General features: G+C 41.9%; 1 protein-coding gene across 1 annotated transcript; it reads right to left on the reverse strand.

Annotated features, from left to right (window-relative positions):
• Positions 1–30,212: 30,212 nt before the first annotated feature.
• LOC311001800 (uncharacterized protein) lies at positions 30,213–56,938 on the reverse strand (the record flags this gene model as incomplete). The annotated part of the gene is made up of 3 exons (XM_083992960.1): positions 56,568–56,938; positions 34,775–35,022; positions 30,213–30,326 (listed from the first exon to the last, which is right to left on the reverse strand). Exons 1-3 carry the CDS (start codon positions 56,809–56,811, stop codon positions 30,213–30,215), a joined length of 606 nt encoding a protein of 201 aa, XP_083849086.1. The 5' UTR covers positions 56,812–56,938.
• Between the last annotated feature and the right edge of the window lie 15,151 nt (positions 56,939–72,089).

Below are 72,089 nucleotides of genomic sequence, written 5' to 3' on the forward strand. Positions count from 1 at the left end.
TACTGGAAAGTCATCAGCTGAAACCATCAGATGATATGAGTGATGACATCTATACTGTCCTGTACCTGAGTGCAGGTGTGTCTGGTATGTGACTGTCTGTTCTAAGTAACACTTAGCCTACTCAAAGGTCACATACTGTATAGATACACAGGTACAGGAGAGTATCAATGTCCTCACTCACCTTTATCTATCTATCTATCTATCTATCTATCTATATAATGCCACCCAATGCTGCAGCAGTGCATCCTCAGGTCGCCTTTTTACTAGCTGGGATTTTGCAGGGCAACAAAATGATAACAAAGCAGGTCTGTTCAGCAGACACACGCCATTTTCTGTCTTGGCAGTGGTCTCACATTTGGGTTGTTGAGCATATCGTTAGAGAAAGGACAAGTTTATGAAAAAAAAAAAAAACTACTAATTAATGAATGTGTGCACCACTCATCATGTGTGGAAATTACTGATTGAACTGATTATATGTTATTGATCTGAATAGTGATTTGGCATCCTGTTCTCACACTGTGTGTTTTCTCTATAGCCTAGAGATGAGCTCATCAGATGGGGGCTGCCATCAAACTTCACTCTGATCGATCAGGGCAAAGTAAAACCACCAGCAACACCACCACCTGCTGGTTTGAAATGGTGAAAACATTGAGGCTTTACAATTGTCAAAAACACTTAAATGAGCTTTTACTTGAAAAGCTCATTAAAGGGATAGTAGTATAATGGCGCATTTCCACTAGCACGGCTCGGCTCGATACGGCTCGGCACGGCACGGCACGGCTCGGTTTGGTTGTGTTTCCATTACAACTGAGTATCACTAGTGCCGCCGTGACGTCATTTACACGGCGCCGAGCAACACTCTAAACTCTGTAAATATATAACTTTAGCAACATTTGAATCATTTTCAGGCGAGAAAGTAGTGGTTTAGATCCCCACCGTGTTGAAAAACTGACAAAATACCAGCTGTTTACAATTTTGTTTCAACGAAGTCGGCGTTACTAAAGCTAGCCGTAGTGAGCAACGCACTTCCGGTTATTTTCACAAAATAAAATACCCGTTGCCTTTTATCATAAGGAAAGCCATTACGATAGAATTGGTGCTTTTACTTTGTAAACAGGAAGTGAACCTACCCTCGCTGTAGCTAGCTTTAAACCGCCGTTTTGACTCCTATGCTCTCGTCCCGTTAACGGCATTTAACCGTTCAATATGCCTTACCGGAGAGTCTACCAGCTCTGAGATCGGCCTGGTTCATTGTAAAACATTTATTTATTGATGTAAATGTGGTGTTTTCTGTGCGTACAGACCCCAAGGCATTGCTGCTCTTCTGTCTAACCACAAACAAACTTCTGCTACAGCCACAATTGTTAGATTTCATCAATGAGACCAACATTTAAGAGTTTAACCAGCCGGTGGTAAACCTCTAAAAGCCACCGGGGAAGTTAATTAGCGTTCTGTTCTCCTCGGGGTGACGGTGGTAGGCTGGCCGGCGGAGCACGTCAGGAGCCGGGCTGCTGCCTCTGTGATGAACCGGTCGCTGCTCGGACCTGGAGCTTCACTTCTCCGAAAAACATCGGGGCAAACTTCTAAACAGCCGTCGTTTGGATAAACTAACCGCACATGGGGATCTAAACAGTTACTTTCTCGCATGAAAAAATATTAAAACTTAATAAAGTCACGTAATAACAGAGCCAGTCTCAATATTAGAAATGCTCTGGTAATAACAGGCTTCAGGCTTCAGCAGGAACATTTCTGTTGTCGGTCGTCGCTTCCAGTGACGACACTCATCGGCCAATCAGTGGAAGGCAGTCGGCTGACGTCACGTTTTAGTAACGCTTCGGCTCGCTTGGAACCAGGGCTGAGGTGATACCAAAAATGTACCCGGTTGCAGGTACTGCGTGCTAGTGGAAACACGCAATAGCGCGCCGAGCCGTGCCGTACCGAGCCGAGCCGTGCTAGTGGAAATGCGCCATTAGTAGTATTAATAGTAGTAAGTGGGGTTGTATGATCTACAAATAGCGCCTAAGTACTTTAATTGCAGTAGAAGACTCTCTGCACTCCTCCCGTTAGCAACGCCAGCCCATAGCCCTGCCCAGAGATTTACAACATACAGTGTTGTGAACGGACCCAAAGAAACGGCCTATTTTCGTGGCCTAAAAGAGGTTTTACATGAAAAAAAAATACACAGTTCCATTGTTCACTATAATATAATTTTTTCCAGCCCCTCAAAGTGCAGGAAAAACAAGTTTTTATTTGGACCTAACCAACTGCTGATCGGCGGGCGCTAACCCTGGGCTGAGGGATACGTGAGTTGGTTAGGTCCAGATAAAAACTGTGTTTTTCCTGCACTTTGAGGAGCTGGAAAAAATTACATTATAGCGAACAATGGAACTGTGTTTTTTTTTCCAGGTAAAACCTCTTTTAGGCTGCGAAAATAGGCCGTTTCTTTGGATCCATTCACAACACTGTATGTTGTAAATCTCTGGGCAGGGCTATGGGCTGGCGTTGCTAACGGGATGAGTGCAGAGAGTCTTCTATACTGCAATTAAAGTACTTGTAGATCATACAACCCCACTTTTAAAAAAATGCTACTATCCCTTTAAAGTAGCAGCTGATTACTTTTATCAGCTGTTATACTGATCTTTTTATCTTTGTTAATCATTAAGCTTCATTTAAAGATTTATTGAGGGGAAAGATCTTATGAATTACAGTAGAGAAACAGCGATTCTTCTGTACATTATGTTAAAAAAAATGATTTGGATGTCTTCATGGTCATGTTGTACAGTTTAATGGTTTGGTAACATTTAGAGCAGGGCTTCAAACTCTTTGTCTCTACTTCCTTCTAGCAGATAAAACTGAAAACAGAATCAACCACAACAAAGTAATTACACAAATCAGTCGAAACTTTATGCTCTAGATTTCTTTTAGTTTTAAAAACCAGCATTTTCCAAATGTGTTTTATGCTCTAATTTGACATAAAAAGATCAACATACGTATATACCCCAAACAATTAAGAAATACAGATGCATGTAAAAGTTTGTAGCTATGATTGTGTGTTTTTAAGTAATAAAAACCAAACATCACGTCAGGTGAAAGTCTTTCTTTTGGTCCTGATGAACCTGTGACATCTAAAATGCTGATATTACTTCTATGTGAAAAAATAGATGTAGAAATACCATATATAAAACAGTATAAGATTTCTGTTTTTATCTGATCCTCACCGGTTCTGCTGTTGTACCTATTCAGCATTTAACTCATCCCAACACTTAAATGTTGTTCATCTAATCTTAAATACAATTTAACAACTTAAAGTGTAAATCAGACTTCTCTCTTACATTAGCAATATTATACCTACAATCCAGGGGTGGGGTAGGGGTAATCTAACATATGAAATTCATCAGCCTGCAGGGAGAGGGAGCTGTTGCCAAACAAGTGGCACATCAAAATCCAACACTGAGTCAAAACCTCCCACAATATTTTCCGAATAGTCCAGTATTGTCCTACACTGGATGACCATTGTTGTAAAATCATCAAAACACTGAGACTGATATAATACATTTAAATGATGAAGTAACATTTATATCATTTAACAGGCAATAAAATGTGTGTGGTCCTAAAGGTAACATTTTTACAGTGCAAATGTGCTAAGTTTAGTTAAAATACTATTTCCAGTTATTGGAAAACATTTTTAAAAACTCATTTGTTCCCACAGCCATAAACATTCTTAACAAAAACTGAACAACTTGAATGCACCACACCACTGATCACCTTGTCAGCACTCTCAGCACTCTCAGCACTTTAAAGGGATAGTAGCACTTTAAAGTGGGGTTGTATGATCTACAAATAGCCCCTAAGTACTTTAATTGCAGTAGAAGACTCTCTGCACTCCTCCCGTTAGCAACGCCAGCCCATAGCCCTGCCCAGAGATTTACAACATAAGCCGTTTTCCCACTAAAATTAGCGGGTCGACGCGGGTTTTTTAAACGCGGGTCGACCCGCTAACAATTGGCATTTGGCCCCTTTCCCATTGACCAAAATGAGCCGAGTCTGACCCCCCGCTGAGGGATCAGACAGAGCATAAACCAGTCGCCCCGCTCTCATCCGCGGTGCAAGAGACACACACAGTCATGCCACAGCCGCCCGCCGCGGAGTGTGTCCGTCCGGCGTCCGCCGAGGCAGACTCTCTGGCTGGCTGACCTGGAGCACCAGGACCGCGGAGGACAGAGAGTCTGCAGCGGCCGGATGACGGACGTCCGCGGCACAACACGTCAGTTAAACAGACTGTCGCTTCTTTTCTTTTCTTTTTTTCTATCGTTTTTGGTCAGTGTTCTCTGATGTTTTGATCCCAGTCTCTGATGAGAGCAGAGCGGAGCAGAGCTTTGTTTTGGTACGTGATATGAGACGCGACCGGCGCGATGATGTAGCGTCACGTAACGTTCAGTGTCATCACGTAAATTAGCGGGTTGACGCGGGTCTGGCGTTCCCACTGCAAGCCGAGCAGAGCCGAGCCGATTAAAGGCGTTTTTAACCCGCGTCGCTTGCCGAGTCGTTTGACCCGCGTCGACGCGGGTTGACGCGGCTCGGTGCGCCTTTCCCACTGCCACCAAAAGCCGATTGTTAGCGGGTTTAAACGGGTTTTTTGGCCAGTGGGAAAGGGGTAATAGAGTGTTGTGAACAGACCCAAAGAAACAGCCTATTTTCGCGGCCTAAAAGAGGTTTTACCTGGAAAAAAAATACACAGTTCCATTGTTCGCTACAATATAATTTTTTCCAGCCCTTCAAAGTGCAGGAAAAACACAGTTTTTATTTGGACCTAACCAACTGCTGATTGGCAGGCGCTAACCCTGGGCGGAGGGATACGTGAGTTGGTTAGGTCCAAATAAAAACTGCGTTTTTCCTGCACTTTGAAGGGCTGGAAAAAATTCTATAGCGAACAATGGAACTGTGTATTTTTTTTTTCAGGTAAAACCTCTTTTAGGCCGTGAAAATAAGCCGTTTCTTTGGGTCTGTTGTAAATCTCTGGGCAGGGCTATGGGCTGGCGTTGCTAACGGGAGGAGTGCAGAGAGTCTTCTACTGCAATTAAAGTACTTAGGGGCTATTTGTAGATCATACAACCCCACTTTAAAAAAAAATGCTACTGTCCCTTTAATTAACATACAGTTTGCTGTGCTTTCCTCTTCAGTTTATGATGAACTTGTTTTATTTCCTTTATTATGTCTTTGTGTTTTTGAGCCACGCCAAAGATTATTTTCTGTGATAAACAGACAATAAAGTTTTTTCTATTCTATTCTATTGTGTTATAATTTCTATAACATCTTATTTATGATGATACTTTCAACTATCTATAATGAACTAGTCCTGTCAAATAAAGGTGCAGGTTGCTCTTCAAGCTGAATTTCAGCAAGATAGTAGCTGTACAGTGAATATATTCTTGGAAATAACTTACAGGTTATTAAGAAGATTTCCAAGTCCATACTGTAACTGCCACATGAATGGAATTTCTCATGAGTCTTTGCGTCCTAATCAGAAAGTACAAATTAATTGACTGTAAGAGTTAGAATAAGACAAAACATCCTCATTCCTCATTCCAGGTGTCAGGTTCATTTATAGAAGAAACTCTGGTGAGGGAAACAGACAGAAGAAGAGAGAGAGGAAAGGTGTGTGTGTGTTACAGTTTGTCTGTTGAGGGACCATGTTGCTCTTTCTATTGCTGTCGTTGGTCTTTAGCTCTCAGGCTATAGTCTACTATGGGACAGTGGTGACCTACCACACAAAGGAGATGAACAGCACTGGACTCACGGTAGGCTACGTTCTAATATGTGAAAACCAAAAATATTGAATCCTGACAGGAAACATTCACCTCGTCAGTGTTTAGATGCTGTTGTACTGCTGGTGATTTGTGTTGCACATGGTGATGTTGACATCGTACCATCAACATCACACAAAACTGACAACTTCACGGTAGTTTCACTGTCTGGGCTGAATCTGAATACGACACACATTAAAAACACACACTGAAATAACATTTGAACCTCTTTAATGACTGCATATGAAGACATGTACTACTTATATTCAAATACAATAATTTAACAGGTGGTTTTATTAGAGAAGCTGAGAGAGGAGATGGAAAACTAAACTGTCATTGTGAGTACTGATCATTTTATCTCTGTTGCAGGTGGTACTTCGCACCAAGCTGAATTATGATAATTGCAATGTAATAGACAGGTTGTTGTGCCCCGGTGGGAGGTGTGAGGATTTTGAGTTTGGGAAGGTCGACAATGAGAGCAGTGGAGAGTGGTGTCAAAGGGAGTCGGTCAGCACTACGTTTCACAACGATACTCCCTTTGATTTTACGTAAGAGGACCATGACAACCAGAAATAACACAAGATTTTTCATGCTTTATTTTTTGAAATACTGCAAATCGAACTTTAACTTCCTGTGAACCTCGACCTCAGGTTCAGTGATTCTAATCCATGGACGAACAACACTGCTGGCGTCCAGCGTTCGAATACTGTGGCTCTGGTGGAACTGAGGAACCGATCGGACACCGGCCGAGCCAACAGATCACCACAAACCACCGTAGTGCCAAGACTGAGGTACGCTTCCTCTGACTCCTGAACACCGCTGTGTCAAAGACACGTCCATCTGACTTGTTCATCTCCTTCTCAGAGTTCCTGTAAACTGTAAGAGAGATTTCAAGCTGCTGGCCTTTGACCCTGACGGAGATGAGGTCAGATGCAGATATGGAAACACATCCCTGTCAGAGTGTCTGCCCTGCTCACCACCGTCTGTTCTCAGTATCTCACCAGTGAGTAGCTAAGTGGTAGTTTTAAAGGTACATTGTGTAAGAATTACTCCCATATAGCAGTGCGGTTGTAGATTGCAAGCAACTCAGTCGTATTTTTCATGCTGCATTCATGGGAAATCGGTTAGATGGCAGACGGACAACAGCCGCTGCAGGTAACGGCTTAAACAAGCCTTTATATAAACAAGTGGTCCGTCAGCATGAGGCAAAACAATAGGGACAATATGTTGTCATGGCGATGTCGTATTGTTTACCTGACCCACGTTTTAACGGCTTTCTCTCGACTTCTGTGACTAAAATGACATCTGGTTTGTTACCGACGGCCGTTTTTCCGACTGCACCTGAATGCAGCATAGATAACAGGAGAACTTACACAATGTACCTTTAAAGGGACAACGAGGAGTTTCTATTTGGTTATAAAAAAGTCTCACGTTAATGTGGATGAATCTACGTTACCCACACTTGTTAATGGGCCCATTCTCGATAAATATATCGTTTTGTCTCTATCCTTATTTTGTTATTATTAGTGGCGGAGATGCTGGTCGAGCCGACCAGCGTTTCTTTACTTTCGGTTTCGTGGCGAGTCATGAGAATAACGCCGCCGGTATCTGATCGTCTTCGAACCTCTGACTTTAATTCTTGATGAATGAAAACATGAGTCTGTCTTGCGCCGGTCAAAGAATTTAACGGTGCGCGCGGAGGCTCATAAATGTAGTGTGAAAACGCTTCACTTTTCCAAAACTCCTCGTTGTCCCTTTAAGAGTGGCAACTGTGAAGTTGTTGGTTCTGTGGAGCTTCAGAAAACAGCCATATTTTTAATTAATTTGGTTTCATCCTTTTGCAGACATGTTCTCTGTCGTTCAGACCAACCAAGACCACCGTTAGTGGTCAGTATGTTGTCCAGCTGATGATGGAGGACTTTCCCAGACAGAACATCACCCTGACTCACTCCAATGGTTCGACAGAGATCAGAACTCCCAACGACGCAATCAGCAAAATCCCTGTCCACTTTGTTGTACAGGGTGAGATGTTTTACATGTTCTACCTTTAGCAGTAAAGTTAGAGAATCTTTACTGAGTTGATCTTTGACCATTGTTTTTCATGTAAAACAGGCAGCTCATGTTAGCTTTGTTTGCCTTTGTTGTTCCAGTGGATCCTGAAGTGGATTCCTGCACTGAAGGAGTCTACCTGCCCAGGTTCCTGCCTCCAACTCCAGAAAACGGAGCTCACCTGTTCATCCCTGTAAACCAGACTCTGGAAATCAGAATCAAAGCAGAAGCAAACATCTCTGCGTGAGTGAAAACTCAACCAAAAAACTAAATCAGTTTAGCTTTAAAGGTCCTGAAAATCTGACCAACTCATTGAATTTACAGTAATTCTCTCAAAAATGTCCCTAATATTGTCAAAAGTCATCTACAAGGATTATGCATATGTTTTTTTTTTTACCAGTTTCATTGTTGTTCTTCTGCTCATTGAAGGATCTCTGAGCTGCTGCTCAGCGCGCCGCACAATGTCAGCGAGACTAAATCAGGATCAGGACAGTTCGCCTTGACCTGGACACCATCTGAGAAGGAAGACGGACAGAGTCTACCCATCTGCTTCGTTGTCCAAGCAGTTCACAAGTTTGTCTAAAAGAGATTCTAGATGACCTCTAACAGTACTCAGTTATTTGATCTAATTGACTTGTGTTGTTTCCCTCAGTTCAACCAAGTACCACTCAGAGCTGCGATGTGTCATCGTCAGCGTTGGAAACGGTGAGAGCGAGTGTGGCTGCCATTTCCTGTCTGATCCTGTTTTGCAGATAAACTGTGAATTTCTTAGGTAGCACACTGAAGAGTGCGACAAGGACCCGATTGCATTTGCAATGTTTATTCATCCAAATCAAACACAGTTTTACTCCAAAACTCATGAAAATGTACACACATTCACCTCATCAGTGTTTAAATGCTGTTGTATTCAACACTGTTAACACAACACAGCTTAATATTGCTTTTATTCTGACTTCTGTTAACAGATCCACCAACCACTCCTCCACATGGACCCGAACAAAGTACAAACAATATTCTTCCTACAATGACACACCAACTTACTAACCATATTAACTAAAGAGTAAAGTAATGTACTTTAAACTCCATAATAAAGCTCCACACAGTATAAAGGTAGATGTTTGTGTTAAAGCTCCATACAGTATAAAGCAGAGGTCTTCAACAGGGGGTCCGCGACGCAGGTACTGCAGGGGGGTTGCTAAAGTTTTGATTGAGGGGAAAAAAAAATATGAAAAAAGATATGGAAGTTATGAAAAAAAGATCCATTGTGAATATAGGGGTGTTCCCTGCTGCTGAACATCGGATTTTTACATACAAGTCCTTTGTTTTCCTATAATATAGGTGTCAGGAGCCTTTGTATTGTATCTGATACTGCGCAACGTCTCTCTCTCACTCTCTCTCGCTCACTCCCCCCACCCCCCTCTAAAATCAGCCCGATCGCGGGCGCGCGCACACACACACACACACACTGCTGTCAGTGGTGCTGTGACACTCTGTCCCAGAACCGTCGGCTACACAACACAACGATGGGACTTTAGTTTTCATTCTCCATACACACTCGTTAATTAACAGCACACACTCATACGACGGTGACATTAACGCGCGCCACCACGCCTGCTCATAGCGCAGCAACAATGCAGCAGCGTCAGGCCGTCACTGAAACGTGTCTGACCATTGTGACTACTCAGACACACCTGGATTAATCAGTTTGTCCAATAATGTAAGACAGGAAATGAAGGACCTGCCTTAAATTCAGGAAGTGGTGGAGCTGTGCATAGAGCCCATTCTTCCATTGGTGCAGTAGCAGCGTTCAGTTACCACGAGTGTAGTTGTGACCTATTGTGATCATAGAGGGCATGGCATATATTTTTTATGTAAGTCACTTATAGGATATAGGAGTATAGGAGTCCCATGACCAGCCAAACCGAGGAGAAAACTTTCCTTGTATCCTACAACCTTTATCCAATGAGGAGAGAGAACGGCATAAAGGGGCGGTCCTCTCTGTGTGTGCAGCCAAGGGATGCGCGTGCATGTGGTGACGTAGGGACGAGGGCGGGGACTGCTAACTCCATCGGCTGACAGGAAGTTAGCCAAAACCACCGGATCGCTTACTTCTGCTTTAAAGCTCCATGCGGTATAAAGGTAGATGTCCATGTGTAGTGTGATTATAAAGCAGCTCCAGTCTCTACTGTGAGGACTTCCCGTGACTTTTTGATGTCACAATGAAGTGGTTACCAAGCCCCACCCACCTGAACCCACCATCCGACACTTTCAGAATTAGTTTTTTCTGACTGAGGAGATAACATGACATGAAACCAAAACATGAAAAATGATTAGATTTGTTTTTATCAAACCATAAGTGCACTGGGAGTATTTCAGGAGCATGGAGCGATGAGGTGAAGATCTAAACCATTTTACCATATGTCTGCCCAGGCGGATTTTCCATTTTGGCTACCATACAAACATGGCGGCGCAAGATGGAGACACTCTCTAAAGCAAGACCCTTGCTATATGTATATATTTATAGGGCTACGAAAACCAAACGAAATTTATTTTATAGCGATTATACACTTATACAAATACTATATGGTAGTATATTCAGATTTTGCCAATAAACCTTACCAATTATTACACACTAGACCTTTAAAAAAACAACTTTTTTCAGACCAGGGAAAATGTTCCAGCCTCAAACAAAATGTGTTGTGTGGTAACAGTAGTTATACCCTGTGGTTTTCCTCTGACCGCTCTGGTGATGTTTATTATGTTTACAGCTGTCCTACGTCTGACGGTGAGGACCTCATCTATGTTCCCTCTGTCTGAAGATGACATCAAGACCTCTGTCATCTCAGAGGTCAGTCGACTCTCATTTAATTACATGTCCAAACTATATATAACCACCCACTTAAAGGGAAACTTCTTTTTTTTTTCAACCGGGGCCCTGTTTTCATATGTTTTTCTGTATACGTGAGTGATGGATAATACTTTTATTGAGGTGGCTCCAGTATTGAGCCGGGCAGGCAGCCTGCAGCCCAGCTAACGCTCTTCAACCGGGCAAGTGGCTCTCGTCAAGGTTTGCCCTATAAACGTGCATTTTTTAGTTACAATGAGTGTCCGACAACATACTAGAAATGAGAAATGAACGTACGTCTCTACCTTTAGCTGGAGGTCGCTGTTTGTTGTGATCTGTGTCCAAATCTCACCATGCTAGAGATCTTGTTCTGAAACCTCACGATAACTCGCGGCAAACCACCGGTGGGGAATACTGTTACCTGACTGAGGTGAAGAGAGACAACCGGAGTGATTTTCTGTTGGATTACCAAACATTGTTACTTTAGTTTTAAATAAAAGGTTAAAAAAAAGTCATGGCTGAATTTTTGCCCGATGTGGACGTCATGGATGAAAGGGATTTCTAGCGTGGTGAGATTTGGACACAGCTCACAACAAACAGCGACCTCCAGCTAAAGGTAGAGACATACGTTCATTTCTCCTTTCTAGTGTGTTGTCAGACACTCATTGTAACTATCTGAGCCTGTCAGTGTGAAAAAAATGCACGTTTATAGGGCGAACTTTGACGGGAGCCACTTGCCCGGTTGAAGAGCGTTAGCTGGGCTGAAGGCTGCCTGCCCGGCTCAATACTGGAGCCACCTCAATAAAAGTATTATCCATCACTCACGTATACAGAAAAACATATGAAAACAGGGCCCAGGTTGAAAAACAAAAACAAAGTTTCCCTTTAAAGAAAGGGAGCAGCGTTGTCTGTGGACGACAATCAACATGTAAAAAAACATCTGTGTTTCCAGACACTCAGAGCAATGGCAAAGGTTTGAATTACCCTGTTGGAAACACTTTACTTGACGCCTATCTCTATAACACATTATAACCATACTTATAATGAGGTATAATGCAGTTATAACACTGTATAGCTATAGTTATAAACACTCATAAATGATCATAATGCAAATAACAATAATCATAACACACTAGAAAGCATTTTATCTTGACTTATGAGGTCAGGTATTATAATACGTTATAATTGTTAGTAACTGGCTGACAATGCCCACATTTATAATGCATTATAAATATAGTTAAAACGTGTGTTATAATTGGCTTATAAACGTGTATAACTATCATTATAAACACTCATAAATCACATAAGACTTTATAACAATAAGCATAACACATTATAGACCTTATAAGCCATTATAAAATGCTCTATGATGTCTTATGCTTATTGTTGTAAAGCCCTATGATAATAAATGAATGTTTATAATGATAGTTTGCATACACTTTTATAAGCCAATTATAACACATTATAATTATATTAATAATGCATTATCAATGTGGTCATTGTCAGTAAGTTACTAACAATTATAACGTATTATAATACCTGACCTTATAAGTCATGATACAATGCTTTATAGTGTGTTATGATTATTGTTATTTGCATTATGATCATTTATGAGTGTTTATAACTATAGTTATACAGTGATATAACTGCATTATACCTCATTATAAGTATGGTTATAATGTGTTATAGAGATAGGTGTCAAGTAAAGTGTTACCAAACTGTTTATCTGCGTTTGTCAGTTCAGCAGAGTTCAGTCAGAAATGGTTCAAGTCAGTTCAGAGAAGTTAGCTATACTGTCCTGTACCTGAGTGTTGGTGTGTAGGGTATGTGACCTGATAACTATGTGAAACTTGAGACTCTGCTGATTAGACCCGCTCCACCAGGCAGCAGGTATGTTCCCAGTTCCACTTAATCATAGGTCACTTACCCTAAACACCAGAGTAGTAGTATAGATGTCCTCATTTATCTGATTGCCAATGTGTTAGATGTATAATTATGTAAGGGATAATGTGTATAGTTCAGAGGTTGTTATGGAGAAATAAACCCCGACAGGATGTATGGAACCATACATAAATGTGTGTTATTGCCTCACAAATGTAGCTACCGAATGTGTCTTTGGTATTTTACTTTATTGTTGCTCTTTTTAAGGTTGTCCTGATCAGGCAGAGGGACTGGCAATGAAAACTAGCTTTTTTAGCTAACACGGGTGCATTTACATTTGTTTTTTTTTTGTTTTTTTACAATGTTTTATTAATGTACATTGTCCCTTGGCAAATAAATTAAACTGAAACTGAAACATACATTCCATACAAGGCAATACATTCTGAAGGGCCAACCGACCAACTATACATTATCCCGCTTAGAACACGGCCTACAACTAAATCATTCAATAATGTAACACAAAATAATGATTAAAATGATAATCTCTTTTCGGACTAACTGTGATGTTAGATAAATGACTTGTAACTTGTTACAAGGAGAGTGGAGGCTCCTTCCACATCGTGGCTGGAAACCAAACCTGCTGATCAGAGCCTCTGACCCGGTGTCACAGCTCTCCTCTCGTCTCGGTGGCACCGCGACTCCGCGACACAAACGCACCCCGTAAACAGTAAAGTTAATCTCTTGTTTATGACAGATACGACTACACACAATACACACACCGTAACACGTGTATGGTAATCCATCGATCTACTGATTGATTATCAAAGGCTTCAAATGCACGACCGGGAGGAGGCTCAGCAAAACAGCGGACGTGACCAGTCTTGCAGATTCGCTAAATGATGCAATTATAAATCGATGAAAGTCGTATTTTGATCAACATTGTTTCAAATTAATTATTTTACTCGTAAACCGTGTAATAAGCGGGATACATACTTTACATGTCATAATTTTACTGGTGGGATTTTGCAGTGCATGAAAATAACAATACATTTTAAAAAGTAACCTATTTATATGGCACTTTTCTAAAGACTAACTAACCTGATGATGGTAATGGTCTCACATTTGAGCTTATTGTGACAAAACGGTAGCCCCTATCAGAAAAAGTAGCAGATACTGAGCCTCCAGATACCTTCCATCACATTGATACAGTATGTTTTTGGTAAAAAAAAAAAAAAATCGGCTCCAAATTTTGTATTGACATTAAGGGATTCTGGCATAAATTTAACCCATGGTCTAACACACCGTGAGACTGAGCACACCCCCCCCAAGAGATTAAGTTTGCCGACCGCAAACTTCAGAACAGACAGCCAGATAGCAAAACACTGCTGATTATATGTTATTGATCTGAATAGTGATTTGACTTTATCTTCTCACACTGTGTGTTTTCTCTACAGCTTAGAGATGAGCTCATCAGACAGGGGCTGCCATCAAACTTCACTCTCATCTATAAGGGCAAAGTCAAACCACCAGAAACACCACCACCTGCTGGTTTGAAATGATCATGACGCTTTCAGTTGATCCTGAAAAATACTTTCATGAGCTTTCCTCAGCTGTTATATTGATCTTTTAATCATGAAGCCTCATTGAAAGATTTATTGAGGGGAACGAACTGAGATATTGTGAATTATAGTAGTGAAACCCTGTTCCTTCTGAATATACTGGGAAAAGATCATTTGGATGTCTTCATAGTGATGTGGTGCAGTTTAATGGTGTGGTAACATGAGAGAAGTATGTTTATTAAAGTTGGCTAGTTTTGTGTGAAGTTTTTCAATATTGTAGGTGCAAAGTAACAAAAAATTAAGACCACCAACTTTGGAAAATAAAGTAGGGAATAAAGTACCTGATTGATGTTGGATTTCTGATAAAATGTCTGATCCAGTTGATTTTGAATGTATTATTGAGAGTGGAAAAATCAAGAAAATGAAAACCTCAATTTTCACAAGAATTCATTAAAGTTGATTTTTTGATATAATGGATTTTATTTTTCCACACAAAGTTATAAAGGGTTTTGTCAATAGCTGAGGTGGTCTGTTTATGTATGTCCAGAGATATTGCTGTATATAAGCCGGGATAGGCCCTCTGCTTTAGATATAAGAATTCTGCCCTGAAGGGATTGATCTCTCTGGAGCCAAGAGTTAATTTTTTTCTGTGTTTTTTCTATGATGTGGGTAAAGTTCAGAGAGCATCTGTTGCTTGTGTTTTTGATGATTCCCAAATAGGTGATGGACTCTTTTACAGGTATGCTGGAAATAGATGTAGGCTAATATTACAGTTTTTGAGTGGTAGCAGTTCACACTTACTTAGATTCAGGTGAAGTCTGGATGCTCTGGAAAAAATTGAAATATGATTAAAGCAGATATCAGTGGAATGTTTTTGTTAATATAAGTCCTAAATAGTCCTATTTTCCGTCAGCAATCACTTACATGAAGTATTTCAGCCTAAACACGAGTCTCTCCGTCACTCTGCTCTGCTGTAACCCGAGGAGAAAATTTTCCTTGTGGGATACAAGTGTTATCCAATGAGGAGAGAGAACGGCATGAAGGGCTGTGTGTGCAGCCAAGGGTTGCGCGTGAATGTGGTGACGTAGCACGAGGACCAATTGATGCCTGACAAGGGCGGGGGCTGCTAACTCATGGTGCGTTCAAAGAAACTCGTACTTTGTGTTTTTCCTTCCTGTGAAGTCATACCAGTTCGATCTGGTACGAGTTCACGGGTCGGAAGTTACGAGTGGCCGTTATAGGGAACTTTCACAGACAACAGGATGGTAAAAACACGAGCTACGGGTTACCTGGAACGCTACCAAGTCGTAGTTGTGACTTGAAGCTGTAACTTACGGTTTCAAAAGCCTGCCTTGAACGCAGCATTAGCCGAAACGGCCGTGAAGCTGATATCTGCTTTAACAGCAACAGAGATTTGTGAGGCATTTTTTAAAAATAAAGAAGTGTCATCTGCTAGTTGACTGATGATGATTTCCTTGTCGGCTATACATATCCCTGTGATGGGGCTCTGCTTGATAAAGTCAGAGAGCAACTGAGCACATATCAAAAATAAATATGGTGACACAGGGCATCCCCGCCTGATTCCACAGCTTAAATCAAATCGTGGACAAGTACCTGTCTGCATTTTAATTGAGCAATTCGCTTTCTTGTAGCCTACATGGTTTTAATTGCTGAACAAAGTACTTACCAAAGCCAAATTTCTGTAGTGCCTGAAACATAAATTTGTGTTTGATAGTATCGAATGCTTTGCGAAAATCCAGAAATAAAATAAAACTGTCATCAGGGCAGTAGTCAGCATAATCAATAAGATCCAGGAAGTCTTATGTTGTTGGATATATATCTGCCCTTCATAAATCCTGTTTATGTTTCATCAATAATGTATTCCAGTACAAGTCTTTGGGCAAAAATTACAGCTAAAATCTTATAATCATTATTGAGGAGACAGATTTGTCTCCAGTTATCTATGCGGAGTGGATCCTTATTAGGCTTAGTGATAAGTGTTAAGAGCCCTTGGTATAAGGAAGGGTTTGGTTATGGATGCTTTCGGTGAATACACCATGGAGGAAGGGGGCAAGTTTATCAACAAATGTTATGTAAAATTCAGATGTTAAGCCATCAGTTCCAGGAGATTTGTTTAATTTAAGTTGCTGAATGGCAGACCTGACTTATTCCAAAGTTACTTGCTTGTCACAGATGTCCCTTTGGTCATTATTAATACAGATTAACTGAGAAAGATATCCAAAAAAGTAATCTGTAGCGTTTTTATCATAGTGTGATTTATACAGGTTCTTGTAGAACATTAAACAGTGATTGGATACCTTTTGTGGATCATCTGTGACAGTCCCATTGATATTGAGTTATTTGGATGCAATTCGCTCTACTGCGTGACTTTTCCAGTCTAAAGAAATGCTGTGTTTTGCTTCCCTTCCTCCAGCCATTGTTTCCTGGATCTCACATAAGCTCCTTCTGCTTTAACTCTGTACTTTTCATCTAGCTTGAGCTGCTGTTCAGTTAATTCTTGTTTGTCATCTTATGTTAGATCTTCAGGCATACACTGAGTGAGAGTAGCAATTTTGGTAATTACTTTCTTCCTCTTTTCTTAGTTTGGCCAACGAGGATCCATACTCTCTTAGGTATTTAGCTATTTCTAATTTCAATAGTTCCCAGTTATTAAGAAAGCATTTATCATTTAAAGCCCTATGCCAGTAAGATTTTATTTCCAATATTTTCCAGTATGAATTCCGGTGGGTAGTACTGGCATTAGGTCTAAAATTAATTTGAAGATTTATAGTTTTGTGATCTGTGAGTGGAGTGATCAAAATGTTAACATAAATATTATTTTCATTACCAGTAGTCAATTCGAGATCTACAAGTGCCAGTTTTGTTAGCCCATGTATAGGACTTATTTGGATTCTTTTTTCTCCAGATACAGTATCTACTAATTGGAATTTCTGCATAAATACCATTAGCCTATTGGAAGGAGAATTTGTTCTATTTTTTGGAAGCCATCTATCTACAGAGTCATCAACCGTATCATTGAAATCACCACCAACATACAGTATATATGGATATTTAGATTCAGTCATTACCAATTTTGGTATTATAGCCATATACATTGTGTTGTAATTTGTGTGTGTGTTTGTATGTGTCTGGTGAAACAAAAAGTAAATATATGGTCATGTGAAAAAGAATTTCCCTAGAGGGACAATAAAGGTCTAAAGTCTAAAGTCTATTGGCCAGAAGAACTATAATGTCATCAAAAATAATTAGTATAAGAAATGTACTGTTTGGATCACTCTCTGAGTGATATATAGTCCTTCAAATTTCTTTTTCATGGAGGTTACACCTGCTGATCGTTCTGAGCCATGTGAAAACCATGTGTCATTTCCCCACTGATTTTTCCAGAATCATCTATGATTGAGTGTGATTCTTGCAAGGAACAGAAACCAGACTTTTGTTGTTTGATAAATAAAAACAAGGCTTTACGTTATTTCGCAAGCCTCTAGTATTAGGAGTGGAATCAGGACATTACAAAAATGTATGCAGCTAATTCAGAAAACCAATATTAGCCTTAAAGGAGAATTCCAGCCATTTTTGACCCCTAAATCGTTGTCCTGATGGTCACCCAGTGTTGGGGGGGAGCAAAAAACGCAAGAAAAAAAATTGATGCAGGCAAACTGGAGTTACACCATGGCGAGACGGCGCTAGCTATAGCGACAACGTTAAAGTATGGGGGCAATTTTTTCAACCACAACAAACACTCAAAAAACAATCAAATATCTATGGTAGGCTACATGACTCGAATCCTTATGACACACCACTGAACTCATAAACTGTACAGTATAAACCGGTATAAACAGTATAAACTTTGTGTTTTTGCATGTAATCACCTCAGACAGCCGAACTCTGACAAGTCCTGGAAAGACATAACTATTCGATCGCAGAGCGTCTGCTCTCCCCGCCACAGAAACAACCACTTTTTCCTTGTTGTGATGATTTCTTTACAAAAATAAATGGTCAGAGATATTTTGGACATTACCACTGCACTGCTCGACCGTTAATTTTTGTAAAGAAATCATCACAACAAGGAAAAAGTGGTTGTTTCTGTGGCGGGGAGAGCAGGCACTCTGCGATCAAATAGTAATGTCTTTCCAGAATGTTCCAGAGGTTTATACTGTACACTATGAGTTTAGTGGTGGGTCATAAGGATTCGAGTCATGTACCATAGATATTTGATTGTTTATGAGTTTAGTGGTGGGTCATAAGGATTCGAGTCATGTACCATAGATATTTGATTGTTTATGAGTTTAGTGGTGGGTCATAAGGATTCGAGTCATGTACCAGATATTTGATTGTTTTTTGAGTGTTTGTTGTGGTTGAAAAAATTGTCCCCATACTTTAGCGTTGTCGCTAGCGCTAGCGCCGTCTAGCCATGGTGTAACTCCAGTTTGCCTGCATCAATTTTAGTCGCGTTTTTTGCTCCCCCCAACACTGGGTGACCATCAGGACAACGATTTAGGGGTCAAAAATGATGGGAATTCTCCTTTAATGTTTCTCTTCATAATTAAGGTCTTTAATTCTAAGTCTCCTGCAGTCAGAAAATATACAAAACATTAACTTAGGGCAATAATTCATGAACCCCCTCATCTTGAAGTTACAAACAAGACGCGTCTAGGTGTATGCCCTCTACTGGACAGTCTGACAGGACTTTCTTCACTCTTCCGTGGGGGTTAAAGAGGAACAATGCAAGAATTCCACCTTAACTCTGCTCCATTTTCACTTCAATTAAAAAGCTTTGAAGTAATTGTAATGGTTAAAAACAGACTTGTAACTTGTTAACCACCAGGAGAATGGAACTCTCTGCCTATAGTCTCTCTTGGCCGATAAAGATCAGCGCCTCAGTCTGACCTGGTGTCCCTGATCTGAGGCCTGTACTGCGAAGGAGGCTCAACATAGCCAGGCTTTGTGTATATGATGCAGCTCAACAAAACATCAAGCCCTGGTCAGACTTAACACAGTACTAAGGTGGTTATCAACTTGGTTGTTAAGGGGTGGTGTGTGGCGCAGTGGTTAAAGCGGCCGTCCCATGTAGAGGCTGCAGTCCTCACCGCAGGCGTCCCCGGTTCGAGTCCCGTGTCGGGCAGACCTTTCCTGTATGTCATTCCCCCCTCTGCCTCCCCTTTCCTGTCTATCTCTACTGTGTACCATCAAATACAAATAAAAATATAAAACTTGGTTGTTAAGTCCGGCTCTCAGCTTTGTGATCTTTGAGAGGGGGAATGACACACAGGAAAGGGCTGCCCGACGTGGGATTCGAACCGGGGTCATCTGCGGTGAGGACTGTAGCCTCTACATGGGGCGGCCGCTTTACCGACCACGCACCGCACCGCCCCATGTCATATGATTCTAATTCTGCAAATGGACCAGCCACAGCCACTGAAGACAAGCAGGTTGTTTTAATGCAACGATACAAAATAGCGTGATCACAGCCTGAAGCAACACTTTGCTGCAAATATGACGAAGAAGAGGCTGCTTTTAATTCCTGACAGCTGAACATTGGGCTACTTTTAAATACGAAGCTTTATCCATTTAAACAAAATAAAATAGAGCAACAACTGTCATTTTTAAATTGTGTTTTGTAAGAAGATATTTAAATTTAAAATGAATGAACCGACAATTTGTTCAGTAACAAAACAAAAGATGTTTTCACTAAGTACAAATATACCAGAAAGAGATTATATAGAGTTTATTACACTTTTAGAAAAAAAAAAACAATGAAAAAAAAAACACAGGCAGTCCATTTTTTATCATGTTGTCATGACCTGTTACAGTTCAGTTGAATCACTCTGTAGCCTCACTTACACGTATAACTTAAAGCAGAAGTAAGCGGAATGTTTGTGTTAATATAAGTCTTAAATAGTTATATCTTCTGACAACAATCACTTGCATAGAGTGTTTGGTCCGAAACATGGGTCTGTCAGTCACTCTGCTCTGCTGTAAGCCGAGGAGAAAACTTTCCTTGTATCCTAACAACCTTTATCCAATGAGGAGAGAGAACGGCATAAAGGGCTATGTGTGCAGCCAAGGGATGCGCGTGAATGTGGTGACGTAGGGATGAGGACCAATAGATCCATGACGAGGGCGAGGGCTGCTAACTCCATCGGCTGACAAAAAGTTAGCCAAAATGACCGGATCGCTTACTTCTGTTTTAATACAATAACATGTATTTGAGGTAGTAATTTTCAAAATGAACAAGCCGTTGTATAGAAACAATTTCAGAACTCAAACGAGCTTTAAATGTTTTACATGTGAAATTCTTTTTCACTATATTGTGATGCACTGTTACAGCTCAATCACTGCAGCCTCACACACTGCTGCTGTCTTCAGTAACATTCCTGAGTTTACATGCACTCATATGTCTTTTCTTGCTGGAAGAATCTGAGAATCGACGGCCACAAAAATTACAACTAAATGGTTTCTTTTCTCTATGGGTCCTCATATGCTCTTGAACATGATGTCGTCGTCTAAATTCTTTGCCACACGTAGCACACTCAAATGGTTTCTCTCCTGTATGGATTCTCATGTGGTATTTAAGATTCGTTTTTCGACTAAATTTTATACCACAGGTAGCACACTTAAATGGTTTCTCTCCTGTATGGGATTTCATATGTCTCGTGAGATTCCCTAGTATGGAATATGTACTCCCACACACACTACAATCAAAGGGTTTAATGTCTGCGTGAACTTCCATGTGCTTCTCTAGATCATCATGTTTGGAAAACATTTTCCCACAATCATTACAACCGAATAGTTTTGCTCCTCTATGGCATTCCATGTGCGACACAAAATTCACTGGCTCCATAAAGGTTTTTCCACAACCACTGCAACCAAATGGCTTCACTTTTGAATGGACACGTGTGTGTTGTAAACAATTTTTCTGCTGGGTAAATCTTTGTCCACAAATAGCACAATCAAATGGTTTCTGCCCTTGATGGACTCTCATATGGCCATTAAGACTATTTGAATGGCTAAATTTTTTACCACATGAAGCACATTCAAATGGTTTTTCTCCTGTATGGACTCTCATGTGATCCGTAAGACGCTGTCGTTGTCTAAATTTTTTCCTATAGGTAGCACAGTCAAATGGTTTCTCTCCTGTATGGATTCTCATATGGGCACTAAGATACGTTGAATGACTAAAGTTTTTACCACATGAAGCACATTCAAATGGTTTTTCTCCTGTATGGATTCTCATATGACCAGCAAGAGCCCCTTGTTGTTTAAATTTTTTACCACAGGTAGCACAGTCAAATGGTTTCTCTCCTGTATGGACTCTTATGTGTCTCTTTAAATCCGAGGTTGATTTAAACATTTTCCCACACTCTGAGCAGCAGTGAGACTTTTTACCAGTCTTACATTCATCACTTACATGAACAGCTTCACTGTTCAAACCGGACTCAGGTGCTCTGGTTTCTCCCCAGTCATCATCACTGTCATCAGTCTCAGAGGACGACTCTGAGACCTCATCATCTGTATCTGGTTGAAGATCTTCAGGTTGATCTGAGTTCCTGGCTGGTTCAGATCCTCCACAGTCGTCTCCATCAGCTTCTATCTCTACCTCTATCTGTTCAGCTGAGCTGCTGGATGGAGGCTCTGCCTCAGTTTGTCTTTGATGAGGTTGTAGGGACTGAGGTTTCTCCTCCTCATCCTCACTCTTTACCTCAACAGAAGTGAGGGGGAACTCTGGAGTGGTAAGTAGTTCTTCCTTTTCTTCTTTAATATGTCGACTCTCTGGGTTCTCCTGATCCAGACTAGTGGTCAACTCAGGAGGATCCTCTGCTTTTACCATCAACAGGTGCTGATCACCTGCAGAAACAATGAAACACACATCATGAACAACAGTGTCTTCATACTGTCACTCATATACACGCATGGACAAAATTGTTGGTACAATTGTCACTAAAATAACTTGAAACTTACCAAATGAATAAAGTTAGTGAATGAAAATCAGACATTGCTTTTGAATTGTGCTTTAACAGAATTATTGTAAAAAACAAACTAATGAGACTGGCATGGACAAAAATAATCAGGGTTTCCCCCAGTGTATTATAAGCCTGGCGGGCCGCCAGGCCTTACTTGCCCCCCCCCGCCAGGCTAAGCATCGTTTATAAATTTTTTTAATCAGTTTTTATACTCAATAAACACGTGATCAGGTGTCTTTTTCATCACCGGACAACGTCACAACTTCGTCGCGCATAACGGGACACGTCACGGACATCATGCTCATCAGACAATAGAGAGCCTAAGCGGAAGCAGGAAGTAGCGGCGCCATGGGACCTCAACTCTGAAAAACTCGCCATTCAAATGAATGAGACTGAAAATTTTATTTCGTGATCCGATTGAATTGCGCCATGAGAAAAAAATATGTCCTCTACCTGTTTAAAAGGTCACGTTTCATGCCGAGAAATCAGCCGTTTATCATAAAACGGCAACAGAAGAATGTATTTTGTGTAAAGACCGCTCCACGGACTACAGATCTGTGTCCCACAGAAAATACGTCACCAACTGACACGGGAAAGGGCGGCATTTGGTGTGTGACGTCACCTACGCGACTTGTAGTCTTTCTGGTTACGGATTCTTCTGAATTTTATTCTACAATAGCTTTACAACAAACTGCTGATTTCTCGGGATGAAACGTGATGTTTTAAACAGGTAGAGGACATATTTTTTTCTCATGGCACAATTCAAACGGATCACGAAATAAAATTTTCAGTCCCGTTCATTTGAATGGCGAGTTTTTCAGAGTTGAGGTCCCATGGTGACCGTTACTTCCTGCTTCCGCTTAGGCTCTCTATAGACAGCATCAGACCGCTGCTTCACCAGCTGACCGAGAGGAACGCACCGAGTCCACGTTAACGTGAGCCGAGCCACGGCTCCAAGAGGCAGTCAGCTGCTGCAGCTGTTAGCTGGTAGCTGTTAGCTGTTAGCACGTCGTCCCCTGCAGCTCAGAGCTCCGGACTCCTGTGAGCCTGATGTGAAAATGATCCATTGTTTCATTTATCAGCTCGTAAAGTTCGCGATCACACACGTTTGTTTTCTCTGGTCCAAACAGTAAATCCGCGAGTGTCACGTTTTCATGACGACTGACTGGAAAAAGAGCGTGGTACGTCATTACGTGACTCCAGATCTTTTACAGTCCATAGACCGAGTCGGCAAGCAAGGAAACGTCACTTCCGGTCAGGGCCGTGGGGGAAAACAAACCGTTTTCCCCATACACACTCATGCAAAAAGGCGGTATTTTAAACCTTTGTCAAACGCTTGTCCGCTGTCATTTCTTGGTTTGAATCACTTGTATGCTGTCAAAGGGCTATATATTAAAAAACTCATCATGATCGGGTCGATTGTTGTCCGTATATTTTTATATATTTTTATATACGGACAACAATCGACCCGATCATGATTGGAGTTTATGATGAGTGTGTATGGGGCCCTGACCGGAAGTGACGTTTCCTTGCTTGCCGACTCGGTCTATGCTCCAGATGTAAAAAATCTCGGAGAATAAAAAATAAAATAAAATCTGAGAAATAAAGCTAAAGGAGTCACCAGGCAGTTGTTCTTTTTAGTTTTTAATGCAAACAGTTGATGCTATTTATTTAAATATTATTTTATAATTATAATCATTATTTATTTATTTTTGTGGTTATTGAACAGCATTTCAAGAGTGCCTTTCTGTAAGACTCTGCTATAGCTGGTGTTTAATATGTTACATAAATGTCTTATAATAACAGATGTTTATGATAATATTTTAAAATTTCCAGTCAACTTTTAACATTGATCTTAAGGCCTTATGGAATCACACCTTATAAATGCTACTGCTCCATTAATGAATCTGTTACCTACAGGGCCCTGCCATCAGTCAATGGTCAGGGTCAGGCCCTGTCACAAAAAAACATGCTTGGGCACCGGTGGCCCGGCAATGGGCCGCGGATGGGCCGCCGGTGCCACCCTACCACCGGGCTTAACAAGTTTTCTGGGGGAAACCCTGATAATGGTACCCTTAAAGAGGAACTAAACCCCTAAACCACTTTTTTCTGCTGAAAACAAATACAGTTAAGGTCAAAATTATTAGCCCCCTTGGAACTTTTTGATAATTCTCTAAAATAATGCCCAATGTTTGCAATATTCATACAATTTAATTCAGTAAATCATTCATCAATGACATGACCCCTTTTTGGTACACTTTGGAATGTAAAATAAATATTCAAGATTTCTTTATGACAAATCTGGTCAAAATTGAGATGGTCAAAATTATTAGCCCCCATGGGATTTTTTGATTTCAAAACAAATGCACTCAGTTTGAAACCATACCTGAGCAGTCAATTAGGTCTGAAAACACACCTGAGCAATCAATTAGCACTGAACCTTATTTAAGTGACTCCAAGAAGCAGAGTTAGTATCACTTGACCACTTGAATGAAAGGGATACTCTGACATCTTTGTAAGAAGCAATATCACCATGCCAAAAAGCAAAGAAATCAGCCTGGACCTCAGACAGAAGATAGTGGATCTTCATCATCAGGGGGAAGGATATACTGCCATTTCCAAGCGTTTCATGGTGTCTAGAACAGCTGTCCTTTGCATCATTGCAAAATACAAAGAAACAAAGTCTGTTAAAAACAAACCTGGCCGTGGCCGAAAACGCAAGATTTCCAAAACTTTGGAGCGCAAAATAATCAGAGATGTCAACAAGAATCCCCGGACCTCTGCAAAGACGATTGTTGCTGAACTGGCTTCGTCTGGACTTGATGTTTCACGCAAGACTGTTGTGAGGGCCCTTCATCGTGGTGGACTTAAAGGTCATCGACCAAGAAAGACCCCTTTGCTCTCACGGCGGCACGTCAAAGCCCGACTGAACTTTGCCAGAGACAATTTGAAACATGAGGGTCAGTTTTGGAAGTCCGTACTTTGGTCTGATGAAACCAAACTTGAGCTGTTTGGGCATATGGATGCTGCTTTCGTTTGGCGAAGGAAGGGCGAGGCCTTCAACCCTAAAAATACTGTCCCCACAGTGAAGCATGGTGGTGGAAGCATAATGCTGTGGGGCTGTTTTGCTGCTTCAGGCACAGGAAACCTTGTCCGGGTGCATGGGACCATGAAAAAAAGAGGATTATGTGGATATTTTGAAGAACAACATCACGACATGTGCTGCCAGTCTAGGGTTAGGTCGGCGCTGGGTCTTCCAACAAGACAATGACCCGAAGCATACATCAAAATTAGTCAAGGACTTTTTGAAAAACACCAAAATCAAGGTTCTGGAGTGGCTCAGAGCCCTGATCTCAATCCTATTGAGAATCTGTGGAGGGTGCTCAAGGTTCGGGTCCATGCTCGGAGACCAAGTAATTTGCAGGATCTTGAACAATTTGCCAAGGAAGAATGGGCTAAAATCCCTCAGGAGACATGTGCCAACTTGGTTACAAACTACCAGAAGAGGTTGTTGTCAGTTTTGGATCAGAAAGGTTACACTATTGACTATTAGTTGTCAGGGGGCTAATAATTTTGACCATGGCATTTTTTTGTTTTTTTCTTGTTTTGGTTCAGCAAACCAATAAAAATGTTAATTTGACCTTATACAGATGTTGTCTTTGTTCTTGTGGACGCACACAAACTATAAATACTTAAGGTTATGGCCCATGTCATTGTAAGGATGAGGATTTTTATTTTATTTCATGAGGGGGCTAATAATTTTGACCTTAACTGTATATTTGGGTATAGGTAGTGTTGTCGGTTGATTCTGGTCCAACTTTTGACATTTTAGTCAAAATATTTCAATTTGGTGTATTTTGTAGTAAAAATGTAGAGTGACTGCCCTCTATGGGTTGAAACACGGCTATTACAATCAAATTTTTCTATTGGCTGAGATCGAGGCAGATGACGCTTTGGAGGCAGCTTTCGTCACCGGCCACTAGCTCCCCGACCAATCAGCACTGGCTGCTGCCTGCCGCTAACGGTTGCTAGGCGCTCTAGCTGCTCTGCTGCGGCTAACGGCTGCAAACAGCTGCCTGAATAGGACGAATGGCCTTGTTGTTTACAACTACTTTCGGGTAGAAAACCAGCATTCGAACAATAGTGACGGACGAGAGTTTCGCTATATATATCTACTTTTTCATGTCACTATATCACCATTTAGACTAATCTGATGTTTGTAAAGTCTATAAAACCAATGATTGGACAAACATTACTATTTACGTGTGCACATTTTTGTAATTAGTCATGGTTATCAGAGATTAGCTGGGCTAACGGTTACCTGTTTAACTTTAATAACTCAGTGACTCAATAAACGGTCCATGAAAAAATATTTTATCCAGCGGGTATGATGAAGCTCCGTGATACAAAGCACACACGTTAGTAACAACAACCCCGTTGATCGCTCGTCGTTAGTCGTCAAGAGCGTTTGAAAAGTCGCCAGATTTTGCGAGAAATCACTCAGATAGCAGCTTGAAAATCCTGCGATCTAGTGTGGATGAGGAGCGGACGGCGCCGGTGAACGTGACGACGAGAGCTAAAGATGGTGGGAGTGTCTTGTGAGCGTACAGAGACTGCCTGTGGCTGAGTTCAGGGGGCACGTCAGCCAGAGCTGTAGGCTGTGTGTAGATGTGTGTGTGTAGATGTGTGTGTGAGACAGAGAGTGAGTGAGACCGCTGCTGCTGACCAGAGGAAGCTGGATCTGATCTAAAGTGCCGTGTTTCGGCTACAAAAACCTGTCGAACTGATCCGAACACACACACACCCAAAGATGGCTGCTGTGAGTTGCTTGATGTGAGACACTGTCATTCAATCTCACTAATATCTAAACAATCTCAGGCACCAGTGATTTTTAAGCGGTGTCTGCACATGTTTTGAGCACAATCTGCAAAAAAAGATTTATTTTTGGACGGAAAACCTGATTGTGCTCAGGCTACTAGCCTGAGCCAAGGCCATCACCAAGCCAAGGCCACCACCCAGACCAGGCTTCAACATCCAAGCCCAAACTCCAGGCAGCTACCAGGCCCAGGCCAGGCTTCAACATCCAAGCCCAAACTCCAGGCAGCTACCAGGCCCAGGCCAGGCTTCAACATCCAAGCCCAGACTCCAGGCAGCTACCAGGCCCAGGCCAGGCTTCAACATCCAAGCCCAGGCCCCAGCTACCAGGCCCAAGTCTAGGCTCCAGCCGACCTGCCTAGACTACCATCAATCAGCTCAGGCTTCATCTTCCTGGTCCAGTCTAGCTTCTGTAAACCTACCAGCGAACACAATGCCCGACAGGAAGAAAGAAAAAACCTGTCTTGCTACTTCACCTCTTGAAGATGAGTATATATCTATTGCTGTTTTCCATGAATTAATGGATCAACAAAAAGCCTCCTTCAAAGAGCTGATAGACCAACAGGAAAAGTCCTATAAAACCTTTATGCAATTAATTCTTGATTCGACAAACAAACGGGTTGATGAACTTGTTAAAGAAGTACAGGAGCTAAAGAGTAGCCTTCAATACTCCCAGAAGGAGATTGATGACCTCAAGGTGGCTAACTCAATTAACACCAGTGCTGTTACTTCCATGTCTGATAAGCATGATGAACACAAAGAAACTCTTGCCAACCTTGCCTTGAAAGCAGATTATATAGAGAATCAGTCAAAAAGAAACAATATTGTGATTGATGGCATCCCTGACGCGCCTTCAGAATCATGGGATGAATCACAGCGCAAAACGAAGAAACTTCTTGCAGATCACCTGAAGATGGATCCCAAATTGGTGGAAATAGAGCGAGCTCACAGAATAGGGAAGTATACATCTAATGGGCGGCCAAGACCTGTGATTGTTAAGCTACTGCGCTACAAGGACAAGGAAGAAATCCTCAAACAGGCAAAGAAATTGAAGGGAACTAATTTCTTCATAAATGAGGACTTCTCAGAGAGAGTCCGCCAGAGAAGGAAAGAACTGTTGCCACAGCTCAGAGAAGCACGGAAGCAAGGGAACTTTGCCTTTCTCAAGTATGACCAGCTCATAGTGCACCCTCCCCGTAAATTTTCCAATGAATCCCTTGAATGACTGCCATCCACTGCTTAAATTTTTAACTTGTTCTTATTTGTCTAAACATCATTTTTTACTTTTAAAATTATGTCTTCTATTGATGAAATGTTGAATGCTTCATATTTATCTGATGAGGAACCTGATTGTATTACTTTTTCCAATCAACATCTTTCATCTTATGATAATCCTGACTCAGATGTAAATCTCAGTATTGGTTCCAGTAAGTCTGCCTGTAGATATTTTACTACGGAATCCTTCAATACTCTTGTTACTGAAAAGGACATCAGTGTTGAAGATTCTTTGTCATTTTTCCATCTAAATATAAGGAGTTTACCAAAACATTTTGATGAACTTATTGATTATTTTTCTTTATTTTCAATTCAGTTTAAGATAATTGCCTTAACAGAAACTTGGTTGACAAAAGAGAAAGTATCCCAGTTTAACATCCAGGGCTATAATCATATTCCTTGTCACAGACAGGACAGGATTGGTGGTGGTGTATCTTTGTTTCTGCAGGAGGAACTTAAATTCTCTCTTCACCCTGACCTTACAACTCCCCTTGAAAAGGAAGCTGAAGCCATATTTATTGAACTTACTGTGCACAAGACCAAGGTTATTATTGGCTGCATTTATAGGCCCCCAGATTCCAACCATAATTCATTTATTCATTGTTTAACTGTTTCGTTGAGTAAAATATTATCAGAGCAGAAATTATGTTATTTGTTGGGTGATTTTAAAGCAGCACTAAAGAACTTTCAGTTTTGGTTGAGTTTGGCGGCGCCTGTGGACCAAAGTGGTAGTGTTTTGCCTGAAGGAAGACTCCATTTCCCATGAACACTAGCGTGAAGCCCTGTAAATATCCTGCATTAAAATTAACAGAAGACATCAAAACTAAGTTTCTGTTTCCAGTGGATCATTTTAAAGTGAAAACACAAACATAATCCATTGCTAAAGTGCTGTTTTGCCTGTTCCCTCCTTGTTGTGACTCGCAAAAGTGAAAGTGAAAGTAAAGTGAGAGCAGGGTTCCTACCATGCTCCTCAAAGTTGCTAGTGCCAGAGAAAGAGATACAGACCCCCTCAGACCACGACAGAGGTGTCATTCAACTTGTTGTAAGTCGATGTATCATCACAAAAGTTATGAAAATATTTTATGAAGGTTGAAAAGTTCCTTAGTGTTGCTTTAATATAAATCTGATGCAACCCCAATCCTGTACTTTTGTTGACCATTTGAATACCTCTGCTTTTTATCCTCTCATTACCAAACCTACAAGAATTACAGCTACAAATAGAACTCTTATTGATAACATACTAACTAATTCAGTTGAGGGCCCGGGGATGTCCGGTGTTCTGCTTGCTGATCTTTCTGACCACCTCCCCCTGTTCCACTTAACACACACTGTTGCTCCTTTCAAAAAAGGCAAGCCAGCAACCTCTCATAGAAACTTCTGTCAGGCTAACATAGCTAAGTTCATTCTGTCCCTCTATGAAAATTCATGGCATTCGGTGGAGATGGAAGACGATGCCCAGAAAGCATATGATATATTTTTTAAATTATTTTCTAAATTATTTGATATTGCTTTCCCCTACCAGAATACAAAAAGGTGCCCCCAAAAATCTAAATCTTGGCTCACCAAGGGTCTAAAGAAATCAATAAGAAAAAAGCATAAACTTTATAAAACATACCTAACCAGCCCATCTCCACTGAATTTTAAGTCCTATTCCTCCTTAACAATGAAGTAAAAACAGAGTTAAAATGGTAAATATGCCCCAACACAAACGGAAAGTCATGTAGTCATTACTTTTATCTTCCAGTAGTTCAATGATACAACTGTTACTGTCATTCATTCACTTTAGGCTGTTTCCACAGACTGGTGCAAAACTGACTCATTGTTTCATTTTTCAGCTCCGTTTTGTTTGTTTTTTCTCTGCTTCAAACCATCATGGATGTAGCCTACTATGGTCTAAACGCGCACCACCGCTGTGGCGCACACCGAGCAGCTGGAGCCGCGTTCACAAAACAGACCGCGAGCTCGACTGTAGCCGCACCGAGACCCAGCGCCGCAGCGCGTGCTCTGGCCAGCGTGTCACGTCCGCGTCGGTCCCGACAGGACTCGCCACGACGCGCTGAGGGCAAAGTTTCACGGTACCGGAAAAAAAGGTTCAGTCTTCAATCAGCAGCAGTGAGCGAGCGGCGCGTTCCGCGGTGCACAGCTACACACTGCAACACACTGCAGCTGCTTGCAGGTGGTGCTGACGTCCCAGAAAGTAGATCATGTCTCTGTCTTTGATCGGGTCGGGATCTCGTAACACTAAGTGTTATAATAATTACCAGACAATTTCACAGAAATCATTTCAAACCACAGGGAATTCATGTGAAATTAGATTTATAAATTTTTTTACGTTTTAGTTTATTTTATTTTTTTAATCTCTCATGATCTTCCTGGTAGGCTACTGCGTACCGCCTCTGAATCTTTTAGTGGTACGCAGTACCGGACCGTACCGGCTTACTTTCACCCCTGGTTAGTAGCTAAATGTTTTGTCTTTTGTCATCAAAAGTCATTTGTCAGTGTTGATTTTGTTGTTGTTTACAAGAGAACAACTGTACAGATGCTGAGGCATCACTAAAGCAAAATATAAAGGAGCAAATTGCACTGGTTCACCTGAAAATGACACCCGACACAAAAACCTCTTTTTCTCAAGATTTTGGTGCCAAAATGGCATTTTGGGCTAAACTAACCTATATTCAACCGCCAATTTCACAAGACTGGAACAAGATAGAAACAAACAGTTTTTTTTGCTGGAAAGTAGAGACCCTCATCTTTCCTTTGATGGGTTGAATGTGTATGTACAGTACATAATATATGGTGGGTCTACCAACATCAGTCAAAAAGCTGGAAAATGCCTGGCAAGCTGGAGGAAGCTGCTGTGAGAATGGCTGGCAGTCAAAGAGTTAACTTTGTCTCAACTTAATATTTTGTTGCATAACCTTTTAAGGTAATCAAGATAAAACACCCCCACCCCCACTGACAAGTAACCATCAATACTACTGTTACTCTTTAGTAGAACTTGTTGAGTGTGTCCAACATGTCCTGTTATACATGACTAGTGGTTAAATTCTTAATTATAAACATATGGTATAACTCAGTCATAATATATAGGCCTACTACTTGTAAAAGTCAATTCGTCAATCCATCAGAAATCCTCACAATCATGAGTATTTTTTCTTCATTGTTTTCATTATTTTGTTAATAAGTGTCACCTGCGTTACACAAGGACTGAATTCTGATTTAAAAGTGGAATTAGTGAATATAGCCCAAGTTCCAACAGAAATAGGCCTGCTACCACCAGGCTAAGCTTAGGCTCCAGTAGCAGCCAGCTTCCTCCAGGCCAAGCTCCAGATGCAGTCAGCTACCAACTCACCAGGCTCAGGCTCCAGTACAGTATAAACAGTATAAACTTTGTGTTTTTGCATGAAGTCACTCACCTCAGACGTTCCAGAGGTTTATACTGTACACTATATGAGTTTAGCGGTGGGTCATAAGGATTCGAGTCATGTACCATAGATATTTGATTGTTTTTTGAGTGTTTGTTGTGGTTGAAAAAAGTGTCCCCATACTTTAGCGTTGTCGCTAGCGCCGTCTAGCCATGGTGTAACTCCAGTTTGCCTGCATCAATTTTAGTCGCGTTTTTTGCTCCCCCCCCAACACTGGGTGACCATCAGGACAACGATTTAGGGGTCAAAAATGATGAGAATTCTCCTTTAATGTTTCTCTTCATAATTAAGGTCTTTAATTCTAAGTCTCCTGCAGTCAGAAAATATACAAAACATTAACTTAGGGCAATAATTCATGAACCCCCTCATCTTGAAGTTACAAACAAGACGCGTCTAGGTGTATGCCCTCTACTGGACAGTCTGACAGGACTTTCTTCACTCTTCCGTGGGGGTTAAAGAGTAACAATGCAAGAATTCCACCTTAACTCTGCTCCATTTTCACTTCAATTAAAAAGCTTTGAAGTAATTGTAATGGTTAAAAACAGACTTGTAACTTGTTAACCACCAGGAGAATGGAACTCTCTGCCTATAGTCTCTCTTGGCCGATAAAGATCAGCGCCTCAGTCTGACCTGGTGTCCCTGATCTGAGGCCTGTACTGCGAAGGAGGCTCAACATAGCCAGGCTTTGTGTATATGATGCAGCTCAACAAAACATCAAGCCCTGGTCAGACTTAACACAGTACTAAGGTGGTTATCAACTTGGTTGTTAAGGGGTGGTGTGTGGCGCAGTTAAAGCGGCCGTCCCATGTAGAGGCTGCAGTCCTCACCGCAGGCGTCCCCGGTTCGAGTCCCGTGTCGGGCAGACCTTTCCTGTATGTCATTCCCCCCTCTGCCTCCCCTTTCCTGTCTATCTCTACTGTGTACTATCAAATAAAAATAAAAATATAAAACTTGGTTGTTAAGTCCGGCTTTGTGATCTTTGAGAGGGGGAATGACACACAGGAAAGGGCTGCCCGACGTGGGATTCGAACCGGGGTCATCTGCGGTGAGGACTGTAGCCTCTACATGGGGCGGCCGCTTTACCGACCACGCACCGCACCGCCCCATGTCATATGATTCTAATTCTGCAAATGGACCAGCCACAGCCACTGAAGACAAGCAGGTTGTTTTAATGCAACGATACAAAATAGCGTGATCACAGCCTGAAGCAACACTTTGCTGCAAATATGACGAAGAAGAGGCTGCTTTTAATTCCTGACAGCTGAACATTGGGCTACTTTTAAATACGAAGCTTTATCCATTTAAACAAAATAAAATAGAGCAACAACTGTCATTTTTAAATTGTGTTTTGTAAGAAGATATTTAAATTTAAAATGAATGAACCGACAATTTGTTCAGTAACAAAACAAAAGATGTTTTCACTAAGTACAAATATACCAGAAAGAGATTATATAGAGTTTATTACACTTTTAGAAAAAAAAAAACAATGAAAAAAAAAAACACAGGCAGTCCATTTTTTATCATGTTGTCATGACCTGTTACAGTTCAGTTGAATCACTCTGTAGCCTCACTTACACGTATAACTTAAAGCAGAAGTAAGCGGAATGTTTGTGTTAATATAAGTCTTAAATAGTTATATCTTCTGACAGCAATCACTTACATAGAGTGTTTGGTCCGAAACACGGGTCTGTCAGTCACTCTGCTCTGCTGTAAGCCGAGGAGAAAACTTTCCTTGTATCCTAACAACCTTTATCCAATGAGGAGAGAGAACGGCATAAAGGGCTATGTGTGCAGCCAAGGGATGCGCGTGAATGTGGTGACGTAGGGATGAGGACCAATAGATCCATGACGAGGGCGAGGGCTGCTAACTCCATCGGCTGACAAAAAGTTAGCCAAAATGACCGGATCGCTTACTTCTGTTTTAATACAATAACATGTATTTGAGGTAGTAATTTTCAAAATGAACAAGCCGTTGTATAGAAACAATTTCAGAACTCAAACGAGCTTTAAATGTTTTACATGTGAAATTCTTTTTCACTATATTGTGATGCACTGTTACAGCTCAATCACTGCAGCCTCACACACTGCTGCTGTCTTCAGTAACATTCCTGAGTTTACATGCACTCATATGTCTTTTCTTGCTGGAAGAATCTGAGAATCGACGGCCACAAAAATTACAACTAAATGGTTTCTTTTCTCTATGGGTCCTCATATGCTCTTGAACATGATGTCGTCGTCTAAATTCTTTGCCACACGTAGCACACTCAAATGGTTTCTCTCCTGTATGGATTCTCATGTGGTATTTAAGATTCGTTTTTCGACTAAATTTTATACCACAGGTAGCACACTTAAATGGTTTCTCTCCTGTATGGGATTTCATATGTCTCGTGAGATTCCCTAGTATGGAATATGTACTCCCACACACACTACAATCAAAGGGTTTAATGTCTGCGTGAACTTCCACATGCTTCTCTAGATCATCATGTTTGGAAAACATTTTCCCACAATCATTACAACCAAATAGTTTTGCTCCTCTATGGCATTCCATGTGCGACACAAAATTCATTGGCTCCATAAAGGTTTTTCCACAACCACTGCAACCAAATGGCTTCACTTTTGAATGGACACGTGTGTGTTGTAAACAATTTTTCTGCTGGGTAAATCTTTGTCCACAAATAGCACAATCAAATGGTTTTTCTCCTGTATGGACTCTCATGTGTTCCGTAAGACGCTGTCGTTGTCTAAATTTTTTACCACAGGTAGCACAGTCAAATGGTTTCTCTCCTGTATGGACTCTTATGTGTCTCTTTAAATCCGAGGTTGATTTAAACATTTTCCCACACTCTGAGCAGCAGTGAGACTTTTTACCAGTCTTACATTCATCACTTACATGAACAGCTTCACTGTTCAAACAGGACTCAGGTGCTCTGGTTTCTCCCCAGTCATCATCACTGTCATCAGTCTCAGAGGACGACTCTGAGACCTCATCATCTGTATCTGGTTGAAGATCTTCAGGTTGATCTGAGTTCCTGGCTGGTTCAGATCCTCCACAGTCGTCTCCATCAGCCTCTATCTTTACCTCTATCTGTTCAGCTGAGCTGCTGGATGGAGGCTCTGCCTCAGTTTGTCTTTGATGAGGTTGTAGGGACTGAGGTTTCTCCTCCTCATCCTCACTCTTTACCTCAACTGAAGTGAGGGGGAACTCTGGAGTGGTAAGTAGTTCTTCCTTTTCTTCTTTAATATGTTGACTCTCTGGGTTCTCCTGATCCAGACTAGTGGTCAACTCAGGAGGATCCTCTGCTTTTATCATCAACAGGTGCTGATCACCTGCAGAAACAATGAAACACACATCATGAACAACAGTGTCTTCATACTGTCACTCATATACACGCATGGACAAAATTGTTGGTACAATTGTCACTAAAATAACTTGAAACTTACCAAATGAATAAAGTTAGTGAATGAAAATCAGACATTGCTTTTGAATTGTGCTTTAACAGAATTATTGTAAAAAAAACAAACTAATGAGACTGGCATGGACAAAAATAATGGTACCCTTAAAGAGGAACTAAACCCCTAAACCACTTTTTTCTGCTGAAAACAAATATATTTGGGTATAAGGTAGTAGGCTAGTGACAAACTGTCAAAAAGGGCTTTAGTTTTTGAGATACCCCTACCGGAGGTAGAACAAAACCTAACAATGTTTTTCCTCATCTCCAAGGTCTCCCATATATGAAATGGATTCTTAGGTTAAAATATTTTACTGCAAACATTGTTAAATTGATACATATTGTCATACACCCCAAACTTAAAAAAGAACAAAAATACAGCCTGGCCGTATGGGAGTTAAGACACATAAACTCATGTAGATTAATAACACAAGGTCTGACAGCTTTGAAACTTGACATAATTGTGGCCAGGAAGTTCCTTTACCTATTAGAAAAAACTGGATGTGAATATCTTGATGTGTGTAACATATAGAGACCTGTAAACACTTGCCTTAAATAAGCGGACATGCAAAAAAAGAATATATATGCAGAATATTCTCATTTACTTTGTAGTTGCTCAGCCAGGGATTGTCATAGAAACACATATGATGGCTTGTTTGAAAGATGGAGTTGTGCAGAATCCAGTGATACCAAATATGTGACTATAGCATGCATAGTCAGCATAATACATCACCAAATGTATGAGGTGTCCCAAATGAAATAAAGTGAAACATTAACATAATCAAGTCTCCACAGCCCATTATCAATGGTGACAAGAATGTTGACCAGTTCAATCTTACTGCAACCTAAGCAAGTAACTTTGGGTAAGTGCTACTCTTTTTTATAATACATTAAATAATAGCATATTTCATGATGACACCTTATATAGTTCATATGGAAACAAATATCCAGTAGAATCAGTTTAAATTGAAATAGAGCACCTCAAAAATAGGCCCACTTGAATTTATTTTTAGTCAAGTCATTACTGCATAATGGAAAATAATTCTGATGTTGACCCTAAATTTTGTAAGAGCCGCCCATTGCCATTTGCCATGAAGTCAAGAGTGGATGCTGAATTAGATCGACTCGAGAAGGCTGGTACGGTGAGTGGGCTGCGCCAGTGGTGCCTGTAGTGAAAAGAGACAACATAATTCGGCTGTGTGCCGATTATAAATTAACAGTAAATCAGGCTGCCACCACAGAGACCTATCCCTTGCCCCGAATTGAGGAGCTGATGGCGGGACTGTGTTTTCAAAGATCGATCTTGCCTCACCATATCAGCAGGTCCTTCTAGAGGATGAGACAAAGAAACTACTGGCCATCAATACACATAGAGGGTTATTTGTGTACAATAGACTGGCTTTTGGTGTTAGTTCAACATCTTCCATTTTCCAAAGGATTATGGAAAATCTAATGAAAGATCTGGATGTTGTTGTCTATTGGGATGATTTGTTAGCTACAGGAAAAACTGAACAAGATCATCTGAAAAAGCTGCAAAAGGTGCTGCAGAGACTCCAAGAGAGAGGCTTGAGAGTCAAGAAAACCAAATGCGAGTTTGGTAAATGCAGATTGAATACTTAGGACATGTTTTGAACAGCCAGGGCATTCATCCATCTTCAGACAAGATAAAAGCAATCAAGGACGCACCAGCACCATCCTGTGTGAAAGAACTGAGAGCATTTTTGGGGTTAGTGAATTAATATGACGATTTATGAATAACCAAAGCACTGTACTAGCTCCACTCCATAGGCTGTTAAAGTATGACGGGGCATGGGTGTGGAAGAAACCAGAGCAGGCTTTTGAGGAGTACAAGAAGTTGCTAACAAGTGACAAGATTTTCCTGCACTATGATTCTAACCTACCCCTCACTCTGGCTTCTGACTCCTCAGCTTATGGTATAGGAGCTGTCATTCAGCATGAGAGGCCAACAGGAGAAACCCGTCCCATTGCTTAGGCGTCACGGACGCTATCCCCTGCTGAGAACAAATATTCTCAGATTGAAATAGAAGGACTGGCATTGATTTTTGGAGTGAAGTTCCATCAATATTTATGGGGAAGGAAATTCAAGCTTGTCACTGATCATAAGCTTTTGCTGACTCTTTTTGGAGAACACAAAAGCCTGCCCACCATGGCTGCTGCCTGGATTCAAAGATGGGCAATCATCCTCTCTGCTTATGACTATTGCATTGAGTACTGTGCTTCAGAAAAACACAGCAATGCACACGGACTGTCAAGGGTTCCTTTACCTGACACAAGCGATGTAGGGACTGAAGCCATAGCGCAGAACATTCATGCATGTTCTATGAACTGAACATTTGATGCAAGTGCCAGTGGATGCTGATCAAGTTGCACGTGCCACATGCACAGACAGGGTGCTAGCCAAGGTTCTGAAATACATTACGAATGGTTGGCCTGATGATGTGGACAATAGTCTGAAACCCTTCCACACACGCAGATATGAACTGTCAGCTGAACGTGGATGTGTACTCTGGTGCACCAGGATGGTTTTGTCTGAGAAGCTCAGAAAAGTTGTGTTGAAAGAGTTGCATTCTGGTCATCAAGGAGTTGTGAAAAGCTCTGGCACGCAAATATGTATGGTGGCCTAGGATTGACACGGATGTAGAGCAGGTCTGCAAAGCCTGTGAATCTTGCCAGATGGAACAACAGATGCCTCGGCAGGTGCCTTTACATCCTTGGGAGTTTCCAGGCCAGAGCTGGAAAAGATTACACGTGGACTTTGCAGGCCCCTTCTTAATGTAGGTCCCACCTTCATGACTGTCGTAGATGCCTACTCCAAGTGGCTAGAAGTATTCAGAATGCCAAGCACCTCATCACAAGACCAAGGAGACTGTTCGCAGCATATGGTCATCCGGAGCATGTTGTAACAGTTCACGTCTGCAGAGTTCAATAACTTAATGCATCAGAATGGAATTCTGCACTCTACAAGCACCCCAGGCCATCCTGCTTCACAGAGCGATATGTGCAGACATTTAAGAGTGGAATTAAGAAGCTTTCTCAGACTACACTCGACGTTGAAGACAAGATCTCTGTGTTTCTGATGCAGTATTGCTGTACCCCAAACTGCACCACTGGTCAGTCGCCTGCGGACTTGGTTCTAAACAGACATATGCAAACTCGCCTGGACCTGATGCATTCTGACACTGCAGTCACAGTTCGCAGAAAGCAGTACATGCAGAAGTTCTATCATGACCAGCGGGCAGTGAGCAGATCTTTCTCTTTGCAAAATACGGCAGGGGGGGGAGAGAAGTGGATTCCTGGAGTGATAGAGCACCAAACAGGACCAGTGTCCTACAAAGTGCAAGAGACAGACACAGACATAACATACAGGAGACATGGGGATCAGTTGAGATCCCGTGTCACAACTGATGGACTCATTTTGGATACTGACTGTACAACCTCTAATACTGACACTTCTACCCAGCCAAGTGTGCTCCAAGACAATGTGTCAGCCGGTGCTGATCTTCTGCATATGGACAGTGCAGAGGTGCCAGCAGCATCTCCAATGCTGCGCCACTCAGCCAGAGAAAGGAAGCTGCCTGAGCGCGATGTGCAGGTTGATTGTTCTTTACAAGCAGGTTGACACTTGGACTAAGTTGGTCAATATAATAATAATGTAACTACTGTTTTGGTACAGAATTAAAAAAAAAACTAAAAAAAAGCAAGACAAGGGAGTTTGTTAAATTAACTTAAAGACATTTGTATGAGTTTGTATGGTAATACAAGGCACTGATATTTTAAGTCATGGTGTAACAAAAGTGTACTTTCATTTAAAAAAGGGGGGGTTACTTATCACAACTCACTACTGTGATGTATCAGATTTTGAGTTTTGTATTCTGTGTGACCGTTGTGCCGTTGTTATCAGTGTACCAAGGAATGCTGGGATATGTATGTGAAGTTCCGGTTTTGCACGAGCTGAGTAAAGGTGCCATGTGCAGTAAGAGTCACTGCGTCCTGTGCGTTATTAGGGAAATACACAACACTAACACTATTATTTTCCATTATGCAGTAATGACTTGACCAAAAATAAATTCAAGTGGGTGTATACAGTATATATTTAAGGTGTTCTATTTCAATTTAAACTGATTCTACTGGATATTTGTTTCCATATGAACTATATAAGGTGTCATCATGAAATATGCTATTATTTAATGTATTATAAAAAAGAGTAGCACTTACCCAAAGTTACTTGCTTAGGTTGCAGTAAGATTGAACTGGTCAACATTCTTGTCACCATTGATAATGGGCTGTGGAGACTTGATTATGTTAATGTTTCACTTTATTTCATTTGGGACACCTCATACATTTGGTGATGTATTATGCTGACTATGCATGCTATAGTCACATATTTGGTATCACTGGATTCTGCACAACTCCATCTTTCAAACAAGCCATCATATGTGTTTCTATGACAATCCCTGGCTGAGCAACTACAAAGTAAATGAGAATATTCTGCATATATATTCTTTTTTTGCATGTCCGCTTATTTAAGGCAAGTGTTTACAGGTCTCTATATGTTACACACATCAAGATATTCACATCCAGTTTTTTCTAATAGGTAAAGGAACTTCCTGGCCACAATTATGTCAAGTTTCAAAGCTGTCAGACCTTGTGTTATTAATCTACATGAGTTTATGTGTCTTAACTCCCATACGGCCAGGCTGTATTTTTGTTCTTTTTTAAGTTTGGGGTGTATGACAATATGTATCAATTTAACAATGTTTGCAGTAAAATATTTTAACCTAAGAATCCATTTCATATATGGGAGACCTTGGAGATGAGGAAAAACATTGTTAGATTTTGTTCTACCTCCGGTAGGGGTATCTCAATTTTTGGGGGCCATTGTCACTGGACTATAGTGTTGTCGGTTGATTCTGGTCCAACTTTTGACATTTTAGTCAAAATATTTCAATTTGGTGTATTTTGTAGTAAAAATGTAGAGTGACTGCCCTCTATGGGTTGAAACACGGCTATTACAATCAAATTTTTCTATTGGCTGAGATCGAGGCAGATGACGCTTTGGAGGCAGCTTTCGTCACCGGCCACTAGCTCCCCGACCAATCAGCACTGGCTGCTGCCTGCCGCTAACGGTTGCTAGGCACTCTAGCTGCTCTGCTGCGGCTAACGGCTGCTAACAGCTGCCTGAATGGGAATCGTTAGTGCGGCCGGCCGCCGGCGCTGACGAGCCGTTAACGAGCTAACGAGCCGGCGGATCAGCTGTAGATGCTGTGTCACGGCTCTGGCGTCCTCTCCTAGTAGTGTCTGCGCTACTAGTGCTGTTAGAGCCGCTCGGGGCGCAGGGGGGAGGGGGGATCGGAGAGTGCTCAGGAGCCCCGCCCATAATCAAGGCATTTTTTGAATTTCAAGCTTAGAGCACGTCATCCAAAACTGAGGGGTTTAGTTGCTCTTTAAAGGGACAACGAGGAGTTTTGGAAAAGCGAAGCGTTTTCACACTACATTTATGAGCCTCCGCGTGCACCGTAAAATTATTTTGACCGGCGCAAGACGGACTCATGTTTTCATTCATCAAGAATTAAAGTCAGAGGTTCAAAGAGGTTCACATACCGTCGTAGTTCCGACCATAAACGGCGATTCAGCTGCGTTATTCTCATGACTCGTTGCAAAACCGAAAGTAAAAAACGCTGGTCGGCTCGACCAGCATCTCCGCCACCACTAATAATAACAAAATAACGATAGAGACAAAACAATATATTTATCGAAAATGGGCCCATTAACAAGTGTGGGTAGCGGAGATTCATCCACATTAATGTGAGACTTTTTTATAACCGAATAGAAACTCCTCGTTGTCCCTTTAACTTTGTCTCAACTTAATATTTTGTTGCATAACCTTTTAAGGCAATCAAGATAAAACACCCCCCACCCCCACTGACAAGTAACCATCAATACTACTGTTACTCTTTAGTAGAACTTGTTGAGTGTGTCCAACATGTCCTGTTATACATGACTAGTGGTTAAATTCTTAATTACAAACATATGGTATAACTCAGTCATAATATATAGGCCTACTATTTGTAAAAGTCAATTCGTCAATCCATCAGAAATCCTCACAATCATGAGTATTTTTTCTTCATTGTTTTAATTATTTTGTTAATAAGTGTCATCTGCGTTACACAAGGACTGAATTCTGATTTAAAAGTGGAATTAGTGAATATAGCCCAAGTTCCAACAGAAATAGGCCTGCTACCACCAGGCTAAGCTTAGGCTCCAGTAGCAGCCAGCTTCCTCCAGGCCAAGCTCCAGATGCAGTTAGCTACCACCTCACCAGGCTCAGACTGCAGCAGCAGCCACCCACCAGGCCAGGCTTACGCCGGGCTCCAGCAGCAGCCAGCTTTCGCCAGGCCCTGACTCAAGCCAGACTCCAGCAGCAGTAGCCAGTCTTCCACCGCCCTGCTACTAGCTGGCCCAGGTAACTGCTATAGTGGAAGGCTTACTTTAACTTGTAATCCATTACTGATCCTCAAAGGATAATTTCGGTCATTTTTGACCCCTAAATCGTTGTCCTGATGGTCACCCAGTGTTGGGGTGAGCAAAAAACGCGACAAAAATTGATGCAGGCAAACCAGAGTTACACCATGGCTAAACAACGCTAGGGATAGCGACAACGCTAACCTATGGGGGCAATTCTTTCATCCACAACAAACACTCAAAAAACAATCAAATATCTATGGTACATGGATCGCATCTTTATGACACACCACTGAACTCATTAAGTGTACAGTATAAACACTATAAACTTTGTGTTTTTGCATGTAGTCACTCACCTCAGATAGCCTAACTCTGAAACATCCTGGAAAGACATTACTATCCGATCGCAGAGCGCCTGCTCTCCCCGCTACAGAAACAAACACTTTTTCCTTGTTGTGATGATTTCTTTACAAAAATAAATGGTAGAGCAGTGCAGTGGTAATGTCCAAAATATCTTGACCATTTATTATTGTAAAGAAATCACCATAATAAGGAAAAAGTGTTTGATTCTGTGGTGGGGAGAGCAGGCGCTCTGCGATCGGATAGTAACGTCTTTTCAGGATGTTGCAGTTAGGCTGTAGGTGGAGGTCGACCGATTTTTAAAGGCCGATATAGTAACGATAGTTTGGAGCAGGAAAATGCCAATAGCCGATTTGGGACGGTGGAGATATTTTCTGGCCAGCACAGCAAGTCTTTGAAGTCTCTCCTCATTTCTCAGGTGGGCTTCTATTTCTTGATGCGGAAAAAGCGTTTGATCGCTTGGAATGGGGATATCTGTGGAAAGTCTTTTTTTTTTATTTTTAATTTGGTCCAAATTTTATTAAAATGATACTAGTTTTATATTCTAATCCTTCTGCAAGGGTTGTCACAGCTGGGCAGCTTTCTGATCTTTTTAGTATAGGTCGCGGTTCTAGACAGGGCTGCCCAGCAGCTCCTGCCATTTTTAATTTGTCGCTTGAACCGTTAGCCCAATACATACGACAAAGCACATTAGTTGCTCCAATTCAAATTGGCTCCACATCACACTCCATTTCAATGTATGCGGACGACACACTTGTTTACTGTAGCAACCAAAAACGTAATAACAGCCAATAACGTAATCATTTTGGCCATTTTAAATGTAATAAAGCCAATAATGTAATTACGTGCCAATAATGTAATAACATTTTTGAGCCAATAACGTAATAACTTTTTGCCAATAATGTAACAAGTTATTACATTATTGGCTGGTTATTACGTTATTGGCCTAGTATTAAAAAAACCTTTGAAAATGTAGTAATTGGTGCCAATAATGTAATAATACATAAATATGACTGCAATTCTTGGAAATAAAAGGCTCTTTTGCAGTTTTGTGCAGTTTGCTAATCAAAAATAGGTATAGTGGATGACATAGTCGTCATATTTATTCATCCAAGACATGTACTATCTTTCACCTCTCTCTCTCTCACTTCTACCATGCTTAATGATATGTTTGTAGTAAATAAGCATTGTAGGCTATCAACAACCTCCAAAACATAACCAAACTTGTGTATTGAATGATACAATGGCCAGCCAGTTTATGTTTCAGTCATGTATACAGGCATGCAAACTGGTCAGGGGTGAAAAAGGTGACAAGGGTACGCGGACGTGCGCGCGCGAGGAAAAGTGAATTTCGTAGTTTGTGTTATAAGTGCAACCAAAGGCATTTTGAATTAATAAATACACTACAAAATAACTTACCATATACAAACATTTATTGGTAAACAATAGAAAAAAAAACTTCATAAGGATCAACAGTAGGACTATTTACAGTTCAACATCATAAAAAAGTTCTTTTTTTTTTCTTTTTGGCCTGCACAAGGACCTCACAGGCCCTCTTCCTGTGCTTCGCAGCGTGCCTCAGCCTGGCCTGCTTTTCCTTGTCTACAACCTGTGCTTTGAGTGTTGTCGCACTGTGTAGCATCCTCCACTCCTAAATCTCTCATCCTGAAATAAAGACATGAGACACATAGAGTTGCAAATAATACAAAATATAAATCATAACATAAAATAAAATTCACTCAAGCGGTAATTTTTATCGATCGATCAGCTGTGTTTACACAGAGCGATCGATCAGCTGTGTTTACACAGAGCGTGTCGCACTCTAACCGCTGCTGTTTAGGTGGAGTGGGTGCTTGCGTGTAGCGTGTGCTCGCTGTGACTCTGGAGCTGTGTCCCAGCTGCAGCCTGAACTGACACACAGCTTCGGACTCGGATGCTGCGTTAGCTAATGTTACCTTAGCTCGCCGTCATGCCGTGCTCTGACCTGTCTCGTCCTCTTCATGGAGCGTGTTTGATTACATGTAGGACGCTAGAGGGCACCGAGTGCTTTGTTGTGCTCTGTCTTTCAATTCAATGAAACTTTATTGATCGCTAAAATGTTATGGGAACTGTGTGCCGTTGTAAAACCTCACCAGAGGGAACGGAAAAGAACGGAGTAACGCAGCGTTCGGTAACGGAAACGGAGTTACTGATTTTAAAAAAGCAACGCGTTACGTTATTAGTTACTGAAAAAAGGTAACCCAACACTGATCATCAGTCAAATTTTAGCATTTTAGCTTCAGAAGAAACTGTTGATATTAATTCTTACCTTGCCGCAATTTCCACCGAGTGGGAGATACGAGGCGGGGGGAGGGAGGGAGAGGGAGAGAAGGGTTCGCCCTCCTCACTTCTGATTGGTGATGGGGCTTCTCTCACACGCCACTCTTGTCAGTCATTTGTTGTCACGAGAAGAGAGTGGCCGCAAATAAATCTGTGGTCCGGGTCTTGTGTTGTTTTGAGGTTCACAGTCCCACTCGCTAGTTGACATGCTCGGCTCGGCCCGAGACCCCCCCCCCCCCCCCATCAAATTTTTTCTCCTCGGATCTACGCGATTCAGAAGAATGACCCATTTCGATTTCAAAACGGCGAATTTCGCCGAAAGGTGGCAAGTTTGCATGCCTGTGTATAACTTCCTGCCTCAGACAAACCATTGGAAATAGGCAATGTGAAATGTGATAATTCCAGCATGGCTCGGAGGAGGAATGGCGTTGATTTGGTTTTACCATTGATTTTTTTTTTTAAATTAACATTTAGCCATCATTTTTCCAACGATGGTTAGCATTAATTCCAGAACACCCAACTGAAGTTCGGTAGTGTTTTCATTCACAAATGTAAAAAAAAAAAAAAAAAAAAAAAAAACTTTAACTCTTTGACTGCCAGCCATTCTCACAGCAGCTTCCTCCAGCTTGCCAGGCATTTTCCAGCTTTTTGACTGATTTCCGTAGACCCACCATATATTATGTACTGTTACTACATACACATTCAACCCATCAAAGGAAAGATTAGGGTCTCTACTTTCCAGCAAAAAAACCTGTTTGTTTCTATCTTGTTCCAGTCTTGTGAAATTGGTGGTTGAATATAGGTTACTTTAGCCCACAATGCCATTTTGTCACCAAAATCTTGAGAAAAAGAGGTTTTTGTGTCGGCCGTCATTTTCAGGTGGACCAGTACAATTTGCTCCATTATATTTTGCCTTAGTGATGCCTCAACATCTGTACAGTTGTTCTCTTGTAAACAACAACTAAATCAACACTGACAAATGACTTTTGATGACAAAAGACAAAACATTTATCTACTGACACACACTACTCCAGCCTTTTTTCTTTCTTTTCTTTGAGTTACAACTTTTTCTTTCCTTTTTTTTTAGTGTGTGTGCGTGTACGTGACGTGTGCGTGCGTGTGCATGTAGGCCTACGTGTGCGTGTGTGTGTGCGTGCGTGTGTGACTGTGTGTGTGCGTGCGCGGATCAGTTCGACAGGTTTTTGTAGCCGAAACACGGCACTTTAGATCAGATCCAGCTTCCTCTGGTCAGCAGGCAGCGGTCTCACTCACTCTCTCTGTCTCTCACACACACATCTACACACACACACACACACACACACACACAGCCTACAGCTCTGGCTGACGTGCCCCCTGAACCCACAGCCACAGACAGTCTGCTCACAACAGACACTCCCACCATCTTTAGCTCCGTTTAGCTCTCCTCACGTTCGCCGGCGCCGTCCGCTCCGCTCCTCATCCACACTAGATCGCGGGATTTTCAAGCTGCTATCCGAGTGATTTCTCGCAAAATCTGGCGACTTTCCAAACGCTCTTGACGACTAACGACGAGCGATCAACGGGGTTGTTGTTACTAACATTTGTGCTTTGTATCACGGAGCTGCACGGAGCTTCGACGAGCTGCCGAGCCGCCATGAGCCCCGCCGCCGCCCCCTAAGCTCTCACCGGCGGCCAGAGCGTCACGGAGCGGCGCCGCTGCAGTCAGACACCCGCCCGCTCCGTGAGGGGGGAAAAACACACTATATTGTTTATATCTCTCAATCCAAATGTGTTTTTCTGCACTTTATTTTGATGATACAAGTCTGATCTTCACAGAGGAGTAGGGCAAGACATTCAACATGGCGTTGCCATTAAAAAAACGCTAAGACGAGTTATCTCGTCTTTGGCAGACTACGCTTGGATTCGCTAAGACGAGATAACTCGTCTTTGGCAGTGAAAGAGTTAAAGGTAGATGTTTATATTGCTCCATGCTAGTGTTGTCACGATACCAACATTTTGGTACCGGTATCGGTACCAACATGTTTTTCGATACTTTTCGGTACTTTTCCAAATAAAAAGAGAACACAAAAAATGTCATTATTGGCTTTATTTTAATAGAAAATCTTAGAACTATAACCTATGCATCAGTAATCAGTAAATCAGTAAACAGTTACTGCTGCTGCAGGATTAAATTTCCATCTATATTAATCTGACCTCTTCCTAAATTAAAACATTAGTGGTCTGAATGTCAACTTGTTTTCTTTGCATTATTTGAGGTCTGAAAACACTGCATCTTTTTTGTTATTTTGACCAGTTGTAATATTTGGGAGAAATTGTTATCAGTAGTTTATAGAATGAAACACAAACGTTCCCCCCCCTCCTCTCTGCATAGCGCTGCTTCGCTGTGTGTTCACTCACTCACAGAGAGAGAGAGAGAGAGACCATGCATGCCAGTGGTGGTGCGCGGTAGAAACGAAACGTATCCACCAGCAGTGTTTGCATTAATTAACGAGTCTGTAGCGGCCCGTCTCTCTTATGCGCGCGCTGGCACACACACACACACACAGATACACACACAAACACAGGCACATGGACAGGTGGCGCTGTAACGGTAAGAAAAAAAGGCACCTTGCTTCGTTTGTGACTCGCTCACTCGCTCGCCGCGGCTCAAATTACAATGCGGCGACTTCACGCGGCGACGTCACCACTGCCGGCGGCGCAAAATGAAAGTACCGGTCCCATCTAAGCGCAGTATGGTACCGTTTTAAATGCCTCAGTACCCCGGTACCACTCTAGTACCGGTATACCGTACAACCCTACTCCATACAGTATAGACTTTCACAGTATTAATATAGAACCTATATGCTGCTTTATCATGGCTGTAAAAAAACAAACAAAAAACAACAACATCGAAATGTCACTTTATCCAACATGGGACATAAACTGGCTGGCAGACACCATTCAATACACAAGTTTGGTTATGTTTTGGAGGTTGTTGATAGCCTACAATGCTTACTTCTTCCGTTTGCAAACATATCATTAAGCATAGTGAGTGAGAGAGAGAGAGAGAGAGAGAGAGAGAGAGAGAGAGAGAGAGAGAGAGAGAGAGAGGGAGGAAAGATACATACATAAATAGATACATATCATGGATGAATAAATATGACCACTATGTCATCCACACCTATTTTTGATTAGCAAACTGCACAAAAACTGTAAAAAAGCCTTTTATTTCCAAGAACTGGAGTCATATTTATGTATTATTACATTATCGGCACCAGTTATTACCAGCCAATAATGTAATAACTTATTACATTATTGGCAAAAAAGTTATTACGTTATTGGCTCAAAAGTTTTATTACATTATTGGCACATTATTATATTATTGGCTTTATTACATTTAAAATGGCCCAAATTATTACGTTATTGGCTGTTATTACGTTATTGGCTGTTATTACGTTTTTGGATGCTACACTCACCAACCTACAACAGTCTCTCCCAAGTATGCTGAAAATTATAGAACACTTTGGTACACTTTCTGGTTATAAGATTAACTACTCTAAGTCGATCCTACTATTGTTGAACACGGATTTGAAGAAATTAAAAATCCAATCCTGCATACCGGTGCCGCAGAAAGCAGTATATTTAGGTATAGAAATCAGTCCCTGTATCCAGGCAATAGCGAAAAATAATTACTCTTGCATTTTAAAAAAAAAATGAAGGATGACCTTGAGAGATGGGCAGCACACTCTCACCCTTCATCAATGCCTGCCCGTATAGCTACAATTAAAATGAATGTGCTCCCACGCATAAACTTTGTAAGTTCTATGCTCCCTTTACCAACCCCAGCGGGGTTTTGGCAGAAACTTGACTCAAAGCTTAAAAAGTTCATTTGGAATGGGAAAAAACCTTGCATTAAATGGTCAACATTACAACGAGATAAACCCCAGGGTGGATGGGCTTGCCTAAATTTCAAGTTATATCATTGGGCGTTCGTGCTGCGTTCCTTGAAACACTGGTTTGATGCATAGGTAACTTCCCCCTGGAAGACACAAGAACAGGAGCTGATTCATCCTCTAAGACTACGGGATGTGGCTTTCTCTGGACTCAAACATAAGAAATGTTATTCTCAATTTGGCCCGATTATATCATATGTAATACAAACTATGGTGAATGTAGAGAAATATATGGGTTTTAAATCAAAATGGCATAAACACCTATTTGGCATAACGCCAATTTATTGACAGGTGGCGAACCATTCATCTCACAATTATGGGCTCAACGTGGCATTTGGACATTGGGGGATATCTCGGGCCGAAATGCAATTCTGGATTTTCCAGATCTAATGTCCCATTTCGGTATCTCAAGAAACTCACAGTTCCTCTATTTTAGAGTAAGGTCACTGACTCCACTCGCATCTCTACCCGTCTGTACTCGGTTTTCCACACACACAGGTCTGTTTCTAGCTCTGTATGAATGGATGTGCGTCTCGCGTGCAGACGCAACTGACAAATAGACGGACAAGCAACAACTTAATTAATCATCATTTAATTATTTTATTTTGAAAATTGACCGGATTCTCTCGTCTTTTCTGAGCCCGACTTCCTGTCTGGTATGTCTATCCAGCTTGACAACAGCGCTCACGGCTCGTGTGAAAAATAGAACAGACGGTGAACTGAAGCGCTGCAGCGGTGCCCCACAACCCGAGATGTGCGGCCAGAGAGGGACGCCGAAGCGCGCCGAAGCGCTGCGAAGCAGAGCGGCCGCGTCCCTCCAGTTCACACCAGCCGCTGATTTCTCCGTGGCGGTCGCAAGCGCCTCTGCTCCTCAGCTGTTGTTTACTCACATAGAGCTGTTTTTTTTTACATCATGGATAAGTAAATAACCTAATACCTAATTATAATGCCGTGTGCTGTGGGTCAAACAACTCCCTCCACTTCGTCTCTGCCACTTCGTCACTTGTCTGCCTCTCTCTCTCGCTCTTTCCCTGTTTGTTTGTGTGTTTTGTGTGTGTGATCTGAAACTGCCTCCGCTCCAGGGCGCTGCGCTTCGGTTCCTCACCTGACCTAATGGGCTCTATGCACAGCTCCAGCACTTCCTGAATTTAAGGCAGGTCCTTCATTTCCTGTCTTACATTATTGGACACACTGATTAATCCAGGTGTGTCTGACCATTTTGACTACTCAGACACCTGGATTAATCAGTGTGTCCAATTACACATTACATTTATGAAACGCACTTCACCAATAAAAATGTGGATTTCAAATCTTCTCTTCTAGGTGTATTCAATTGATTAGTCATGCAATACAATTTTGTAATGTCCTAGAATTTGAATTCTTTATTTGGGTAACTTTAGCAGATATGAGATTAAAATGCGATTAATTAGATTAATTAATTACAAATTCTATAATTAATTAGATTAATTTTTTGAATCGCCTGACAGCCCTAATTTGAACTATGAATGGTCATCATCAGACTCGGAGGAGGACGAAGGGAAGAAAAGAGGCCTGGATACATCAGCACAAACCAGGTGTGCTGATATGACATCAGCCGACCTCGACAACTTAGAGAAGAGCAAAAATGAAGCTAACACTGTAAGGCAGACAACCTGGGCTCTGAACTGCCTTCAGACCTGGATGAATCTAAAAAATATCCAGGTCAACTTTCAGTCGATTAAGAAGACCGAGCTGAACACGGTGTTGAGGCAGTTTTATGGATCGATCCGGACAACTAAAGGGGAGCTCTACAGCATCAGCAGCTACCTTGGACTTCGGGCTGGATTAAATCGATACATCAACGAACCTCCAGTTAGCCGTTTGTGGAATTTGATGCAGGACCCTGAGTTTACATCAGCTAACAATGTTTTCAAAGGAGTCGTCAAAGAGATCAGAAGGGCAGGGAAGGACAGAACAACACATCACCCCCCAATCTCACCTGAAGACCAGCGCATCTTAAAATATTCGGCAGCGCTGAGTCAAGACAATCCTCAAGGCTTACTGAACAAGGTCTGGTATGATGTTCAGTTGCACGCAGGGGCAAAGAGGGGAATCAGGACCTCAAACCTGACTCATTCATACTGAAAAGTGCCGACAACGGAGCAAAAATATTTCACAATGTCGTTCAATGAGGAAACAAAAAATCATAAAAACCCGCTGGAGAGAGACAGAGAAAACCGGAGGGGCGCTATGTACGAGGAGCGAGGAAATGCGCTCTGTCCGATAGCGTCGCTCGCAAAATATTTAAAGAAAATTCCGCCCAGTGCAAAGGCCCTGTATCTGCAGCCGAGGAGGGTAAGGCCTTTACCTTACCTATATGTACCTGGATTTGTGGATCACAGCCTGAGTGGAAGTAAGACAATTATCAACATCAGCCACTGAAAAAACAAAGTTACAAGGTGCTGTGCAATAACAACAGAAATAAAACAGGTCAAATACAATTTCCTGGCAACAACATAATAAAACCACCTGAGAAATAAAATTGGACTTAAACTTACAGACTTATGGTAAAAGGAATGAAGCTAGCTGAGCTTCCAGACTTAAGCTGTACTGCTCACACTCTACAGCTTGTAATCAACGATGGCCTTTCCAGTCAGAGAGCTGTGCTGGACATTATTGCCACATTGAAGAGCTGTGCAGGTCACTTTGGTCACTCCGTACTGGCCAAACAAAGGCTGAGAGCAATTCAAGGGGAGCTTGGCCTCCCAACACACAGCATCATCCAAGCTGTTCAGACTCGCTGGAACTCAACATTACACATGCTGCAGAGGATGTTTGAGCAGCGGCGTGCACTGAATGTGTATGCAAGTGACCATGGTCATATCAGCTGTCCATCGGCTGCACAGTGGGATATCGTATCAAACGTGATTGAGACACTGGAACCACTTGAGGAAGTGAGACTGGAAATGAGCCACTCAGATGGCGCATTTCGCTCTAAACTCTGTAAATATATAACTTTAGCAACATTTGAAACATTTTCAGGCGAGAAAGTAGTCGTTTAGATCCCCAACGTGTTGAAAATCTGACAAAATACCAGCTGTTTACAATTTTGTTTCGACGAAGTCAGCGTTACTAAAGCTAGCCGTAGTGAGCAACGCACTTCCGGTTATTTTCACAAAATAAAATACCCGTTGCCTTTTATCATAAGGAAAGCCAATACGATAGAATTGGTGTTTTTACTTTGTAAACAGGAAGTGAACCTACCCTCGCTGTAGCTAGCTTTAAACCGTTAACGGCATTTAACCGTTCAATATGCCTTACCGGAGAGTCTTGCCAGCTCTGAGATCGGCCTGGTTCATTGTAAAACATTTATTTATTAATGTAAATGTGGTGTTTTCTGTGTGTACAGACCCCAAGGCAGTGCTGCTCTTCTGTCTAACCACAAACAAACTTCTGCTACAGCCACAATTGTTAGATTTCATCAATGAGACCAACATTTATCCCCTAAAAAGAGTTTAACCAGCCGGTGGTAAACCTCTAAAAGCCATCGGGTAAGTTAATTAGCGGTCGTTTTCTCCTCGGGGTGACGATGGTAGGCTGGCCGGCGGAGCACGTCAGGAGCCGGGCTGCTGCCTCTATGATGTTGCGGTCGCTGCTCGGACCTGGAGCTTCACTTCTCCCAAAAACAAAAATGACACTCATCGGCCAATCAGTGGAAGGCAGTCGGCTGACGTCACGTTTTAGTAACGCATCGGCTCGCTTGGAACCAGGGCTGAGGTGATACCAAAAGTGTACCTGGTTGCAGGTACTGCGTGCTAGTGGAAACACGCAAATAGCGCGCCGAGCCGAGCCGAAGCGCGCTAGTGGAATGCGCCAAGAGTCTTCTGCCTCATGCGTAATCCCCAGTGTATCTGTTCTGAAACTGATGCTGCAACATAAGGGTCCATCTTCAGCAGGCATCAAAACCTTGCGGAAGACCATGCTTGACAACCTGACAAGGCGATTCTCAAAGGCAGAGGACACAAAGTGTTTAGTGTTGGCAAGTGTCCTTGATCGCCGTTACAAGGACAAGGCCTTCACTTCAGCAGAGACAGTAGAGAAAGCAAGACTGGCTGAAACAAGAAGCTCCACATGACATGGCAAAAACAGTGGAAGAGACTGGTGAAGCAGAGGATCCAGCAAAAAGACAGAGACTCCAGACTAATCCTCCTCCAACTCTGGTGGACAGTCTGTATGCTAAACTTCTTGGAACAGCTCCCCACACAGATGCAGCCCAATCCAGATTCGACACTGAGCTGGAGTGTCAGCTGAAATTGCCAGTGGTTCAGAGGAGTACCCAGCCTATGGAGTGGTGGAAGAGAAATGAGGAGAGACTTCTTTTGTAATCAACTTTTATTGATTTTAACCTCTTCATGCAGAGGCCATTTTTGGCAATTTCCACCTGTTTTTGTATCACTGCAATTAAAGCTTTATAACTACAGAAGTACTAATCCCACAACTATGGTTTATGGCTTAAATGAAAGACAACCTTTGTCCCTTTACATCTATAAAATATTGAATTGAGTCATTCCATAAAAAATTGAGCTTCTGAAAATTCTTTTTTTTTTGGGGGGGGGGGGGGGGGGACTAGTTTGAAATTTTTGGTGAAAAGGTGATATTTCAAAATCCTAATTATAAAACAGGTTGAATTTTACATATATGGTTCACACACTCCCTGTCCACATGTACCAAATTTTAGGTTGATATGTAAAACTACTGAGGCACTATAGAGTTTTTCCAAAGAGTGTCCCTTGGCGATGTCCAGTGTGCCAAACCTGTCCAAAATTGTCCAGTTTGGCTAAAATGCACACTGCAAGATTTTAGTGAGATTTTTTTTCCAACAGATAACCTATTGGGGCCAATCACAAACTTGATGGCTTTTAGGAACACTAGTTACGTAAAATGCCATTTGAAAATGTAATTTAGGGGGATGAATATTTGGTGTCCAAAACCCATCCAAACAGGAATTTGACCTATTTTCGCCTGTATTATATTGTTATTTAATAGGGGTGTGACGAGATCTCGTCCCACAAGATCTCGCAAGATTAAACTCAACGATATTTCTCGTTGTGTTAAAAATCTGTCTCGCAAGATTTTTTTTTTTTTTTTTTTATGTTAAAAAATGTAAAGCAGGGTTTGCACTACCAGTTACCATTACTTTGCACCCCTTTCCACACAGTTATAACTCTACTCGACTTGGTTTAGGCGCTTTTCAGTCACAGCTGAGTTCTTCATTCCTCCTCAGTAAAAACGAAACTTATCAACCAAGCGCATCCAGCGCCAATTAACGACTCTGTGGCGGCCGCGACGCTCTCTCTCTCTCTCTCTCTCTGGCGCACACGCACACACTCACTTACACACACACACACACGGGCACATGGACAGGTCGCGCTGTGACAGTAATAAACATATGCGCTAGACCGTCGGATGTGGGAGGGAGGGAGGGAGGGGGGCGGGTGGATCCGAGTATCCGAGTAGTGAAATGGCACTGGGGGGGAGGGGTTGTTGCCACTACTTAAAAAAAATCCTAGAGGAAACACTGCACATAATATTATTTGCACTTGAAAAAAAGAAATAAATATTTAATTTTATTTAATTTATATCGTACACACCCCTATTATTTAAGCAATATCACACGAGAGGGGGTGCTGTGATTATCTGAGGCACTCGGCACGCGGCCTCGTGCCTACGACCGAATCACACCCGTGCTGATATACAGTACAATAGCACGACCTCGAGTGTGATATTGCTTTTATACAACAGTGCTACGAGCGCATTTTATTAGTTAAAAGTAATAAGAAACAAGCGATTATAATTTGTTTGTTTATTTAATATTGATCTCTGCTGGAGTTGATGTTGATCTGATCCCAGACCAGTGGACCATTGTCAAGTCCTATCTCTACAAGGAGTCAACGACCTTGGAGAGACTCACCTGGTCTGAAGTCAACCCGGAAGCTGAGAGGATCGTGCCCTGACATCCTGGGCCTTGTGGATCTGGTGTTATGCATGCCAGCATCTACAGCGGACTGTGAGTGTGGGTTTAATGTGATGAAGATGGTGAAGTCTGACTGGCGGTCTAGTCTCAAGTGTGAGACAATGTCTGACCTGCTCACGGTCCATCTGTCCTCTCCGTCAATAAAAGATTTTGACCCAAGCCCAGCGGTCGAGCTGTGGCATGCTAGCAGCTTGAGGTCACGGAGACCAGACCTCATGGAAACCCCAGCTGCTGCAGTGGTGGAGGAAGTGGAGGAAGCAGAGGGGAGTGTCTGCTCCTCCTCCTCTTTTGAGGACTCAGAGCCCTAGTCTATGCTCTGTGAAAGGGTTTTTCAATCATTGTCTGACCTTGACATTACAGTGTAATGTAGTTTGGTTTCTGTTAATTATTAGTGTGAATGCTGAAGGCATTCACACTAATTGTTATTCTGTTCAGCCATTTTCTTTATACTTATTATTCTTACGTCTTCCGCTCTTTTTCGGTATCTAACTCCTCCTTCATACTTTGTGCTATTTCATATAGCTATCATATATCAAAACGTGCAGCTTTTTCAGGACATTTATGCTATATCTTTTCTCTTTCATACTATTCATAAAAAAAATTTAATATTTAACTTTTTCTGCAAATTCTTTCCCATAGGAATGCATTGAAAACGTCTTCAAACTTTTAAAATCTTCTTACTTCTTTGAACCTCTAAAACTTCAGCATAATTTCTCCCACAGACTCCATTTGCCTTTTAAACTGTAGACAAACTTTTAATCTATTCACGTATAACTCATCTTATTGATATCTTCAACAGTTTCAGATATTTGGCAGTTTTAAAATCATTAAAATGTTTGACAAAATCCAACTTTATAATGGTTGTGTGTTGCGTCTAACGAGCAGGGCTTAAGGCCCCCACATGCTCACGCGTATTGTGCACGTACTGTGAGCAGCGCGGACTCCGTGCGCACTGTCCGCGGACATTTGAGCTTTCATAGTCGGGCGTACAGCGTCACATTAAAAACAGGTCGATGTGAAGATTTCCCACCAAGCAGTCTATTGTGTGACACCGAGTACGCGCACGTGGAGTCCGCGCGGTCGTAAATATTGCGTTGTAATATTCTAATATATCCGAACGAATTACGGGTCATTCAATATTCGTTCGAACCTCATTTTTCTAAAAACTGACAGCCCTACACAGCACGTTGGCCAATCAGGGACCGACTGGTGCAAAGCCCCGTCACTACACCAACTTGCTGATTGGCTGAATGGGGTTGTCTGTCAACGCTACTACCAAAGATATTAAACCGTCTTTGCTACTACTCCCGCCCAGCTCCCGCCCACCCCAAACGCTTACAGGGGGGATGAAGCCAGACTCTCCCGAGAAATGAAATGAAATGCATTTCCGCGAGAGGCTGGTTTACAAGGCTAGAAATGACCCCCTTTTCTAACTTGCGATTCTGAGAAAAGTTTTTGCCCTACAAACATTTAATGCACATCAAAATACTCAGGAAGGTCTCCTTGCCAGTTGGTCTTTACCACATTCTGATAAGAGGTAGGCTATGGTTCTCTTTTTATGGGCTGTCGTTAGGAAGCTGCACCGAACTCAAATCTCTCTGCTCTGCTCTGCTCTGTGTGCAGTTGGTCCAGCTGTAGGAGCCAGCTCGTTATCAACGTCTATAAATAGAACAGGTGCAGGTGCAGCCTGGCCGCTCGTTAAGCCCCACACAGACACATGATAAATCAGACTGACAGAGGATGTCCCACAGGAAATGAATTCAGTCAGTCACGCACAAACACAGGCATGCACACTCACACTGACAGACACACACAGACGCTCACACACAGTCACACATGCACGCATACACAAACAGACACAACATTGTGCCACACAGTAAAATGTAAGCAGTTAAAAGTCACCATGGTAACTTCTGAGGGCAGGCTGCCACACAGGTGTAATCAATCAGATCATTAGGGAGAGAGGAGTTTTGTGGCGCTTATCAACAATTTTACTTTCTGCACATGTGTACACACACACACACACACACACACACACACACACACACACACACACACACACGTGGGGAATATAACAATTTACTGTCGATTTAGGTGATTTACAGAGCCGCACTAGGGCATGAAGTAAACTCGTTTGTTGATAATAACGAGTATTGAAAGCCCAAGTAATAAAATAATAATAATATTTTCCTTTTTTTTTGTAGACTTACTGGTGTATTTGCTGTTAGCCACATAATTAAAAGATCTGCCTACAACTCTTTCTCTGCAAACCGCCGGGACTCTTCATGTTCATGGATTTAAAACTGAATCACTAACCGGTTTTGTGGAGGACGACCCGAGGCTGCAGGAGAACATCCAGCAGGCTCCTCTGCCGCTCGATCTCCTGTCTGAAGCCCGAAGCCTCCGCCTCGAACCCGGCTACGGCTCTGTCCACGGCCGCTAAGATTTCCTGGGAGACGGCGGTGAGTCTCTCGGTAATGAATCCTCTCAGATCCTCGACCTCAGACATTTTACTCAAACTCTCCGTTGTCCCCGTCGAACGATTTGTCTCCCCAACCATACATCCATGCCCCAACCGCGACTCTCTTCCGGTTTGGGTACGTGCACAAATCCGGGTAGAAACTGCGACAACTTCAATAATGTTCAATAAACACTTCGACAACCACAGACTCGGGTTGTGAGCTCTGTTCGGGGCGCCATGATATCTCTCGTCTGCTCCAACGAGACCCTCCTCCTTCTCTTTGTTGTTTCCGGAAGTGTAGACGCGTCCAGACTATAGAGTATCTTTGGTATTACTGCCCTCTACTGGACAGTCTTATAGGACTTTCTTCACTCTTCTTGTTCTTCTGTGGGGTTTAAAGAGCAATGCAAGATTTCCACCTTAACTCCCTACGGTGACAAATAAATTACTACTACTACTCTGCTCCATTTTTACCACACGGTAATTAAAAAGCTTCAGAGTAACTGTGATGGTTACCGGTAAATTAATGACTTGTAACTTATAGGGAGAATGAAGGCTCTCTGTCTTCCATAAATATCAGAGTCTGGTCTCGGCGGCACAGCAACACAAACACAAACCTTATCCCGTAGCCTATGTTTTGTTATGACAGATAAGACTACACATGGTAACATGGTAGCCCTTTAAGATAAATAAAGTCATCCACAGCTCCATGGATTGCTTTCTCCCCTGCTTTGTTGAAAACAAATGCACATGGCTGAGAGGAGGGTTAACAACACAGAGGAGAAGAGACTGCACTTGCATAGTTCTCCTTTAAGAACTGCTTAAAGGAATTGAAGGAATTATTCAGGACCGACCACGGCTGCTAATTTCAGCCAGGTTGGCCGAGCAGGTTGTTTTAATGCAGTGGTACAAAATAGCGTGATCGCAGCCTGAAGCAACACTGTTGCTGCATGACGAAGAAGAGGCTGCTTTTAATTTCTGACAGCTGAACATTGGACTACTTTTAAATACGACGCTTTATCCATTTAAACAAAAATAAACTAGAGCAACAACTGTCATTTTTAAATTGTGTTTTATAAGAAGATATTCAAATTAAGCAATATCACACGAGAGGGAGTGCTGTTGTACTGTATATCAGCACGGCTGTGATTCGGTCGTAGGCACGAGGCCGCAGGCCGAGTGCCGCAGATAATCCTGCATAGGAGCTGTCCATGGTTACTTAACCAAAAGTCTCTTGAAGTGTTAAACAAAGAGAACTATGGAAAAATACAGGAGTTATCTTGACGTGAACCATAGACCGAGTCGGCAAGCAAGGAAACGTCACTTCCGGTCAGGGCCGTGGGGGAAAACAAACCGTTTTCCCCATACACACTCATGCAAAAAGGCGGTATTTTAAACCTTTGTCAAACGCTTGTCCGCTGTCATTTCTTGGTTTGAATCACTTGTATATGCTGTCAAAGGGCTATATATTAAAAAACTTATCATGATCGGGTCGATTGTTGTCCGTATATTTTTTAAAAAGTGGATCTTTCACAGTTGGTCTTCCCCCACACACTCTTTGTGAGCACATACAAGTGACTGAAAGTAAGACATGACAGCAAGAGACAAACACTTGCTGCGTTTTTACGATATGGATCCGGCCGGCGACCAAGGGAACACCCACCTAGACTCAACGCTGTGGGGGAAGACCAACTGTGAAAGATCCACTTTTTAATAAATATACGGACAACAATCGACCCGATCATGATAAGTTTTTTAATATATAGCCCTTTGACAGCATATACAAGTGATTCAAACCAAGAAATGACAGCGGACAAGCGTTTGACAAAGGTTTAAAATACCGCCTTTTTGCATGAGTGTGTATGGGGAAAACGGTTTGTTTTCCCCCACGGCCCTGACCGGAAGTGACGTTTCCTTGCTTGCCGACTCGGTCTATATGTTGCGGTAAAAAAAAAAAGGATTGTTGATTCGGTGGAAACCCGGCTTCACAGGCGGGGGCTGCAGGGGTTAGGGCACAGAGTAGTGGTGCAACAGATCACAGCTGATCCGTGATCAGCACACAAGTGGTCCGCGGATCGATCAATTAAAAAAAAAGGTGTGCGTGTAGTGTGGGGGACACATACGCGCACCGCGGCAGCCGAATGAACGGGCAATTAAAAAAACGCTGCTCGTATATTTGAAGCTGCAGCCTTACCTTGTGCACAACACAGGGGTGCAAACTCATCAGGGGTAAAAAAGGTGACAAGATACGGACCCCCTAGGGAGGTCCGGGGGCATGCTCCCCCAACTTTAAAGGTGTACAGAAAAGAAAATTGAATTTGAGCCCACTTTGGGTCATAAAATTAATGTGATAACTCATCTTTCAGACGTTGTAGGCCAAACTTTGTGCAAAATTCTATTTTTGAGTAAATCCGGGATGAAAGTGTGTATTTTTTTTTTCGCATTGGATAATACAGGCGCACGGATTATACGTCAGCCTGTACACGATTCACCAGCCACGGATATTGGATCCGTCATCCGTCATTCAAACGTCTGAGACACGCACACACACACGGAGCTCGGGCTCGCCCCAGGCTTTGAATATCCCGCCCGCTCGATAACGACCAATCAAATTCGTTTCCCTCACTCGGGTAAACTCGTGTTGCAGCTCGTGACAACTCGGCGCGACAAACAGGACAAACGGCCATTTCTGTACACCTTTAAAGGTGAATTTACAGTCAATTTTAGCATGAGACTAGGGTCCAGATTTACTTAGGTTTGCACAGCTTTTGCTCCTGTTAAACCTGCACAATCTGTCTCTGTTTGGTTTTGAAACATGTGAAGGGGGTCTTCAGCCTATGCAGGTTTAGCATGAGTAAAAGCTGTGCAAAACTTAGAGAATGTGTCCCTCGATGTCCATCAGATGAACCTAGCAAACCTTGCCTTCAAACTAAATACAATTTAATACAGACTGATTTCATTGTGAAACATTTATTTATTGATGTAAATGTATTTTCTGTACGTAGGCTATGCTCCAAGGCAGCGCTGCTCTTTCTGTCCAATAACACACATGAAGCTTAAAAATGCCATAGGCTACATAAAACATATTAAGCGGCAATATGTATTTAAAAGATGTTCAAGCAAACGGTTCAGTTCACGGTTTTGTGGTCATGGTTTTCGGTTCGGTTTGGTACACTTTGATCGTTGGGAAAATCAATCATGTCTTGTATATTCAGGTTAAAACTGAAAGAATGAGGCAGTCTGACATCTGATACATCATTGTGACAGTCTGATGTTAAAAGTAGGTGAGAATCTGGCTGCAAGAGAGGAGACATCCATAGTTCCAACATGTTTTAATTTATTGGGCAAAGACAGTTATCTAACAAATGCTAAGAACAATTAGATATTCATTGAAATATATAACCTATATTTATTAATTGTGGTTCTTACAAAAATTATATCTTAGCTAAAATGTCTCTTAAAGCTCTGCCCCTTTAATTAGTGCATACAAAATAATTTAACTTTAGCCTACTACTTTTACAACCACATTATTTACCAGCAACATCAAGTGAAACAGAGGCAGAGGTGTCCTGCAGCAGTCAGTCAACCTCCTCCTCTTCTTCCTCCTCCTGCTGCTGCTGCTGCACAGGTCGCTGGAGCTAATAATGCTAAACGCTAATTGGTCGCGATCGCGATCATCACACACACGTGGTCCCATACAGCACCTATACAACGCTGCTGGCGCATCTTCTAGCTCCGACTCTTTCACCCGCCATGCTCACAAACGTTTCCACAAGTGACCAGCTGATACACTGCTCTGCTTCTTCTTCTTGTTTACCCATAGCAGTCATGCTACAGGGCAGATTATTTCTTAGCACAGACTTGATGTAGCTGGGCTGTACAGCCCTGGGTACTAATGTTGGTCTCATTGATTAAATCTAACAACTGTGGCAGTCTCGTTAGTTAGTTTTTTCTGAAAAGTGAAGCTTCAGGTGTGTATTGCTGGACAGAAGAGCAACGTTGCCACCACTTGTTTTCATCCAGATAAGGTGCACGCGCCTTAAAGAGACAGGTGCATTGCTTCGCCTCGCCTCGACCCCCCCCCCCCCCCTCCCTCCCCCCCTCTCAATTTTTTTTTATTGCGGATTTACACAAATCACACAAATGACCCATTTGGGATCCAAAACGGCGAATTTCGCCGAAAGGTGACAAGTTTGCACCCCTGACAACAACAACTGCATTTTGTTTTATCAACATGTGTACTACTCTGAACGTCGCAACGCACTACGTTAATTTGCCTCGTTAAAAACGTTCGAACGTCAGTTTCCACCTTCGAATGTTCTCATTTTGACTAACATTCGAATTGTATTCGAATAGCGAAGTTCGTTCTGACAGCCCTATTTTCTTCCTTTTTTCCTTTTTGACACCGGTTCTCATTGGCAATTGTTACATCACAATGAATAGGCTACTTGGCATCCTGGAAACCTGCCTGATTTTGGAGATATGCAGTGTTTGTTTGCCATTACTTTCATTATTTCCGCTACGATCGCTTACTTCTGCTTTAATACAATAACATGTATTTGACGTAGTAATTTTCAAAATGAACAAGCCGTTGTATAGAAACAATTTCAGAACTCAAACGAACTTTAAATGTTTTACATGTGAAATTCGTTTTCACTATATTGTGATGCACTGTTACAGCTCAATCACTGCAGCCTCACACACTGCTGCTGTCTTCAGTAACATTCCTGAGTTTACATGCACTCATATGTCTTTTCTTGCTGGAATAATCTGAGAATTGACGGCCACAAAAACTACAACTAAATGGTTTCTCTTCTGTATGGATCCTCATATGTTCAGTAAGATGCTGTCGTTGTCTAAATTCTTTGCCACAGGTAGCACACTCAAATGGTTTCTCTCCTGTATGGACTCTCATGTGGCGTTGAAGATTCGCTTTTCGACTAAATATCATACCACAGGTAGCACACTTAAATGATTTCTCTCCTGCATGGGATTTCATGTGTCTCTTTTGATTCCCTGGTATGGAATACGTACTCCCAAACACACTACAATCAAAGGGTTTAACGTCTGTGTGAACTTCCATGTGCTTCTCTAGATCATCATGTTGGCGGAAAAAATTCCCACAATCATTACAACCGAATAGTTTTGCTCCTCTATGGCATTTCATGTGCGACACAAAATTCTCTGGCTCCATGAAGGTTTTCCCACAAACACTACAACCAAATGGCTTCGCTTTTGAATGGACAATTGTGTGCATTAAACAATGTGTCTTCTGGGTAAATCTTTGTCCACAAATAGCACAAGCAAATGGTTTCTCCCCTGTATGGCGTCTCTCATGGGCTCTAAGATTCCTTCCCTTGATACATTTTTTACCACAGATAGAACAGCCAAATCTATTCTCCTCTGTATGGAGTATCATATGTTGTTGAAGGGTCCTTTTATGGCCATATTTTTTACCGCATGTAGCACATTCAAATTGTTTCCCCTCTGTATGGATTCTTATATGTTCATTAAGAGATCCTCGTTGTCTAAATTTTTTACCACAGGTAGGACAGTCAAATGGTTTCTCTTTTGTGTGAATTCTCATATGTTCATGAAGATGACATTGCTGTTTAAATTTGTTACCACAGGTAGCACAGTCAAATGGTCTCTCTCCTGTATGGGTTCTCATGTGTGTCTTCAAAGCCCAGTCTGCACTCAATGTTTTCCCACACTCACTAGTCTTACATTCTTCATCACTTACATGAGCAGCTTCACTGTTCAAACCTGTGGTATTTTTTTTACCACAGGTATATCTTCTATGGTAACTAAGGTTCCCGCTACTTCGAAATTTTATACCACAGGTAGCACAGTCAAATGGTTTCTCTCCTGTATGGAGTCTCACATGTTCTGTAAGATTCTTTCGATGACAAAATTTTTTACCACAGGTAGCACAGTCAAACAGTTTCTCTCCTGTATGGACTGTCATGTGTCTCTTCAAATTCCAGGTTGTTCTAAATGTTTTCCCACACTCTGAGCAGCTGAGAGACTTCATACCACTGATCCATTCTTCATCACTTACATCAACAGCTTCACTGTCCAAACTGGACTCACATGTTCTGGTTTCTCTCCCTTCATCATCACTGTCTTCAGCTTCAGAAGACGACTCTGAAGAGGATGACTCTGAACAGGACGACTCAGAAGACGACTCTGAAGAAGACGACTCTGAAGTGGACGACTCTGAATTCCCATCATCTGTATCTGGTTTAAGATCTTCATGTTGATCCGAGTTCCTGGCTGGTTCAGATCCTCCATAGTCGTCTCCATCAGTCTCCATCTGTTCAGCTGAGCTGCTGGATGGAGGCTCTGTCTCGGTTTGTCTTTGATGAGGTAGTAGGGACTGAGGTTTCTCCTCCTCATCCTCACTCTTCACATGAACAGAAGTGAGGGGGAACTCTGGAGTGGTCAGTAGTTCTCCCTCTTCTTCTTTAATATGTCGACTCTCTGGGTTCTCCTGATCCAGACTAGTGGTCAACTCAGGAGGATCCTCTGCTTTTATCATCAACAGGCGATGATCACCTGCAGAATCAATGAAACACACACAGACATTATCAACAACAGTGTCTTCATACTGACACTCATAACTAGTGTCTGTATGAACCCCAGTTATCTTCTCAGTGGACAGCAACAGCAGCTCCTGCAGCCATGTGCACCCATTCATCAGTCAGTAATCAATAAAGTCAGAACCCTCCAGTTACCACCATCCATCAAAGGAAAACCCGATAATGTAATAAATCCCCGATAATGTAATAACCCCAATAATGTAATACACTCTTAACCAATAATGTAATAAAGTATTACATTAACGGGAGGTTATTACATTATCAGGTTAGCCTTCATTTCAAGGGACCTGATAATGTTATCATTAATAATATTACATTATTGGGAAATGCACTTTATTACATTATTGGGAAGTTATTACATTATCAGGTTTTATTACATTTTCAATCCACTCAAGTGACATTTTTTATTACATTATTGGGGTTATTACATTATCGGGGATTTATTACATTATCGGGTTCTACAACACCTCCATATAAAATGACTAGTAGTAATAAAGTATTGTAGACAAAATTTTATATCACAATATAAGTTCAGGTGTGCAAACTCATCAGGGGTAAAAAAAAAAAAAGGGGGGGGTCCGGAGGCGTGCAAGGCCAAAAAAGGCAAAAAAAAAAAAACCCAACAACTATAAAGGTGAATTTACAGTCAATTTTAGCATGAGACTCGGGTCCAGATTTACTACGGTTTGCACAACCTTTGCTCATGCTAAACCTGCACAATTGATAAGCAGCAATTTTCCTGAGAACCTACATTTCCCTCAGTATAAAAAGCTGAACATTGCCCATACAGGGCTCTAAACAAACATTTGTAGCAGGTTATTTAAGCCTTAAATAATGCTGAGGGTCCAATTACGAGTACTATCAATATACTATTGTTTTGTAGTTCCTGTTGAGTGTGTCCAACATGTTCTGTTATAACGTTATCCTGAACTAGAAACAGATCTGCAAAACTCCAATCAGAAAATTTGCTACTCCTCTTTCTCTACAAATCAGGCCTTTTATGTCCATGGATTTAAAACTGTGAGGCTGTCCCATTCCTCCACACTTGGCTCAGTGCGCTTGGTTACGCACACGCTTTGGTGACGTTTTGCCGGCGGAACGTATATTTACATATAGTGTGCAAGCATGTATTAAGTGGCCAAGCGTGTGGGGGGAGATTTAAAAGCAATCGGTACACACTTGACAAGTGCAGCCTGTGCCTTTGCGCACAGTAGCACAACTACGACACACTCACACACACAGCAACAATTTTAATAAAAAGTGCTGCTGGATCACAGTCTCATCTACTCCTAAAGTGTCTCTATGCGCAAGATTCAGATCATACATGTAAGCCCAACTCTGTAAGTAAATAAAACAAACAAGAAAAACGAAAAAATTAAAACATGAACAGAGCATGATGAATATAAAATATGACATTAAAATGTCATAATTATGAGATAGAACGTTAATTTCATTTTATTGAGATTAATTCAATCGCATTTCCTAAACAGGCTTGTGGCTTCTGGTGACGGCGGACTTCACCGTGGTGCATTGTGGGATTTATACTTGGCCAAATACCGCTCGGATGCGGTCTTACCTTAAGTGTGGGTAAAGTGCAAATCAAGCGCGCTGCACTTTCGGTCGTTGGAGAAATGGGACACACTTGCGAACTGACACTAAGCCCATGAACGCGCACGCCAAGCGCCCAAGCGTGTAAGTGTGATCGAGTGTGCATATTGGGACAGGCCCTGAATCACTAACCGGTTTTGTTGAGAACGACCCGAGGCTGCAGGAGAACATCCAGCTGGTTCCTCTGCCGCTCGATCTCCTGTCTGAAGCCCGAAGCCTTCGCCTTGTACCCGGCTACGACTCTGTCCACGGCCGTTAAGATTTCCTGGGAGGCGGCGGTGAGTCTCTCGGTAACAGCCTCTATCTGTTCAGCTGAGCTGCTGGATGGAGGCTCTGCCTCAGTTTGTCTTTGATGAGGTTTTAGGGACAGAGGTTTCTCCTCCTCATACTCAACATGAACAGAGGTGGGGGGGGACTCTGGAGTGATCAATAGGTCGTCCTTTTCTTCTTTAATATGTCGACTCTCTGGGTTCTTCTGATCCAGACTAGTGTTCTCAGGGGTGTCCTCTACTCTAATAATCCAAAGGTGCCGATCACCTGGAAAAACAATGAAATACACATTATGCACCACAGTTTTATTATAGGGGTGTAGTTCAGCTCAGTGGGTACAGCAGACACTCCATGTGCAGAGCCTACAAACCTCTCTGCAGCTGGCCCCGGTTTTGAACAGCATCTCCTGCAGCCATGCGCACCCATTCATCAATCAGTAATTAAAGGGCCCATATTATGCAAAATCCACTTTCTACTGGTTTTGTAGCCGTCCTATGTGTTCCTGTGGCCTTTCTATGACGCCTGGAGATGAAGTCTCCACTCCCTTAATTGATTGCTACACTTTTTTTGAGATCGTGTCTCCAAACGGGAGAATTGGAAGTGCTGTGCAGCTTGACATCACGAAGCACCGAACTCAAGTGACTCCACCGGTACTTCCTCATACTCCCCTTGGGCCGGTCTAGGAAAACGTGAGCTCCGCCCGCTGAGTCATTTCCGTAACAGCGACAGTCGCAGCCCCCACTCCCCCCCATTTAAATTTTTTCAGACAAGATGAGAGTCTCAGAAACTCTTTTTTTTTTTTTTCCGGAATTCAACGCCTGACCCCTGTCAACATTGGCACATGTACCTGTAGTGAAAACCACACCCTCTCCCCGTGACAGGTGTGGAGTGGACGTGGTTTACACATCATATTTGCATTTAAAGGTGCAGACACAGAAATGGCTCGTTCTCAGCAGAGCTCTGGAGAGCCACTTTCAGATTGCTGAGATGTAGAGCTGCAGATTGACTTGGGGACAATACACTAGGAATACAATACGGTTGGACAACTTAGACCCATGTGAAATGGTTGAAAAACAGCATAATATGGGACCTTTAAAGTCACCCTGATCAAACAGAACCCTCCAGTTACCCCCATCAAAGTACACCATAGGAAATGACTACTAGTAATAAAGTATTATAGATTATTAGAGCGGATCGCTGGGAGCGGAGAAGCGGAAGAGCCGTTGCAAGCGCCACTTTCAAATGTTTAATGTTAGGCTGTTGTTTACATTCGGATGCAATCAGGAAATGCTCCTAAGGCTAGACCGTCCCATTTACCGACGGTTGAAACTCCCAGCACATTAACAACAACAACACTGGTGACAGACTCCACCTAGTGGTCGGAGTCGTAGATGCAACATACATCACAGTCAAAGTCCACACAGTCCACAAAATAATAGAAATTTCAAAAAATAAAAAATTTGAGCATGGGCAGCGTGCCAAAAATAATCCGCTGCAGCCCTGGTTTAAATGAAACAAATTTGCAGAAGGTAAGGTTAAGGTACTTTATTTGTCACATATACAGCTAGTACAGTGAAATTCTTTCTCTGCATTTAACCCATCCCTGAGGAGCAGTGGGCAGCCACGGTGCGGCGCCCGGGGACCAACTCCAGATTATGAGCCAGCGCCTTTGGTCAGGGGCGCTGACTGGAGGATTAACCTAGCTGACATGTTTTTAGTGGTGGGGGAAACCGGAGCACCCGGAGGAAACCCACGCAGACACGGGGAGAACATGCAAACTCCACACAGAAAGGACCTGGGCGGCCGGGGGATTCGAACCCAGGACCTTCTTGCTGTGAGGCAACAGTGCTAACCACTGTGCCACCGTGCCGCCAAGGCCAGTGGTGATTGACATAACGGACAAATAACAATTTGATCATGTATGGTTAATGCTGAACAGGTAGACCTTTGTATACCAATGTTCATTGTTGTTTATCCATGATTTCAAATAATAATTCTCCAATGGCTTTTTGGTGCAAACCACTGGCCCATATTTAGAAAGTAACTACTAGTATAGTTAAAAGTTTTAGCTACAACTTTTTCATCAAAATGATACATTTTTCAAAAATAATACATCCACAGAACGTCCAGAGGGCTGCAGATTAAAAACATGAATTTTACTGAAACTGTTTGGGGGGGGGGGGTAATGCTAACTAGCGGTCAGCTGGTACTGTAACGTTTCCGGTGAAGGCGTGATGCTGCGGGTCTGTCTGTCTGTCGGAGGGGTCCGTCTGCAGGTGAGTTAGAGTGAAATGATGTGTTTTCAGTCGGCTGTCAACACCGTAGCTGCTGCTCGTTAAATACGGTTAGCGTAAGCTTAGCTTTAGCTACTAGCCGCTCCCGGCTTACCTGGCAACCAAGGCTGGAGCGAGAGTGGGCGAGTGTGAGTGTGAGTGTGAGTGCGACCAGTGGCGGACTGGGACAGAAAATAGGCCCTGGCATTTTTGACAGAGAGAGGCCACACATTATATATATATATATATATATATATATATATATATATATATATATATATATATATATATATATATATATATATAGGGGTCATTCCATGAAATCGGTAACTTTTCAACTTTGAAAAGTTAAAATTTAAACTATATTTAATTGCTGTTTTTTAAGTAGCCAGGAATCAAAGAAAGTTTAAAAAGACAAGAAATGATGTTGTGCCATCTCAGGCTGTGAAATTCCATATTTTATTACAGTTTTAATGTTTTCCTAATCTTGTCAACCCTGTTACCGACATAAACTTTACAATATACAGTATTTCTAATTAGAGTTTATTGAGAATTTTTTCTATATATAGTCTATATAGTCTTAATTATAATGGTAACAGTTGAATTACCATTTTTAAAAAATATTTTTATCAAATTAATGACAACAACAGGGTTGAAGTTATGGTAACAGGGTTGACAAGAGTAATAGATGACAGGACACACATTCTATTGTCTACACTGCAAAGGTAACAGGGTTGACAGTAACAGGGTTGACTATTTCAAGCTAATTTGCCCATTGCTAGCTGAAATAAATGCTAGCTAAAGGGCAAGCTATGTGCTTTGAAAGGTAATTACCTGTAGATATTGATTATATTATGAGAAATAGAAAATTGTTTAGATTTATATGTTAAAAAGTGGTAACAGGGTTGACGTTGTATGCTTGTCCCCCCCTTTCCAACCTTGAAAAAACATCAAAAATAGCACATAAGAGATGAGAGAAAGCTACTTGTTACTGAGCTGTTAGCATCCTGGGTAAGAGATGATGCAAACTCCTGTCAACCATGTCAAATCTGGGATGTACCATTGTTTTTTTTAGGGTTTTTTGGTTAGGGTAACAGGGTTGACATAAAATCAGGGGACACCGATAAATTGGTAAATATTTATAATAATTAATATATATTATTACCAAAAACACTGTTTTTCAATAAGATCATACTTATAACAATATGTAAATGTGAACGTTTTAACATTTTGCCAACATTTTACATATAAAAAGTCCTGTTGACGTACAATAACAACAGTGAGGGACAGGCCAAAAACCTCACCCTCATCAGCATAAAAGTCATTTTAATTATTTAAAATTATATTTAATTGACTTTAATTTGATGTTATAGTAAGGAGAGAAGACATGGTAATGTTATATTTTTAAATTACATATTAATTTGTTGTTATCATAATTTTATGACTGATTACTTCTTGGGGACGCAAAAGTTACCGATTTCATGGAATGACCCATATATATAGCTTGAAATAACAGCAATATGAATGGAAAGCATAAGGAACATCCAGATCTGGACGTTTCTTATGCTTTCCATTCATGGTATTTAAAAATCAGCTGACAGGGGGAGAGCAGCCTCGATTGGTGATAAGAAGAACAGGTTCTTTAGTGTAGGAACATGAGGAGAAAAAACATGCAGGTTTTCTGTAACATTATAACTAAGACTGCGTCACCCCCCCCCCCCCCCCCCCCCCCCCCTCTCATCTCCCTCTGCAGGCTGAATGAACGGGCGATTGGGGAAAAAAAGACAAACAAAAACAATTGCTAGTCGAAGCGGTAAAAGCGTTAAAAGCATTTCGCGTTAACGCTTTAACTTTGACAGAGTGATCATAATGATGGGGAAAGAAAATGCATTATCCAAACTCAGAGAGTTATGGAGGGATTCGATCCCACACAGGAGCAAGAGTTTTGATCACAAGGTTAGGTGCTTTACCAGTTGAGCTACACATGACACTCACTTCTCACCGTCAACGGCTGAGTGACGAGTGAGCTTGCGCATCTATGTGCCTGTAGGCGCGTTGTTGCCACCTATTGGTCTGGACATGGAACAACAGTAGATGATAAGCAAGAGCGCGGCCGTCCTGCCGCACCGGCCGTTCTGGTATTCTCCAGAACGTACAGATGGCCAGTCCGCCCCTGGGTGCGACCCCCCCCCCCCAAAAAAAAAAAAAAATTATGCAAAATAACCAATTGAGTTAAAAAATAATTCACTGATAGCATGGCACACCCCCCCAGTTCAAAAATCCCGTCTGTGCCCCAACTCCTCTTTCTCTATAAACTGGGACTTTGATGTCCATGGATTTAAAACTGAACGTCTCTGAACTGAATCACTAACCTTTATTGAGAGCGACCCCAGGCTGCAGGAGAACATCCACCATGTTCCTCTGCTGCTCGATCTCCTGTCTGAAGCCCGAAGCCTCCGCCTCGAACCCGGCTACGACTCTGGCCACGGCCGCTAAGATTTCCTGGGAGACGGCGGTGAGTCTCTCGGTAACAAATCCTCTCAGACCCTCGACCTGAGACATTTTACTCAAACTCTCGGTTGCTCCCGCCTAATGGCTCCGTTGTTTCCCCAACCGCGACTCACCTCCGGTTTGGGTACGCGCACAAATATCACCCGGGTAGAAACTGCGCTAAGTTCCACAGGTGTATATCCATGGTCACGGACTGTATAAAAAGTTAAGTTAACCAAAAAGTTCAACTACAGACGTTGGTGTATATATCCACGAGACCCGATAATTGCTCCTCCTCTTCCTCCTTCTGCTTCTTCTTTGTGGTTTCCGGCAGTACCATGGATGTATTGCCCTCTACTGGACAGTCTTACTGGACTTTCTTCATTAGGGGCTGAGGAGTCTAACCAAAGACGGTTTGAATATCTTTGGTCTAATCTACCATGGTGTCCCTGATCTGATCTCGGTGGCACAGCAACACAAATGCGACCCGCATCCCATAATGTTTTCTTTATGACAGATAAGACCATACAAATATACACATCATAAATAACATAGCCTAATGATAAATCACATTATCCACCGCTCCATGGATTGCTTTTTCCCTGGCTTCGTTGAAAACAAATGCACCTGGCCGAGAGGAGGGATAGCAAAACATCGAACGGCTTAACGGAATTGAAGGAAATATTCAAGCACACAACATGGCAGTAGAGTAACATCTTGGAAGAACAAAAAAGGCTCAACTGTTCACCATCACATATTAGTGTTCTTACATAAACACTGATATCACCAGAGACTGTAATGAAAGTGTGTTAGTGATGATTCTTTATTGATTTGTAGCTTTAATTTGATAAAGAAGCAACAGTGGAGGATTCAAAAAAAGAAACAGAGACCCTTATCTGACAAATTGTTTTTATTAAACCCCAAGCTTCAGGGAAAAATATATAATTTAAAGTGAAAGACCTCTGAATGTATTCAGAAATTAACAAAAGAGGTAACCACCAAGTATATACCAGAGATCTAATGTTACACTTTTATCCAGACAATAAAAAGTTAACACATGCAATTCATTTTTATCATGTTGTCATGACCTGATCTATCTATCTGTCTATCTGTCTGTCTGGGGCTGCTGACAGTGACATTACTCATTACTAAACCTTTGCCACCATCCAATCCTCCTTCACTCACGGGACAAAGTCTTTTGGACATATAGGCCTGTATTATGTTTTTCCTCTCTTTATTTCTAACCGACTGGTTTCCGTTTTTGTCTGTAGGTTAAAAAAAAATCGCACACACCTGATTTCACGTTTGCCTGCTGGCAAAAACGGAAACGTGAGCCACAAGAGAAACACTGGCCGTCAGTGGCTCGGTCACTCTCGATCAAAAATAAGGAATTTTATATGAAAACAGAAAATGGAGAGAAAAAAACAATACGCTTGACACCACGAAATGGAAACATGATAATTCCTGTGACCAGTAGCTATAGCTGGCCACCAGTGGTTTACAGCCCGAACGCACTGCCCGCGGAAGCGGAGCGGGAGCAGCGCGTCCTCACAGGCGCTTGGCTGGCCGCACAAGGAGCATGCTTCTCCTGCTCTCTCCGCGCCGGTCAAACATCGACTCCACTCGTCTATACCCGTCTGTACTCGGTTTACCACACTCACAGGTCTGTCTCTAGCTCTGTATGAATGGATGTGTGTGTGTGTGTGTCTCGTGTGCAGACGCAACTGACAAATATTTATAGAGGGACAAGCAACAACTTAATTACAGACCTGCAAACTCCAGAGAGTAAAAAAGGTGACAAGGTCCGGAACCAAACCAACGTAGGGGGGTCCGGTCACTTTTCACTCTACTACACAGAGATCGTTTTACCTACATATGTCATATTTTCAGGCAAAGTACCAATACATGTCTGCTATCAAAAATGACTTAAAGTTTTTCAATTAATAAAAAAGGTCTTGAGTAATATAATTGAAAGCGGACTGTGTCCGATGTTACAACTGAAGCGCTGGTATGTCTTGATTTTAACAGCGGGTTTGATAATTGTAACACTGCTAAAAAGTAGCATTAAACTCATCGTTTTCAGGTCAAATCAATAATATTTCATTCAGGGAACTGCTTAATGTTTCTTTAACAC

The sequence above is a fragment of the Trachurus trachurus genome (genome assembly GCF_905171665.1).
Source record: "Trachurus trachurus genome assembly, chromosome: 3".
Taxonomy (NCBI): Eukaryota; Metazoa; Chordata; class Actinopteri; order Carangiformes; family Carangidae; genus Trachurus; species Trachurus trachurus.